This window comes from Cyprinus carpio, unplaced genomic scaffold, assembly GCF_018340385.1.
Source record: "Cyprinus carpio isolate SPL01 unplaced genomic scaffold, ASM1834038v1 S000006809, whole genome shotgun sequence".
In the NCBI taxonomy this organism is placed as follows: domain Eukaryota; kingdom Metazoa; phylum Chordata; class Actinopteri; order Cypriniformes; family Cyprinidae; genus Cyprinus; species Cyprinus carpio.
Window position 1 is genome coordinate 1,110,383 of NW_024879395.1, and position 69,666 is coordinate 1,180,048.

At 35.7% G+C, this 69,666-nt stretch overlaps 1 protein-coding gene and 1 long non-coding RNA gene across 2 annotated transcripts; both read left to right on the forward strand.

Moving 5' to 3' along the window:
* Positions 1-19,765: 19,765 nt before the first annotated feature.
* On the forward strand, positions 19,766-55,429 carry LOC122144931 (NACHT, LRR and PYD domains-containing protein 3-like; the record flags this gene model as incomplete). Its single annotated transcript, XM_042756151.1, has 10 exons — positions 19,766-19,875; positions 23,777-23,861; positions 23,946-24,141; positions 24,230-26,053; positions 30,679-30,849; positions 52,927-52,955; positions 54,175-54,319; positions 54,485-54,658; positions 54,827-55,000; positions 55,378-55,429. Coding segments are annotated over exons 4-10 (2,178 nt in total), but the record flags the coding sequence as incomplete, so codon positions are not given.
* A 3,479-nt stretch (positions 55,430-58,908) lies between these two features.
* On the forward strand, positions 58,909-60,340 carry LOC122144941. The gene is made up of 3 exons (XR_006159971.1): positions 58,909-58,923; positions 59,784-59,957; positions 60,150-60,340. It is a non-coding gene; the product is annotated as an uncharacterized LOC122144941 (long non-coding RNA).
* The last annotated feature ends 9,326 nt before the right edge of the window (positions 60,341-69,666 follow it).

Below are 69,666 nucleotides of genomic sequence, written 5' to 3' on the forward strand. Positions count from 1 at the left end.
CTTGCAGTCTGTTAATGGTTGACAGTGAAGCAAATCCATTGCAGTGGTGGAACGACCATGAGGAAATATTCCCAAACCTGAAAAATGTGGCAAAAAAAATTATCTGTGTGTGTGCCCGCCACCAGTTCCCCATCGGAAAGGGTATTTAGTACCAGTGGTAATATAGTTACATGCCATCGAGCATCTCTCAAACCAGACGCCGTTGATAGGCTTGTGTTTTTGGCACAAAAACCTCTAAACAACCTGGTATTCCCTGGTTGTTGTTACATAAGGGACAACATAGTATGCACGAAATACAACTACATATTTTTTTACTTTTTATTTGTGCCATATATTTCATGCAGAAGAAACCAAACTAAAGCTGCAAACTTTTCCATAATGGACCAGATTCACCTTTTGTGAATTGTTTTATGTTTAGGTATTGTGTTTGAAACCATAGGATTGTTTATTAAAAAACTAAAAGGAGGGGTCATTTTATAAATACACTTTCTTTTCCAACATTTGATTTCCTATTATGCAGCTATTTTTTATTTTACTGATTTTGAAATTACCTGTGACATCCTGCACAAAAGTGCATTATATATATATTTGTTTTAAATATCCTAGTGGCATTATGCACAACAGGTGCACTTAAATTTAGTTTTGTTTTGAAATGTCATCTTAATGACAACATGCACAAAAGGGCACTTTTTTATTGTTTTAAATTATTGTAGTGGCATTATGTACAAGTGCACTTTAATTTTGTGTTTTGAAATGCCATGTGAGTTACAGCATGCACAAGCGTGCCCTAATGTCTTGTTTTGAAATGTTGTCTCTGACAATTTTGCACAAAAACATGCACTTTCTGTTGACAATTTTATGTTTGTGCCACTCACTGTTTAATAAAATACAATTGTTAACTTTGACTTAGTTGTGATATCCCCTTTTTTGCATGAAAGTTTAAAATTAGCATATATTAATGCAGTATGAAACAAGAATGTTTTAACGTAGACATATAGAATCATCATACTGGTGTGATTGTATGCATCAAAAGTTTTAATTCAAGGCTAAGGCAAAATATCGAGATATATATCGCGTATCGTGACATGGCCTAAAAATATCGCGGTATTTATAAAAGGCCATATCGCCCAGCCCTACTTACAGGTTTTTATTCAAAATTCAGATACCTTGAAATTCAGATACTTTGATACTCTGATACTTTGATATTTTAAATATTTTAATACTTAATATTTTGGTACTTATGATTCGAACAGGATAATTGTTTCTGTTTTAATTACAATTGTATTAATGTTTTGATTAATACTGGTTGGGTTCAATCCATCATAAATGGATGTGTTATTAAAAAATGTACTAACATTGGGATTTACATTTTCTATATTTGAAGGTTGTTACTATTATCCAGAACTTTATTTCCAAGTTATGATTTGTGGTTTCTGTTCTCTATATTCTTTTTAATAAATTTACATATTATTACACCTTGACCATCTGAATTGGATTAAATTTTGCATCAGTTTTTGGAGGCACCGCTGGGATAGATCGATCCTTGAAGTATATTTGATGCATCGCAAGGAAAGATAAAGAGAGGTGAGTTGCTCTCTCTTAATTCTCTTTATGGGCTTCTGTTGTGCAAACCTGCCGAGTCTAAGAGCTATATCTGCGGACCCATTTCGTTCATTTTTCTTGACTGCAGCAAGAGAACGAATTTGGGGACGATACGGTACTGTGTGAGGAATGAGCGCGCGCTCTGTGTTTGAGAACGGCGATTTGCAGCATTAAATGTGTTGTTCACTGAAGGGGTTTAACGACAGTGTGGATAATTCTGCGTAGCAAGTACACTTTGCGGGGCTTAACCGGAGGTGTATTGCGGGCGCTTTCAGGGTTTAACTGAAGCGCAACAGTTTTTGAGACACGCGCTGTCAGGGATTACTGCAGCGTGCTGGTCAGATCTGTATGTCGATTCTCGTTTTGATATAGGCTCTGGGATGGACTCGGCAGTCTTGACACTGGCAGAATTCCACCTTGCGACTAAATTCTAAAATCCATTTATTTTGACAATTGCTTGACTGTGGCAGAATACCACATTGTAAACTAATTTAAAACTCTGTATAATTGTTATAATTGTCAGACGGCTAATTAAGTTAAACGAATTAAGAGTAAAAGAACACCAAATTGAACAATTTAATTAAGTGAATTTAATTAAGTATATTTAATTGAGTGTATCTGAATTGAATAAAAAATTTTCTTTGTTGGGTGTTGTCAACACACGAAGTAATGGCTCATGTGTATGTAAAAGGAGCTCCTATAACGAAGCTCTCACTGCCCAAGTAGCGATGTTAGGCATCGGAAATAAACAAAAGATTAAACAGAAAATGGCTGAAGATGAATTTAAAGAAATATGGGGTCCGTAGGCAGTGTGAATGGGGGTGATGAAGGAAGTTAATGATCCTAAGAAACAAAAGAAATAGGCACGAGCGTGTTTTGTGTTGTTTGAGGATTTTAACAGTAAAAGGTCTTTTTTTAACAGATCACGCAATGGAAGGATAGTTTATGTGGATAAACTGGCAGAAGGCTGCGTCCCAAAACTACCCCCGTTGTAGTGATATAGATCAGGAATTGACGGCGGGCGATGGTCAAGTGGGGGTTTTTGTCGATCTATGGGTGTGCGAGATTTGACTAGTATTGTAAATACACTACCACTCATGAAACCTAACAGTACCAATTGGGATCGTTTGTGGGTAATGGCAAGAGCCAACCGCCTAGCAGTAAAAGATCTGTATTCAATTTGTGAGCAAGTCTGCCCGTCTACCATACACGGGACAGATCGTTAATCTCCCCCCCTCTTTATACAGCCACCAGCAAATGCAGATGATTACGCAACTCAGTACAGAGTGCTGTGTACTGAAGTACAGCGTGCAGTTGGAAATGGAATTCAGACTTTCACTAATGTGACAATAATTAGGCAGGGTCCAAATGAACCATTTGTTGATTACACTGAGCGATTCACAAAGGCACTGAAAGAATTTGTGGCAGCACGAGGGGGGCCTGACTTAGATTCTCCCAATCATGCTCCACACTGCGCAGTTAAATATGAATGCTAAATTTACACAGTTGTTTCATTCTTCTCTGCCAACAATAGTTGACTGGTCTTCTTTTGTTGCATGGGGGACATGGGCTCAAGACATCGTGGAACAAAAGAAGAAGGGACTGGTTGCAGTTGGTTGCAGTTGGTCAGCCCTCTGCTCCAGCATTTCGCTGTTATCATTGCCAACGCGATGGTCACTACGCAAAACAAGTGCCCGGATCGAAATTTAGAGCGAAATTTCAGAAAGCCTAGTTCCTCTTTTCAATTACAGCAGACACCAAAACCACTTCCTCGAGCTCGTGCTGAAAATAACCCTTGTGCAGAGAAGCAGGGTGCTGATATGGAGGCTCAAATAAAACAACTCATGCAGCAGGTTGAAAAGCTGACAAGAGCTCTTGAGAATACAGACTGACAGATAGTGGCCTTCATTTTAATATGAACACGAAGACCCTCATCCATTTTTACATTCTAACCTAGGAGGCCAGGATAGCTACATTCTTGTGGGCCCCCGGGTCTGCATCTCAGTAACTGTTATTAATTTGCCTTTTAACAAACAAACAAATGCTTCTTCAAGGTATATCTGGTCGCAGTCTTTTCACACAGTCTCTATTGATTCCTCTAATAATATATCCATTTGAACAGCCTTTTTGTGTGCAATTCTGGGTTGGAGAAAGCCAAGTTTGGCACAGTAATGGGAGTGATATATTGAGTAAATTGGAAGCATATGTTTTGCTGACTAGGGGTAAATTAATTAGTCAGCATTTACCAATTCCCATACCAGTGTTCAATAAACATGGAATTCCTAAATTAAGCCTTGGAGCTATCACAGTTAATGAAGTCACAGAGGTCTAATGATTCCTCAGTGATACAATATTTCTCTGAGAAATTTCCAAATTTGTGGTCAACTTCTAAACATGATGTTGGTCTTTGCAGGATTGAACCTTTGAATGTTTCAGGTCCTATACATCCTCCAGTATTTCAGTATCCTCTTCGGAGAGAAGCAGAGAGAGCTGCACAGGGAATTGTGAACCAGCTTCAGGAATCAGGGATATTGGTAAGGTGTACTTCCTCAACCACCGTACCTATGCTATAGACTACACCGCATTGAATGCTGTGACTCCTAAAATAACTCCTATTGTTGCTAATCCGTCAACCATTCTTAATGACATTTCTCCAAACCATCGCTATTTTAGCGCAGTTGACATAACCAATGGTTACCTATCAGAGAAGAAGATCAATACAGATTTGCCTTTCAATGTTGTGACGACATTCTTCTCGCATCTCAAGATAAAGCACAACACTTGAGTGGACTCACTCGGTTGTTGAAAAAATACTCCAAGAGGCGGGTTTCCTCTTGAACAAACATAGGTTGTGAGGGAAAGAGACCTCTTCCAGACCGGGTCATAGCCATCACTCAATTGAATAAGCCAACCACAGTTACTGGTTTAAGATCATTAATGGGGCTATTTAATTTTAATCGGATGTATATCCCAGATTTTCCTGATTTGGCTAAACCTCTAACAGAGGCTCTTAAAGGAGGCCTTCCGGGTGCTTCCCCCTTTGGAGTGGACAGCAGACATGGCTGAGTCCTTTACTCTCCTCAAATCCGCATTAGCCTCCTCTCCCGCGTTATATCACCCCGACATGACAAAGACATTCCATGTATGGATACATGTTGGGCCAAGTGCTTATAACTGTGTGCTGGGACAATGTAAGGTGACAAAAGTTATGGCATTGTTGGATATTATTCAACTTTGATTCCTTCTTCCATGAATGGAAAGATGCCGTGTTTGATGGCCTTGGACTGTGTTGAGTGGCCGTTGAAGATCACTGAGCCCATTGTTGGTGACAATCAGATGATCCTTCACTCTCCACATCGTTTTCTACGCCTGCTCGCAGAGACAAAAATAAAGTCGATTTCAAATCAACGACGTGCAAAATGGGAAACTGCTCTCATGAACCCTCAGCTCACTGTTATTGCAGACAACTGGACAAATTCTGCCTCCCTAATGGAGAATGAGGGGAGTGCACATGACTGCGCCGAGGTAATTATCTGTGACAGGGGACATTTTGTCAGAGATGAACCGTTTTCAGACTCTCTGAACATGTTTGTGGATGGCAGCAGTTTCTACGAGAGTAACACGCTATACGTGCTGGGTGGTAGTAGAGGGGAAGACGGGCGAGGTCTTGGCTGAGGGGTCGCTTCAGGAGGAAGTGCTCAGATAGCTGAATTGCATGCTTTAAAAGCTGTCTTAAATCTGTCTCTTAACCTAACTGCAAGTGAAAATAGCTCCACTAATGTAAATATTTTTACTGATAGTGCATACAGCTACCATGTAGTGCAGAGTTCTGGCCCTGTTTTGGAAACGTTGTGGTTATTTGACCACAGCGGGTACGCCAATAACTAAAGAAATTCTTGACATGTGTGGGAAAATTCCACCAAACAGTGTCGCGGTATGTAAAGTCACAGGTCACAGTACATTCAAGGATTGGTTGGCGAAAGGAAACTCTCTAGCTGATAAGGCTGCGAGAGAAGCTGCAAAGGGTGTGGCACTTGAGGAAGTAGCTGTTATCACCTATTCATCCTGATTGCATGGGTTCCGAAACTTTATCTAAATTGTACACAACTGAGGATCGTGAAATGTGTCGAGAAATTAGGAGCTACCTTAACTAAAGAAGGGGTTTATGCTCTGAATGAAAAAATCATTCCGCCTAGCGGATATCAAACTAAACTAATTGATCTGTACCACAGCATTGCACACCAAGGGGTTTAGAAAAACATATGCTATGTTACAACAAACATGGTTTTGGCCAGAGATGTTACAAACTGTGAAGGATGGACTGTCCAGATGTATCCACTGTTTGCAAACGCAGCAATAATTTGGAAAAGGTAAAATCCCAATTGGTCACAGTCCTCACCCGCGAGGACCATTCACACATTTACAATTGGATTTTATTTCGTTACCTTATGATCATGGGTACAAATATGTACTGGTTCTTGTTTGTAAATTTTCCAGATGCTCTGAAAGGGTGTATTGGATTTTCAATCCCTCTCATTGCACCATGGTTCGGAAAATGATAGATTTTCATAAAATAGGGGTATCTTTACTGGGGTTTAGGTTATAAGCAATGTATGTATTTGGTAACTGTGAGGTGACTGAGGGTCTGACCTATGTCAGGAATGCAATAACAGTGATTATTCATTCAGCCCGGCTTCCAGAGAATAATACATATATATGTTTATGGCAATAAATTTATTTTACGATATAACAAATTAATCAAAATTCATCATAGTTGTATAAAGACATATAAAAATAAAAATACAACAGTCAAATTTCTTTCTAAAAGTCTTGGGTTTTAACTGTACCTTCCCCTAAAGCTCCGTTGTTGCGCTCAGGTCCTTCGGGTCCATTGAAGGACACTTTGCAGGAGTATCTTAAAGTACTCACGTGCGCATTGAAGAATGCCCCGATTTCAGTGCCCTCAGTACTCAACATGCTGGAGATCTTAAAACACTATATTCAATGTAAAGGTTAAAAAAGTGGGGGACGAAGTGAGGATACAGAAAATAGGGAACTTAGGACCAATGTCCTCCAGGTATGAGGGTCCTTATTCGGTGTTGTTGACTACTCCAACATCTCTTCTTGTTGAAATCGAGCCAGGGGCTGACTCGATGGATTCATCTTGCACAAGTGAAGCCTCTGTCGCCGCTTGCCGATACTAACTCTCTCTCTAATGTGATTTAGTCCAACAGGTGCAGTACTTTATATCCAAGGAATGGCTTCTAAGGAAGAACAATGACTAATTGTTTCCTCTCTTTAGGTTCTCAACTATGATTCCATCCGGACCTGTTGTGTTAATATATATATATATATATAAAAAGAAAACTGAAAACCATGGTGTTTTATGTTTAGGTGTATCGGTATTGTCCTGTTTTAGTTTGTCTATGTGTTGTTATGTGTGTGTTTTTGTTGTGTTTTTATCCAAAAAATTTCTGCTCCTACTATTCTATATCTCTAATAGGTGCGAGTGCATGCTGTCACAGAAATATTCTGCGTATATTTACCACACACGACTGGTTCTAAGGGTGACTCTTTGGTGTGACTTCTGCAACAGTGCAGCTCATTGACATTCTGGGAGTGGTTGCTGTGCTCGTGGCTGGACATCAGTTTTTCATCACATCATCATCACATGACTCGTTAACTCTACGCCATCTGAGAGACCTCATACAAAGCATACCAACTGATATATATATATTTACATATAGATCAAAAGATATTTTTATTCTCCCATTTATACCAGTAGTGATGAGGAAATTTATACCTTGCAGGCGAAGGGTAAGAAATGTATGAGATGTTGAAAACGGTCAACGAAAGTTTGGAAATTAATGATATGGTGCCCCCCATATAATAAGGACAACATATCTTTAACTATTACCCTCCCAAGGGCAAGAAGAGAAAGAACGATGATAGAGCTTAGAGTTGGGAAAGATGGAAGGCTGTGGTAAGTCCTCAACCCACAGCAAAAGTCCAGGGGACGCCAGGGGTCGAATTTCCTTAGGAGTTCTCGTCTGGCCATCTTGGTGAAGATCTTTGTTAATTTTAAGGTAGCTGGGGTTAAAGAGGTATCTACAGTACTATCTATCTGAAATTTTGCTATTTATTTTCTATATTTTCATGTATGCATCATGTATTTTTCTTTTGAATTACTCTGTATTTTTGGTTTTGATTTAAGGAAAAGGTAGTGGCGAGTCTTTAGATAAGACTCGAGTGGGGGATTGGTGTGTGGAGATTCTAAGAAATCCACATGGTGATAGAGATTTCTGAGAACAAGTCCACATATTTAAATTAAACCCAAGTGTTGTTGAGAGATTCTGAGAAGTCACGCATTCAATATGACTGAAGCCATGTATTCAAATTTGTTCTATTCATAATGATAAGTTTCATTTCAAAAGTTAAAAATGTATATTTTTATGGTAATGATCTGTCACATATATATTAATAGGTTTCATTTTTATATTCAAAAATGTTTTTTTTAAACTTTATGGTATATTTCATATGTAATTTCAAAGTATTTCTAACTGCGTAGTCAGCTGAGTCTGTTTTGCATATGAAGTTGAACTGCACATATTGTTCTTTTGTACCAATATTTCTTGGAATTATCAGTATGATACTCTGAATCTAAAAAGAGGAAGAAGTCCAAAATCGAGACATTGACTAGACTATTTTTAATGGTCAGGTGTTATTAGTGATAGCCCAGATAACGATTTATGTCTGGAACAACAGTATATAAGATAGACTCTGCAAAATAGAGTGGGGTTTTTGACTTTCTGAGACTCTGGTCTCTCTATCTTTTCAGCTCACTTCCTCTTCTTTGGCTTCACTCGACAACTCTTAGACTCTTACAGGTTTTTATTCAAATTCAGATACCTTGAAATTCAGATACTTTGATACTCTGATACTTTGATATTTTAATATTTTAATACTTAATATTTTGGTACTTTTGATTCGAACAGAATAATTGTTTCTGTTTTAATTACAATTGTATTAATGTTTTGATCAATACTGGTTGGGTTCAGTCCATCATAAATGGATTGTTATTAAAAAATGTACTAACATTGGGTTACATTTTCTATATTTGAAGGTTGTTACTATTATCCAGAACTTTATTTCCAAATTATGATTTGTGGTTTCTGTTCTCTATATTCTTTTTAATAAATTTACATATTATTACACCTTGACCGTCTGAATTGGATTAAATTTTGCATCAAACAGCCAAGAGTGGACAGAGAAAACTGTGATTTCTGTTGAAGTAAAACATTTTATTAAAATTGATTTCAAGTTTTTATTACACAAACGTATAATGTTTCCAATTATTGATTTAATTGAAAACTGTGAAAAGCAAACCTATGTGTTTGTGTGTAATTTTCAGAAAGGTGGGGACAACTGAGGGATATACATTCTGATGGTAGGTAAAATTGGCGAACAATTTTTGTAGTTCAGTGGTTATAACCGTCTCATTTTACTTTTTTTTATGTGTGTTACAGTACACTCTGTACATGGCTTTGGAGCTTGGATTTGATTTTACAGAGGTATGTCCTAAACTCATTACCTCACATCTTTCAAGTTAATTATTGAACACATAGGCGCTGATCCTGTGTGTGCTTGGGGGATTGAGCACCCATGGGAATGACCAAGCATCCACGGAAAATCATAAATTTTTATCATATTGGTGAAAGAAATTTGACAACTATCCAGTACGTAGTTGTGTTTGTGCTCTGGAGAGCATGATGGTTTTCTGTTAAGATTGTGTTTGTCTGCAGTGTTGAGCAATGTAGCCAATCACAGACATATCTGTTGATTTCATGAACACAATGGCCAATCAGAGGCATTCAAATGAGATTTTAATTATTTATATTTTGGCCTACATTTTTGCAAAGTTTTGGGAATGACATCTGCATATTTATGCAGTATTCACTCTCAAAAGAGCAATAATTGACACAGGAGTGGACGGGACAAAAAATATACTTGAAAATATATGTGCATCAAGATTAGAGCACTGTAAGCGATTTAATTCTGGAACTGGGCCTGGATAAAACTAATGTTTTGAACAGTTTTCATTATCAGTATATCATATTTAGGCATTACCATGAGCTATATGTAGCAGTAGGGTACATGCTTTAAAGTCGGAAAAAAATTAGTAGGATGTTACAGTTAACATTAACTGTTACATCCCTAGGATGTATATTTTTAAATATTAATTGTTGAGGTATGTTTTTCCCCACCACCCTTGGGGGGTGTGGTTATGTATCCCGTGTGTGTGTGCTCTCTCTCTCTCACTCTCTGATTAATTGGCAGTTGCAAATTGCCCACAGGTGGTGCTCATCAGAGAGTGTGCTGCAGAGAGTGCTGCTAAAAAAGAGCACATTAAACACCGCTTTTATATTTCAACTCCTCCCCTGCTCAATGTCTGATTCCTGTTCATTGTTGGTGGTGCAAAGTTAAAATAGTTGTTTGTCAAGTGTTAAGACCTAAAAGTGAGTTGTATTCCTGTTCACCAGTAGTGTGTTGTAATCTCAGAGTGTATAACTAATTAATTTTTATTATCCATTTTAAAATTTACTTTATTTGATTTATGTTTAGTTTTGGAAGCTGTAGGGAGAGGGTGCCATTTTATTTTGTACGCATGTTTATCCCTGTTTGTTTTTTTTAGTTTTATCCCTGTTTTTTGGTTAGTGAGGGAGTTGAGGAAAGCTTTTGTTTTCTTTTCTTTTACTTGGAGAGATTATTTAGTACTCCTCCTGTTAGTCAACTGCTGTTTTGTTTGTTGTTTTGGCCAGGCTCTCTCCTGAAGATATTTATTGCTTCCCATCTTGCTTTTCTAAATAAATCTATGTACAAGCTTTTCAGAGACTGACCCTTTATTTTAAACATCTGGACACCTCTCTTTTGCCAAACTGACAAAAACAGTGTACCCTTCTGGGTCAGCTTAAATGTTCAGAGTGGGGGGACCTCTCTTACACTTATGATTAATCATTAAAGTACTTATTAACATTTATGACTGTTTAATGTCTGACTACCTTACACTTGGTAATGTATTTTGCAGTCTGTATGTTTCTCTTCACGAGGGAGAGAAATGGTATGGAGGGTGGGCACCCACTGGCAGGATCATAACCATGCCTGTGATTGAACAGACATGTTTTTAATTTGTTTAATGTTTTATTTGATTTTTTTTTTTTTTTTTTTAACACATTACAAAAGACGGCGTCTTCAGGGAGAGGCAGATAAAGCTGGTTAATTAATTTTGCACATTCTTTAAGAATGATGGTTGTTGTTGTTGGAGTGTCCTTTTTATTATGTGAATTTTCAAAAACTATTATATACAAGTACTGTTTACTTACTGTGTGTTCCCACTGGATGCAACAAATGCTTAATTTGTAAAGGGTTTTATTTGGTTTTGTCTCATCTAGTGATGTCTGGATAGCGAACAAATCTTTCTATTTAACCGGATCTTCTTACTGAACCGGTCGAACCAGTTTCACCAATCAAACTGAATCATTTGAAACGGTTCCCATCTCCACTGTGCACTAATCCACAAATTACTTAAATTATTTGGTTTATAAACGTGCCTGACATTCTGAATAAACTAATATCCCGAGTTATTCAGTTACTCCTAACAGTACATAAAACAAATCTGACATTCAGAACTTAAAATTGTATTATTTTTATTTACATTTGACAAGCAATGTTTAAACTAGAGGACAAACAGCTTTAACTAGTGAAAGTTTCACTCAACGGTTGTCACTTGAATTACGAATATCATTTGTATTTGCTTTTTTCATCAATCACATAAACCATAAACTCATCAGCATGTGTTTCTCTTTACAGTGACTCTTTACAGGTTCTTCTGCAGTCATAATAACATTCGAACACAATTCATGTTTTAAATGGATTATATTTAAAACCCCAAATTTTGTTTTAAACGTGTGTGTGCAACTAATTAAGTAACTAACTTTAAGAATCTTAATTTAATGTGACTCTTCATTTTACTTTTTAAACTGAAATATTCTTTACAGCCAACACTGATTTTCCTCTTCTGATTTCTCCTTACAGACAGGACCGTGAACAGCCTTTGTGTAGAGCTGCTACAGAGCACAGTGGTATGCAGTTTACATCCTGGTCTAAATCTTAGAAACCTGTGAAATGAAAAGGAGCTTCATTATCAGATGAGGATCCACAGAAGAGCCTCATTATAGTATGTGGATAAATAAATATTTGTGATAAGATGTGACATCTGTACCCAGAATCTATTACATTCATTAAATATTCAAAACATGAACTCTTTTCTTAAACTTATTTTCCTTTCCTTTCAAAAAAAAAAAAAAAAAAGGAAGTCAATGCTTGTAACATTTTCAAAGCTTTTTTTATAGCACTGTGTCAGAACAGGGATTTTGTTATATTTTTCTTATATGCACAGTATTTCCTAATTTTAATGAAGGAAATACACGCATGCACTTTAAAAAGTAAAAATGCTACATTATTAAGAACATCCATGGTGCATGAATGATATTTGATATTGAATGGTTATTGTTGGATTAGTGTTTATCCACTTATTAATTGTTTTATTCACAGGTTGTCAGGTTTATGGACCTGTCTCTGTGGGTTTTTTTTTTTGTTTTGTTTTTTTTTTTTTCCGCTCCCTGTGATCCAGTTTCTTCCTCATGTTGATTGTTAATTTGATTCTAGGTGTGTCTCATTCTTCCCCAATTATCCTGTTTTAAAAGCCTCAGTCCTTTCAGTTTGTGTTTGTTGGTTCTGAAAGTCCTGCCATATGTCCCTGTGTCTCCTATGGTCCCCTTGTGATTGGATTATTAAAGACTGTGTGATATTGAAGAACTCCTCATTTCCTTGTGCCTTTGCCGTCCTAAGTGAGTTGTGACAAGAGGTGGAACAGTGAAGGGAATAGAGTCAATGGTCAGAGCAGAGAGGATTCTGGGTCTTCTGTATAAAGCCTACAATCATAATGATTTTGGGATTAAACTGGGATTAATGCTAATCATAATTCTAATTAGCAAATTTTGGACTCGGATATATTTTTACATATTTTTTTTTAAAATGTGTATTTTCTAATGTGAGACAAAAAGATGTGTTTGCTGTCAACAGAGACATGATATTTGATCTCATGTCAGTTGTACTTGGTGGGTGTTTTATGAGCTTTAATACAAGTTTGAACTAAAGACTAAATTGTGGTTTTGTGTATTTTTGTCACTGAAGACCTTGACAACTGTCTGACAGCAAAAATGCAGGAACTTCACATCATTTTAAACATTAGCGTAAGGAAATCAAATGTCAAATTGTTAGTTTTATTGATCTAGGATATAATGGAAATTTTACCCACAGTTTCTCAAAATCACCATAGAGTTCATCACACCATGTGAAGTATGTTCATGACCATCAGCCGTAATCAAAAGCTAGTTAGAGAAGGCGGCCAGAAATATTTTATGCATATGAAAGAATATTCATTTCTTTTGGGCCTCAAAAAGATATGTCTAAACATCTAGATGTACAGTATATGCACTTTAAATTTGCAGTGCATATTTATGTATTAAGATATACAGAGGTTAGGGGGAGGGCAATGCATTTATAAATTCAATTTGCAAAACTGCAAGACCTGTTAACCTCAATCAACTTCAACATAAAAGTACTGGTTCTCACATATCTGAGAAAGGGACACTCTAATTAATGCTATGTTATGCGTCATGAAGAAGAATAAAATGGGTTTATGCATCATGGATTAAACGGATAGTTCACCCCAAAAATCAAAATTATGTCATTAATGACTCACCCTCATGTCGTTCCAAACCCGTGAGACCTCCGTTCATCTTCGGAACACAGTATAAGATCGTTTAGATTAAGTCCGAGAGCTTTCTGTCCCTCCATTGAGAATGTATGTACGGTATACTGTCCACGTCCAGAAAGGTAATAAAAACACATCTTCAAAGTAGTCCATGTGACATCAGAGGGTCCGTTAGAATTTTTTGAAGCATCGAAAATACATTTTGGGTCCAAAAATATCAAAAACTAAGACTTTATTCAGCATTGACTTCTCTCCCGGATCTGTTATGAGCGCGCCGTTCCACAGCACATCCGGTTCGCGAACGAATCACTCGATGTAAACCGGATCTTCTTGAACCAGTTCACCAAATCGAACTGAATCGTTTGAAAACGGTTCGCGTCAACAAATAAGCATTAATCCACAAACCAAATGACTTAAGCTGTTAACTTTTTTTAACATGGCTGACACTCCCTCTGAGTTCAAATAAACCAATATCCTCCCGGAGTAATTCATTTACTCAAACAGTACACTGACTGAACTGATGACCGAGCCAGATAACGAACCAAACATTGACTCGTTCTCGAGTCAAGAACCGGTTGCAATCGGTTTTCGGATCGCCGGTAGTGATGGGAAGTTCTGTTCTTCTCCGCGAACCGGTTCTTTCGGACAGTTTGATTCAATAACCGGTTGCCGAAAACGGTTCACCAGTTATTTTGCACTCGACGTAATGACTTCATTGGCGATGATTGCCCTTGATTCAAGCCTTCGGTTTACCCGCGCTCATAACATTAGCACAGAATCAGTTCGGAATCAATCACCAAAAGAACCAGTTCAGTTCAGACGCGCTGTGTGTCAGTCTGAATCACGCATGCGCAGTATCATCAGCTCCTCGGTTCTCGAATCGGACGCGTCCGACAGAAACGGTTCTTGACTCGAGAACGAGTCAATGTTTCGTTCGTGTATTTGGCTCGGTTTCAGTCAGGTGTGTACTGTTTGAGTAAATGAATTACTCCGGGATATTGGTTTATTTGAACTCAGAGGGAGTGTCAGCCACGTTAAAAAAGTTAACAGCTTAAGTCATTTGTGGATTAATGCTTATTGTTGACGCGAAACCGTTTCAACGATTCAGTTCGATTTGGTTGAACTGGTTCAAGAAGATCCGGTTTACATCGAGTGATTCGTTCGCGAACCGGATGTGCTGTGAACAGCGCGCTCATAACAGACCCGGGAGAGAAGTCAATGCTGAATAAAGTCGTAGTTTTTGATATTTTTTTTGGACCAAAATCTATTTTCGATGCTTCAAAAAATTCTAACGGACCCCTCTGATGTCACATGGACTACTTTGAAGATGTTTTTTATTACCTTTCTGGACGTGGACAGTAATACCGTACATACATTCTCAATGGAGGGACAGAAAGCTCTCGGACTAAATCTAAAATATCTTATACTGTGTTTCCGAAGATGAACGGAGGTCTCACGGGTTTGGAACGACATGAGGGTGAGTCATTAATGACATAATTTTGATTTTTGGGTGAAACTATCCCTTTAATGTCAAGAAGCAGAACCTAGAGAACAGCGTTAATAGTATAAATGAAACCAAAAACAGTTTGGCAGGCATTTACAATATTCAGCATTTTAGATAATAGTATAGAACCAGGGGAAATAATAAATGCACAGTTTAAATGTATTCGGTTAAATATATAGAAGTGTTTTTGGAATACACAGCAGAATATCCACGCTCCTGTTCAGTAGGTGGCGCTATGGATCTGTTAACAACGAGCCAGTGAAACCCACAAAGAAGACGAAAAAATGAAAGTAATGTGTTAATTACGAAAACGCATATAGGGATGGCAAGAGAAAATGGTACTCGCTGGATTGATCCATTTGAAATATTTCAAGTTATCACAGCCACAAGTTGCAGACACAGCAGTTTAACGACAGGAAATCTTTTACTTTGGAATCGCACCGCGAGACAAACAAAACCTAATAGATAGGCCTTCTAAATATCTGCTGTAGGTAAACAAGACTGCAGGTAAGTTTTAAGACATATTCCGATTACACTCAATTTTTGGGAATAAAATAAGAATTTAGTTATTATTTCATACTGTAAGCTTGATTTAAATATGAAGTTTGCAGGGGACATTTTCTTAGTCCTGAAGTATTAAAGACTGCTCCAAACTGAAATCACGTAAAACAGATATTTTGAAGTGTGTGGATGTTAAAACTGAAGAGAAAAAGGTGTAATTTAAAAGAAATACTGCAGGTTTCCCTGTATTCTCTGTGCTTAGCAGTTGTTTTTTGTGATGTGAAATTGAAAGTATTTTTAAATGGACATTTAGACAGAAGCATCTAGAATTCTGTTATATATTTGTTTGCTTGTTTAGTTGGTTAAAAGAAGATCATGACAAAAATCTGCTATCACTACATAAAATATTTCAGTTCACATATATTATATGCATGTATACATATATTGTGTGTGTGTGTACGTATACTGACCATAATGCAGGTTACTTTTACTCAATTAGTTATGTTAGGAGCATTTAACAGTAATGAAATATATTGGAAATATATTGTAAAACATTAAGTAGTGATCAAATGACAAAAACGAAATATTCAATTATTAATAAAAAAAAATATATATATATATATATGATTGTAAAAGGACATTAAAGGGTTAGTTCACCCAAAAAAGAAAATTCTGTCATTAATAACTCACCCTCATGTTGTTCCAAACCCGTAAGACGATTCGTTCATCTTCAAACACAAATTAAGATATTTTGATGGAATCTAAGAGCTCACGGACCTCCCTAGACAGCAAGCCTTACATGATCAAGGTCCATGTGATATCAGGGTTCAACCGTTCAAACGAAGCTACGAGAATACTTTTTTATGTAAGCAAAAAAAAAAAAAAAAAGACTTTATTCAAATTTTCGTCTCCTCCGCGTCACCCTAGCGCTATTTTGGTTAATATCCACTGAGCGCAAACAGCATATGCACTTTCTGCATTGTACTCACACTTTGATTTGTGTACAACGTATCTGCGTGCCACAGCTGGGGGGGGGGGGGGGGGGGGGGGTCAGAACAGCATATGCTGTTTGTGTTCAGTGGATACTCTCCAAAATGTCGCTAGGGTAATGAAGAAGAGACAAATTTGATAAAGTATTTTTTTCTTTTGTGCACAAAAAGCATCCTCAAAGGTTTGTTTAATTATAGTTGAACCCCTGATATGTAACATGGATTCTTTTTCTATCTCCTTGCTACGTTTCTGGACCTTGATCATGTAAGGGCCCTTGTTTTCTATGGGAGGGTCAGAGAGCTCTCAGATTTTCATAAAAAATATCTTTCATAAAACATTCCGAAGATGAACAAAGGTCTTATAGGTTTGGAACAACATGAGGGTGAGTAATAATAACAGCATTTTTAATTTTGAGTGAACTAACATTTAAAGGAGCCATGTGTAATGTTTGGCAAAAAAAAATCAAGTCATACTCCCACATTCCATACCAGATGGGGTCAGTATGCCTCAATAAAGTGAATTGGGTCTACTCTAGAGTAACAAACGAGAACGGCATAGTCTCTATGCTCCGCCCCTACCTTCACAACAACCCTAGAGCCATAGACGAAGCCCTAAAGGACGTTTTGCCTTTAGAGGAACGTTGGGTGATGTCAAGTGATTTTGAAACATGACATCTTCAAGCTACTCCCCTTCACCTTTACCAGTGAATATGTTCATTATTGTTTTGTTCATATTACATTTTGAGTTGTATATACACATTATTTGAATTAAATTAATTTGACAGACAGCATTCTGTCAACATCATTGGTCAACATCAGACAGCTGATGTTGACCAAGCTAGCGCCAACCAACGTAACCAGAGCTGCCAACTCTCAAGCAATTCACCGTGAGACACACGCAATTGAGTCTTTTCACACGCTTTCAAAAACTTGACCGCTCTGAATATAGTGAGTGCGTGCGCGCGCGGACGGGGCGCTCTCTCTCTCTTTCTCTCTCTCGGGTTCATTATCATCGAAGACATTTCAAGCTTCTTAGGTAATGTTACATTTTAGCATCAGCTTGGTAGAGACGGGCTTGGGTAGATAACAGGTGAAAACCGGATCGGATCTGTGGGTAAGTTATAGCTAGCTAATTATCAAACGCAGCTACGGTTAGCCATCGCTAACCATTAGCACGTTTATCGAACAGCCTTCGATACATTTCAATGTTATAACTTCCCGAAAAAAACTACGCAAACATATAAAACAAACTTCTAGCTAAATACTAACAGCATCTTACTTACCAATCCAAAAGAAATGTTGCAAGTTCGGAGTCGAAGCTCATTTCTTTCAAGTCCATCAGTTGTCTCCAGCGATGGAAAGCAGTGCCGATGTTTTTACTCTGTTTCGGCTCCTTTTCTTATCGGATTTGATTTGTGATTCCGAGCGCGGTTATTTCCCTGTAGCGGTTGGTGGTGGGTAGGTGTCTCTTGCCAAGGGCTTCAGCCATCCTTTCCGCTCTCTTCCCTGAACTGAAATGAATAAGTGGGCTGTACCTTCCACACGATTGACATTAGGTTCCAGTACGCCCACAAGCCGTGCGAGTTATTCGTGTATTGCAGGTTGGCTGGTGGTTATGTTGCCCGCATACCGCCTCCCATGGCCGAAACTGGTATTACGACACCTGTCGGGCCGTGGCTAGTAATGCTAATGCTAATTAAGGTTGATATCTCTGCAGCACTATAACTTGACATTTTTTTAATGACATCATCGCCCTTATTTCTTCTCATTCTTTTGATGCGTGTAGGTCATTTTTTTTTGATATTTTTACCTCAATTTTTACACATGGCACCTTTAAACCCCTCAATTTCAGAACATAAAAAATTAGAGGTGTAACAATTTCACTCGTTTTCTCGATGCATCGATTACAAACCCTGACGATGCATACACATCGATCTTGGAACATGGATTTTTGAATCGTGAATCATTTTTTTTGGACAGTAATCGATTTAAAACGCTAAGAATCGAATGAATCGCGATTTCTATAGCGATTCAATGCTTTCAAAATATATACACATTAAATTACTACAAGCACGAATTAATCGACAGCTCTAAACCAACTGGGTTCCATTTTCAAACTCAAAAATGTAAGCACAAAGTAAATGACTATTCCCAAATGACCTTATATTTTGTGCCACCTGTCAGACCCACTTGGTTATTCTTTATGGCAATATATTTGTTTGTTAACAACTTTATCTAGTGTATATAATTTTTTTCTCATTATTTTCTTGAATAACTGCCTTGTTATTGACCTCAGTAACATATTATCATATCCAGGTAATACTGATCAGCTGATACTTTCACAAACCAGTGCTGATGCTTGCACTGAGAGTTTAGCTGCAGTATGTCAGAGGAACGAGGAAAAGACTTTCTTTCTGAGATGAGTCTCTCAAAGAAACAGAGGTAAGACTGAATCCTTTTCTTTTCTCCTTGTCAATCTATTTCTTCTTTCCTAATCTGTCCAACCTTCTTTTCTTTTCTTTTCTTTTCTTTTCTTTTTTAATTTGCAAATACGTTTAAACTATACATGACAAACAGGGCTTTATGGAGAATTCGAACTTAATAGTAACTAACTAACATACAGAGCTTCTAGCAAGACTGCAGATGTTTTGGGACTAGAGTATGAATTAATTTTATCAGTGCAATTCAAAACTGATTTTTGAACATTCAAAAAAAGTATCCGTAGATGCTAAACATTTAAAACAGGAAAAGCAAAATCTTTATTGACGGATTTGCAAAAGTACAAATTTTATTCAGGCTCTCCAGCTCTGTGTCTGTGAAGAGTGACAAGTCAAAAGATAACATGCCTAACTTCAGTGAGAAAAAAAATATCATCTCCCAAAAGGTATTTCATGTGTTATACATTATAGTATTAATCTACAGGAGTATGTGATAGAATTTGAACCGAAGAAAACTTGAAATTAATTATTGACGCTTCGCGTCGTGACCGCAACACACCACCTCGGGTGTTCATTATTTTTCTAATAATTCAACGGCCCGTCGTCAATTATTCCTTACTTTATTTATGGCCTTTATTGAGCTTATTTTGGAACTTTTTCAGTAAAACAACTACACAGACGATCACTAAGAGGCATACATGCAAATACAGCATAGGAAATAAAGATCATGCAGCCGAACATGAATATATCCATCCATCCATAATCATAGTAGGATGAAATGCACAGCTATACTGTATCTTATTATCATTTGCAGCATTATAATGTTTAAATTATACTGAAATACCTTCTCTGTAATAGAGTTTCTCTCTGTTCTTTGTGTCATTAGTGTATTAACAGTGTAAGACAGGGTCAACGTGTGTCCAGCTCTGTGTCTGTGAAGACTGACCAGTCAAAAGAAGACATGCCAAACTTCAGTGAGACAAAAAAAACACCACCTGACAAAAGGTATTTCATTTTTTTTTTTTTTTGGTCACATTTTGGTCACACATAGACTGTGATAGAAAAGTTTATAAGTGAATATCTAATATGAATTAATTTTTTAGTTTATATTTTATATAAATTCTGAAAGGTTTATCAGGGTATTTAACCTTTTCACACACAAGTTTAAAAATATTCCAGCAGAACACCCAAGTTTTTTATTATTATTATTATTATTAGGCAAACCGTTATTTTAGAATGTATCGCATTTTAGAATGACGCACCGCATCCCTGCAACAATAGCTGAGAATGGAGTGATGTATCAATTTTATTTAATTTTTCCTTTTTTATTCAAAATATTCACAAATTGTGTTAATTATATTATTAAATATCTGATATACCGGTTCTCAAATACGTGTAAAGTAAATGTATTTGGTAGTTCAAAACACCTTTATGATAACATACCATGTTAGTTGATCTGTAACCAAATGATGGGTGCCACCATGTTAGTTTTTGCTGAATCTGAGCTGTGGGGGAATTACATCACATACTGTAAATTCATTCTCTCTTCCCGACATTAAAGTAAGTTTCTGGTGAACAGAGAGAAGAATAGATAGATATGATATCAATAAAACGAGTTGTCAAATAAGTTTCATAAGGATCATTTTTGATGCTTATCCATATGTCAGTGTGTTCTATTTTACAAACTAGAAATGAATATTTTGTTAATAGTTATATGAAACTTAAATGTCTGAAACTTAAATGAAGCATTATGTGGTTGAAAACACTGATTAGTTTTGACATATGCCAAGTGCTGAGTGCGTTTGTCTCTGACTCAGCGCCGAGGAAAAGCACAAAAGCAGATTTGAATTTAGCAGCTGATCACATGATGAGCTGAAACATTCTAATCACACTGGTGTGATCCTGCGTATTAAAGGTTTACTTCACTACCAGAATAAAAAAAATTTCCTGATAATTTACTCACACCCATGTCATGCAAGAGGCCTTTCTTTCTTCAATCGACAAGAAATTAAGGTTTTTGAGAAAAAACATCCAGGATTTTTCTCCATATAGTGTACTTCAGTGGTGCCAAAGAATATATTTTTTTTTTTTTATTATTATTCTGGAAGTGAACTAATCTTTTAAAGTAAGGATGCACATTGAACATTCTAGCAGACAGTATGTCAACAAAGCACAATTTAACTTAAAATGAATGAGTTAGTAAAATAATATTTTTTGACCATTTTTGAGACCCCTTTCTTGAATCAGTTATGTATTTTTTTTCTGTACAAATTCTGCCTGGCTGAGCAGAAGATTATTATCTTAAAACATTAGTTACAAGTTAAAATATTACAGATCTCAATTTGAACACTATGTGTAAATGTGTTATAATAAATGTATTAGCTGTTGTTATTTTTTATTATCATTATTATTGTCTTACTTTTTTATTTTAATTTGAAAATGCATAAAAATGTTACTGAGCAGCTGACGAGTAACAGTTTCAGCGCAGATTTTCATCGCACTTTGGACTTTGAACTCTGCCTAACAAGCAGATCTGCGGAGCTCGTGCAGCGCTGTTTGAATTCATGCAATTCGTGCATGAATGGGTAACACTTTATAATAACGTTCTGTTATAAGTCATTTATAAATTATTAGTTAATGATGAGCTAATCATTTACAAAAACATGACTATACATTCATAAATGATTAATAAGTAATAAGTTAACATTTTAGTAATGTTTTATTAATTCAGTTATAAGTCACTTATAGGTTATTAGTTAATGATGAACAAATCATTTACAAAAACATGACTATATGTTCATAAATGATTAATGAGTGGTATGCTAACGATTTACAAATGTGTTGTAAGTTATTCTTAAAAAAAGTTCAAATCATGAAATAAATCAAACGGATCATTAGTAGATGGTTTATAAAGTTATTAGTTGATACATTATTTATCACTTATAAATCATTGAAGTATTTCTGTCAAAATTGTTTTGTATATATTTCTCATGCACAATGATGAATAAACCATTAGTAAATGATCAGTATATGATTTATTGGCAAATTTGTTACCTGGTCCGTGTTCAAAAGCACAAACATGCAGGTATGCTAAAGCACTATTTTTTAAGAAGAGTAATTCATTTGTTTTGAAGTTGATAAACATTTATAAATGCCTTAGTCAGGTGCAGTCCAGTGGCTTGTGTTAAATCCCTTCACTCATCACTTTACACAGACTTGTTCTGTGTGTGGGATCTAGTGATGAAGTGACCCTCTCAAACCACGTTTAACCTTCCACTGAAGCTCACATCAGGTGCACAGAGTCAAAGACTCCATGTGTGTCAGAGAAAGACAGCTGTCTATACCCTCACAAGTCAGTACTTACAGTAGTACACACTACAAAGTTTTTTGAAAACACCTGTTATAGATGATGTCTAAACGCATGAATAAATCATTTACAAAGCTTTCTGCTGCATCCCCTAATCTGAAGTGTAAACTATCCATCACTTGTAAATGTGTTACATATCATTTGTAGACCTTTCTTACCTGTTACACATTATTTGTATATGAACCACAAGTCATTTATAACACTTTCTGCATCCCCTAATCTAAAGTGTAAGCTAGTCATCACTTGTAAATGATTTATTCATGTGTTTACACATCATCTATAACAGGTGTTAAAACAAATTTGTAGTGTGTACTAAGTACTGACCGGTGAGGGTACAGACAGCTGTCTTCTCTGACACACATGGAGTCTTTGACTCTGTGCACCTGATGTGAGCTTCAGTGGAAGGTAAAACCGGTTGAGAGGGTCACTTTATCACTAGATCCCACACAGAACACAAGTCTGTGCTGATGAGTGAAAGGATTTAACACAAACCACTGGAATCACCTGACTAAGACATTTATAAATGTTTATCAACTTCAAAACAAAATGAATTACTCTTCTTAAAAATAGTGCTTTAGCATACCTGCATGTTTGTGCTTTTGAACATGGACCAGCTAACAAATTTGCCAATAAATCATATACTGATCATTTACTAATGGTTTATTCATCATTGTGCATGAGATAATTATACAAAACATTTTTGACAGAAATACTTCAATGATTTATAAGTGATAAATAATGTATCAACTAATAACTTAATAAACCATCTACTAATGATCCGTTTGATTTATTTCATGATTTGAACTTTTTTTTAAGATAACTTACAAAACATTTGTAAATCGTTAGCATACCACTCATTAAACATTTATGAACATATAGTCATGTTTTGTAAATGATTTGTTCATCATTAACCAATAACTTATAAGTGACTTAATAAAACATTACTAAAATGTTAACTTATTAAGTATTAATCATTTATGAATGTATAGTCATGTTTTGTAAATGACTAGTTCATCATTAACTAATCACTATAAATGACTTATAAAAGAACGTTATTATAAAGTGTTACCACATAATGTTCTGAATTTTATTTACTAATTTTATGAGGCCATTTCACGATTTTAATCATCATACAGTAACCAGCAACCTTCCTCTTCTCATCAAAGACATGCGGGGCAGTACTAAACAGTCTCTCACTGTCTGTGCTTATAATGATTTTTGCGTCTTCCTCTGACAGTTTTAAATGCTTCTACACTGCTGTCATGTTTGCTGCATTAGTGCGCACCTCTATTTGATAGCGTCACATCATTGTTCAGTACAATTCATTCAGTCTTTTTGCATATTCGGCCGAACACCGAAAGAGCTTTTTTGTGTTAGTTTTTTTGCTATTTTTGGCCGAATAATTTTGGTTGTAATATTCGGTGTATCCCTATTTTAAAGCTAATGCTTTCTTTTTCTCCTTGTTAAAAATGTTTACAAGAGATTTTTGTAATATTTTGCCTGTAAATGCAGTATTTTATTTTATTTATTTGTTAACAGGCTTCAATATGAGACATTAAATTCAGATTTCCAGACTCACAGGAAGCACAAGACTTTCAAAGACAATCTTCTAGTGATTTTTCAGGTAAGTTTATAAATGTTATCAAACACAAAAAATTTATTTCTATTTATTTATTTATTTATTTATTTATTTTTGCTTTCTTTGTAGGATCTTGAGAGCAAAATAATCACATTCTTGAAGAATGAGTTTGAAAAGTTTAAGAAAATCTTAAAAAAGGAGAACTTGCAGTCTTTAGTGAAAGACTTTAATGAGAACAGATGCAGCATCAAAGAAGCAGCTCTTGATCTCACACTCTACTTCCTGAGAGAGATGAAGCAAAATGAAGCTGCTGATACTCTAGAAGGTAAGAAACTCATGACCATCCATCACTTATGAATGTATTAGAGAAAGTGGACTGAAACTGGTTTCTTTTTTTTTGTTCCTGTTTTTAGATGATCTTATCTTCATTCATCAGCTAAAATGTAGCCTGAAGAAAAAGTATAAATGCGTATTTGAAGGAATTGCAAAGCAAGGTGACTCAACACTTCTGAATAACATCTACACAGATCTCTATATAACTCAGGGTTGTAGTGAACAGGTCAATACTGAACATGAAGTAAGACAGATTGAAGTTACTTCCAGACGTTCTGAATCACAGGAAATACCAGTTGAATGCACAAACATGTTTGAAACACCTGAAACAAGACAAGCAGATCAGAACTGTACTGACAAAAGGAGTTGCTGGCATCGGAAAATCAGTTCGTGCAAAAGTTTGTTCTGGACTGGGCTGAAGGAAAAGAAAATCAAGATATCAGCTTCATATTTCCTTTACCATTCAGAGAGATGAACTTAAAGGAGAAAGAAACACAAAGTTTGATGGACCTTATAACTCAGTTTTTCCCAGAGACAAAAGGACTGAACCTTACAAGGAGAAATAATTTCAAAGTCCTGTTCATTCTTGATGGATTGGATGAATGTCGTCTTCCTTTGAACTTTGATGGTAATAAAACATGGTCTGATGTATCATCACAAGTCTCTCTGGATGTTCTCCTCACAAACCTCATAAAGGGAAATCTGCTTCCTTCTGCTCTCATCTGGATCACCACCAGACCAGCAGCTGCCAGTAAGATTCCTCCTGACTGTATCGACCAGGTGACAGAGATACGAGGATTCAATGATGTACAAAAGGAGGAGTACTTCAGAAAAAGATTCAAAAATGAGAATCAGGCCAAAGAAATAATTGATCATGTTAAAAAATCTAAAAGTCTTTTTATCATGTGCCACATCCCAGTCTTCTGCTGGATTTCAGCCACTGTTCTCCAGAACATTTTAGATGAGAGAAGGAGTAATGATGTGAGAAATCAGGCTGGTGACATCTCCAAAACACTGCAGGAATCAAATGCCGAAGACACTCCCAAGACTCTGACACAAATGTACACACACTTTCTCCGCTTTCAGATCCAGCAGAGCCGTCGAAAGTATGATGGAGAATACACATTAAATATTTCCTGGGATGAAAAGGCTATTTTTTCGCTGGGAAAACTTGCATTTCATCAGCTGGAAAGAAACAACCTGATCTTCTATGACACAGATCTGGAAGCCTGTGGTATTGATGTCTATAAGGCATCGGTGTATTCAGGCATGTGTACCCAAATCTTTAAGGAGGAAACAGGGATCATTCTTGGCACCACTTTCTGCTTTGTTCACTTGAGCATTCAAGAGTTCATTGCAGCCCTTTATGCACATCTGTTTCTAGACATCCAAAAGCAAAGTGTGTTTGTTCAAGACTCTATGAAACAGGAAAAACATGGAACCATGATTGATTTGCTCAAGACTGCAGTAGACAAGGCACTCGAGAGTGAAACTGGACACCTGGATCTATTCCTTCGCTTTCTTCTCGGTCTGTCACTCCAGACCAATCGGCTACTCTTACGAGGTCTGGTAACTCAGCAAGACTGCAGTGACCAGAGCAAAAAGGAAATAGTTGAGTACATCAAGCAGAAATTTGAAGCTAATCTCTCTCCAGAGAGATCCATCAATCTGTTCTACTGTCTGAATGAACTGAATGATCAAACTCTGGTGAAAGAGATTCAGACCCACCTTAGAGAAGGAAGTCTCTCATCTGGTGATCTTTCACCTGCCCAGTGGTCTGCTTTGGCCTTTGTGTTGTTGACTTCAGAGGAAGAGCAGGAGGAGTTTGAGCTTCAGAAATTCAAGAAATCAGATGAGTGTCTCATTAGACTATCAGCAGTCATCAAAACCTCCAAAAGAGCACTGTAAGTAATTAAAAAGTTTTTTTTTATGTTATGTTATGGTTTAATTTGGATTATACTACGTGGCCATTGAATGCTTGAATCTGATTGGCTGACGAACGTTCTGAGATGTGCAATTATTTTCTGGGAAATGCAAAGCGAATGTAGTTCCAGGCAGCTCTCTTGACCGCATTACAGTTCCATATAACTTTGCATAGTAAAGCTATAATAACGGTCACGCAATCAGTTTGCACAAAAAGGTGTTGTCCTGCGCTGCCCTGACGATTTGATCAGTTAGCCTATACAGTGTTGCATCTTAAAGGCTACACATGACATTTCTCACTAACGATGTACCTAATTCACACATAGCCTAATTCACACAGTACAGTACATTAGCCTAACTCGGGTGTGCATTATTTTTCTAATAATTCAACGGCCCGGCGTCAAATATTCCTTCAATATGCAATCACCAAAATTACCCTATAGTGATCATACATTAAACACTTTACTTTAGTAAAATATGTAAACATGTTTCATGCTATATTTTTTCCTATTTCAATTTTTGGCTTGTTTTTATGAGTAAAGGGGAATTAAAGTGCAAAGCTAATTATTTATACATTTTTATTAGCGATGCCATCTTTACATTGATGTAGACATGTATTATTGTTTTCAAATGTTTTCAAACATTTCATTGAACTTTTAGACAAAATATAAAAGAGGTGTAAAAAACTGTATTTTGATTTGATATATCAGGCTTTCGTGGCCCATATAATATAACATCAATTCATAGTCATATTTAAGAAAGAAAAAAAACTTAACATCAGTTTTATTCAAATGCCTAAACTAGGGGTGACCCTGAATAGTCAAAGATTCAATGTAATTTGACAATTTGACCGATTCGACCAATCTCACAATCAAATATTCGCCAGCTGTTATGATCATGCCATTTTGGCTATACGGGGGTGCTCAGATGTCTGATTTCACATAGAACTACTGGTTTTCTCCCAATAAATAAGAATCTGAAAAGAAAGAAGCTTCAAATAAATATTTTAACATGCGTGAATAAATCCAATTTCACCCATATGGATTTCAGTTTCAAATGTTAACAAGACTCAAATTGACACAGGAGAGAAAGACTTGATTTCTTCGATCAGGTAGGGTACAAGTGATTTCAAAGCATTTCAGCCGATTTATATGTATTGTGTATATACAGTGTAGGCTATTATTTATCTCGTATAAGATGCATTTGGTTAAGTTACGCTGCAGTAAAGCACTTCATTGTAGTACTAAGGTGACTATCTCTTCAGTGCGCAGCGTGAGCAGGACAAACAACAATACAGAATATTAATAACTATGACTGGGACTGTCATACACTCTTAAACTACCAGAAAAAGGGTTCTTCGGCTTGTAACAATAGCAGAACCCTTTTTAGTTCTAAATAGAACCTTTTTATATAGGATTCCATATAGAACCATGCTTTGAAAATGCTATATATGACCTTATTGGTGTTATAAATAATCTTTTTAATGATTTAATGTTTTTCATTAATATTGATATGTTAATATCATTAATATTAGTATTATTATATATATTATTTATTAATATTGTTTTTTTTTTTTTTTTATTTGCCAGAATAATATCTTTGAAGTGTCTATTAGGGTTTTTACATAAAATCAACAACAACAACAACAAGTCAATTAGGTACTTTTTTTAAATGATGTGAAATTGTAGCAAAAAAATGACAGAGTACTTCAAAATACATTAATTAATGAATGACAATGAACACAAATAAATGCTTAAAGAAATAAAACAAAATAGAACATAAAAAAGTGTATTGAAGACCAAGCTCCAGTGAAATATCTACACAATCCTCTATGATGCCTTTAAGTTAATAATTATCTGTATTTTGGAGTGATTGGATGACAGTTTCTCTCTGCAGATGACAAGGTTGTAGGATGTGACAGCATCTGAAAAGCACAATTGAGTTTAGATATACAGTGTGTCTCCTTTCATTTGTTTATGTGAAAACAATGGTTTATGAAGGCCAAAAGTAGCATGTGAGCACTTCACAAAGGAAAAAGTGATATAAATTCAAGGGATAGCTGGGTATGTTTATGCATAAACCTCAGTAATAAAAAATATCTAACAAATTTCAATATCTTTGTTAGAGCTGGTCACAAGTGAAGAAGAGGAGAATATCTTTAACTGAATAGAGCTGGTCACATTTACATTTTCTCTTAAACTAAAAAGAGAAGAGACATAGGAAACCAGTTAGCATTTGGAAGTTATAATTTATAGACATTTTTAAATCAAATGATTTACCTGTTGAGAGTGTGTTGACAGTCTGTGTAATTGGATGGCTGAGCTCCAGAAAATCAGTAATGAGGCATCTTAGGGTGGAGCCTCGGTTATGGTTTTACATTAAAACAACAACAACCACATTAACTACAACAGCAGCATGATGTGTGTGAATTAGGTATGTTTTTATTGACATGCAAAATTGTCAGTGCTCTTAACAACAGTTATTAGCTGAATACATTAATGAATGACGAATGACACTGAACATGAATCAATACATAAAGAAGTAAAACACAAAATAAGAACAAAAAATAGATGTGATGAAGACCAACTTTCAGTGAAACAATCACAATCCAATCCATATGATGCCTCCATCATTTTAGTGTGATTGTGTAGCGATATTTTCTCTGCAGATGATGAGGTTGTGGGATGTGATCTGAAATACACAATTGAGTTTAGAGTTACGGTGTGTCCATGTGTTTATGTAAAAACAATTGTTTATGAATGCCAAAAGCAAAAATGGACAGTATGTGAGCCCTTCACAATCTTAAAAGAAAAAAAAGTGATATAAAGTCATGGGATAGTTTTAATATTTTTTTGTGACTGGGTATGTTTATACATAAGCCCAAGTAATAATTAAAAAATCTAAAAATATGAATTATAAATTTATTATCTCTGTTAATTAGTGGAGAAGAGGAGAGAAGCATAGCTGAATACACTTAACACAGTAAACTATATAAAATAAAAAAAAAAAAAAAAAAAAAAAAAAAACTTTTTTTATCCAAGTACACACTGCATAACAACATTTTAAAAATGAAATCATTTACCTGTTGAAAGTGTGCTGACAGTCTGTATAACTGGATGACTGGAGTAGATGGATCACTGAACTCCAGAAAATCAGTAATGAGGTGCTTTGTCAGTTTGTTTGATAAAAAAAGGGTGAGAATAAAGAACCCTAAACACTAACACAAAGAACCATTTCAGAATGAAAGGGTTCTTCAGAATGCTATGGTTTTAAATAAAACCATTACTGCATGTGCATAACCTTTTAAAGAACCATCTTTTTTTTTAAGTGTATACATAACAATAAAAATGAGAGCACTATTGTAAAAAAATTTTTTAAATGTTTTAAAAAAAAAAAACATTTTTCCCTGTGTGTTTTAAAGTAATTATGACTGTCTAATATCTGACTTGACTCTTAGTAATATATTTTGCCCCCAAAAATATATGATTCGACTATCAGTTAATTATCGGCAAGATTTGAAAATTCCGATTCAACTATGAAAATCCTTAGTCAGGGACACCCCTAGCCTATACTAAAGAAAAAAAAAAATCCTCTAGGACTTTTTCCAGCTGTTGTGGCCCATGGACCACGCACCCTCCCCACCCAAGAATCACTTGTACTCAAACTAAGAAATTAATTTATTTTAACTAAAAAACATAAGGAAATAGTAAGTAATAAAATAAGAACAAATAAATAAATGGCAAGCAATATCACAGACAAAAACAATATACAATTGAAATTAACAATATTTCATTTTTTCAGGTAGGTCTAACTATAATATTTAGGTACAGAATTGCTACAGAAACTGAATAATCTTCAACTGTAAAATAACCCTGGATAGTCTTCACTGTACAAATAAACATTAATGACAGACTGCAGCAGGTTTATTTAAGATGCTGTCTCTTTAAGACCTCATGCATGGATCTAATATACTGTTAACGGTTTACATTCACTTAATAGCCTATGTACTGACAATTTTTAATAATAAAAAAAAAAAAAAAAAAATTACCATACGTCACCACTCGCCAAGACGGGCGTTTTGGGTGTGGGCGCACAGAAAATGGTCTATAAGAGAGCGCACAAGTAATGTATTGAGTTCTCTTTCAATTTAAATTGGCAAGACTCAAAACCACGTGCAAATGATACATCCCGTCATCTGTCATCATCCTGTAAGCGCAGCACCTGCGGGAATGAGTAGAACTATCGACAGTACCCCCAATCCTGCACTGAAATTCAAGCCCTGCTCTGTCTCCTCGGCTAATTCCTCAACTGGGAATGACGTGAGCTGTGTCCCTATGATGTCACTGAGAAGCTGCAGCCATAGCGGGGATGAATTTTGGTGTGGTGGCCCACCCCGGCAGAATGAATGCAGCAGAAGAAACACTGTAATTTTATCTAAATGCCATTGAATCAAAAATACTAATATACAGAGATTACTGGTTTTTGAAAATATATGTAATTGTGGGTCACCCTATTCATGTAAAATATAAATATTTTAATTAAAATATAAAAAAAATGATTGTATACGTTCCACCTAATTCTTTGATGTGATTTATTTTCCTTGTAGGTTAAATGATTGTAATTTAACAGACAAAAGCTGTTCAGCTCTGGCTACAGTTCTTGGGTCAGATACCAATCTGAAAGAGCTGAACCTGAACAATAATAATCTGCAGGATACAGGAGTGAAGCTGCTCTGCTCTGGACTGAAGAACATGCAGTGTAAATTGGAGATACTGAGGTAAGTTGTATGACAACAGACATTGAACTCAAACCAGAACTTGTAAGTTGTGTGGCAACCGATGATTTCGATATTTTTACTCTTTAAAATGTATAAAAATGTACTATTCAGGCGCGGCTCGTCTATATGGGCAGAGCCCTAACAAAATAGTCATCCACAACATAGACCTCTGTATAAACTGAAACAATAATAAATTGTAAATGTGTTCAGCATTCTGCAACAAATATTTTTCAGATTTTCAATACTATTTTAAGTCATAAAGTGGTATATATTAAAATCCTGCGCATGGCTTTAGCATGCATGTATACATGATACTAAGCAGGGCAGACTGTGCCTGAGACCTCCCGAGCTCAACAGCGCCCCACAATTTAGCAACGTAAACCTGTGGTGAAAAGGGAAACTGCAGCATGCTCTAATTGAAAGCTTTTATCAAGGTATACAATATTACCACGGTACTGAAATTTAGTTTCAAAAAGCAGTCATAATACAGTAACAGATTTAATAACCTTTTTCTTATAACAAAAATAACTGAACATATAAATACAATAAAGCAATACAGAAAAATGTATAAAGTTAAAAGTTTTACACAGATTAAAGTGCAAAAGAACTATAAAGACCAATAGGTACCTGTCTGAAATCGCTCACTCGTTCACTCATTCACTCTGTGTCTGAAATCGCTCACTCGCTCACTCATTCAGTCATTCACTAATCCCTATATAGTGTATAGCAGTTGAGTGGACTATAATCAGAAAGGAGTGAACGGAATAAGTGAACAGATTCGGACGGTGACCTGTTTTTATACAGTCTATGACGGTGACGTATACACTGCGCGTGAGACTCGGAGCGGTTGCAAAAACATCGTCACATGCAATTTTATATTACATGTATATACTATTAATACCAATAACACTCAAAATTACTTTATTGTAATTATACATACATACCTCCCCGTCAGCTTTGTGTTTTCATTGATGGTATATTATTTATTTGTTTTGTAATGCTTATATGTTCATAATCATATTATTAAAATACTGAGAACAAAAATAAACACACATTAACACGTTCATAATTTTATGTAATAATTTTTTTTATTATACTGAAACTCTCCCGAGCAGCGTTTTGAGCTCAGATAAGATAATGGTTGTAGCGCGCCCTCAGGCGACCGTTAATTTTACATCAGAATGAATACGCTACCTACAGGTGATTTACGAACATTTGTAAATTAGCCACCAAATTATCATCATTTTTGTAAGTTAACAACGATGCCACCTCAGTAAATTAGTAAAATATTAAACTGAGTTATTGCCTACATAACATATTGTAATATAAATGATTGTATGAAATAAATGTAACAGAAATAATAAAGATGTAAACGTCATCTCTCATTCAAACTCGCTCGCTCCCCGCTCTCGCTTCCAGCGTGACGCTACTCCTCCGCATTGGATTGTGGGAAATAGTGCTTCAGCGAGTGTACATCGGTTGTACACTCGAAGTCAGAATGAATTGTGGGTAAAAAGTAGTGGACGAATGTAGGGAATAAAGTCGTTCACTCAGAATTCGGACAGCACTACAAAATGGCTGACACCCGATATAGTGCACTATATAGTGGATAGTTGCTTAATGATGTTGCTTTTTTAGTTAATTATTTAACATTCACAATGAGTAATATCTACATTTGCTAGAGAAGTTATTAATCTTTGTAAAAAAAAAAAAAAAATACAAGTCTTCGTTCATGTTAGCTCATTAAATAACACAGTTGCAACTTTCAATTTTAAATTTTAACAGTGTGTTATTAAATATTGGAATACCTAAGATTAATGCATGTTCAGAAGAATTTTTAATTGGCAGTTTGTTAACTAATGAAGCCCTAATGTAAAGTGTGAATAAACAATAAAGAATCAAAACCCTTTCAAACTATATCTAGGGCATGTTGTAGTCCAGATTAAAATGTAAATGTAATAAAAAAAAATGGTTCTCATGCGTGCTTGTTTACATCAGAGCGCACACGCGTCTTTCAAGCAGAGTTGTGCACTATGACTAGCTGATGGAAAAAAATATTCTTAAAACCTCTTTGCGTTCAAGGATCGGCGATGACCCCAGATTATTGTTGTTTCACTTTCACAGCACGTTAAACATCACACTCTGGACAAACCGTGCAATCAGTAGAAAGTAAAGTTTCGATATTTGACCACTTAATAAAACATAGTTGCTAAATTATTGTTGCAGTAACAGTAATTTAGTAATTCATGTCAGGAGTCTAAAATAATAAATCCGTATAATGCATATCTGTCAACACTCCCGTTTTTCCCGGGAGTCTACCATATTTCACACCCATCTCCCGCCCCCCTCCCGTTTTGTTATTTCTCCCGGGAAACTCCCGTAATTTGTATGGCCTTACCTCGTAATATGAATACTCACGTCAATACATTATTCCAAGGTTGTCCAGTTGCCAGATCTTGTATGAAACGTATCCTACTCACACAATAGATACATCATACAATTTTGAACCCATTTGTGACCTCAACCTGGCAACCTACAGCTCTGTTGCGCAGTTATTATCTGCACAGGTAGACGTGGGAATTTGAATCAAGAGTCACTAAAAATAGCATTAGAAAGCTCCGGTGGTGCTACGGCAAAAAAAAAAACTAAATATAGCTGCAAATATAACAAGAGTTGGTCGGAGGGAAAAAAACGACATAACGCAGCACTATAAATCCCAACGGCACAATCGCGCTGTGGAGGCACAAAGGGGCACACCCGCGATTTCAAACTTTATCACTCCCTCCAGAGGGGTACTTTTAGCAGCAAAGTCTGCTACTTACGATTATAATTCTGGATGTAAGAAACACTAGGAAACACATTCATGTTAAATACATGAAGTACTGTACTTCATGTATTTAACATGTACTTCAAGTAACAAAAATTTTTTTGTTACTTGAAAACACATGTTCCACATGCACCACAGTGTTTCCTTTTATGTAATATAAAATTTGTTATAATAAAGATAAATAAAAAATAAACATGAATAAGTCTCATTATTATCACAATAATTCTTATTATAATTATGTTTTATGTGTATTTAACTCGCCTCTGACCCGCCCCAAACCCAACCCCCATCTGTCGAGCCCCGCCCCCGCAAACACTCCCCCGCCCCGCCCCCCGGAGTCTCCCTGATTTCGTTATCCAATGTATGGTATTATGTCAAACTTTTAAATAGATATTCACCACTCATTCATATTCAGTCACGTCTGCAGCGATTATTTGTGTTCACATAGATTCACTGAACTGCGTCAATAAGGATTTATAGTCCAAAGCTGCATGTACATGCAGATATATGGATATACCTGTATTTACTCATGTTTACTTTCATATTTCTTCTGACAGAATCATCGTTTCTATTCATTTTCCACTGATTTACGCGATCTGATGATAAATAGCCTCTCCCAGCGCTGTGTGTGTGCGTGCAGTGCTCCGTGCTCATGCTGTGACTCAGACAATCTCTGATTCGTCCTTCGCCTTGTCAATCTTTATCATAACAGGACAACGTCATCGTGTCACATGCTTCCTTCACTCTTCCGCGTTGATATTTGACCACAACAACATAAAGAAACCTCTGTAACCACGACATATCCAAATAATAAACACACGATTACGATAGTAAAGCTTGGTATGTGATTTTCTTGAGATTTGGGGCATGTGTATAACAATATTGAAAAATGTACATCTGAAATGCTAACTTGTGCAGCGATGTAAAAGGCTATAAATAGCATATTTCTACAACAGTAAACGACCAAATTCCACATGAGATCGCAAAAGGAAGTTATTACAAACAATCGATCGGGGTTTAAAGTGAGTTTTGAGTAAAAGTGTACTTATAATTTCATAAATAGTCTGATGTAGCTTGATGCTAACGTTAGCTCTAATGCAGCTACATATCAGGTGCAGTTCTTCTTCATAATGCATTTTGACATAATAATTCACGTAAAGTCATAAGAAAATGTTTTGTTGTATTTTTATAGTAAGGATTTTGATAATAGAGGGGTAAAAGTATACTTGGAATGAAGCGAGGTGGCTTGGTAAACCTTGAAATACCAGAACAAAGGCTAATAAAGGCAGAATAAAAACAAAAGATTAATGATAAAAGAATAATGCGGATAATGTATCATACCTGGCTGATGTGTGAAAGGGTCGTTTTGTGAGAACAATAGAATCATGAATGGGGCAGTATTCAGAGCCAAACATATAGAGACAGCACACAGGAGAGTTTACATGAGTTTACAGGAGATCACAGGGGCCATAAATCAATTTTATAAGCCTTCTCTAAAAACACACATGACATGGCTTTAGAAAATATTTCATAAAATTCAGTTTAACAGATTATATTATGAATTTTCAAATGAAGCATTAGTAGACTTATGGCTTTAGCTGTATTGTGTTTCTAAAGTCATATCCTACATCAATATTTTTTTTAATACATTTAAAAAAATGTTTTTCATATTTTTGTTTTTATGTTTGAGCTTATATATCTTTATCATAAGAGTCTGAGTAATTCTGATTCTTGAACAGTAAACTTTGAAGTGTCAGCTTTGTGAACATATGTTGATAATGTATCTAGTCAGAAAGAATCATGAGCAGAAACCTTTTTACTTTGGGTATGTCATTTCTGTCTCCATGCCGAAAATGGTGGGTGACTGGTAAGGGGTTAAACTGCATCACAAATTCTGAATAATTTGTTATATATAATTATTCACGGTATTTAGAAGTGCCCACGATAACAACATCGTACATATTCATTATCGTGATATATCGCATTACCGAATACCGGCACATGTCTATGGATAATATTTAAATAGAGCTACAGATAATGAGTGAAAATTTTCACTGCTGATTGTTAGGGGTGAGACTAGACAGATTGGGTTCATGAGAATGAGGTGAGGCAAGATTAGGGATTCAAACTGTGTTTTCGAGCGCTGGCGCTGAGCCAGAGAGAGACGTGCACTGCTCTTGTCATATTATCACAACTATGCAGTGTTATTACCCATAATGCATATTTTAGGTTTCAGACATTTAAATACACATAAGTACTAGTAAAACAATATATTTAGAGTTTAAAAAAATACACACGTCTATGGAAGCAACAATAACAATCCATTCAAATTTAATTTGCAGATGTGTTTTATTCATATCAGATACACATAGTGTAAGTAACTATAAAACTTTGTTCTTCTCCCAGTTCACCCACCACTTATTACTTGTATTTCGGGAGAAATTGATGAATTCACTTGATGTTAATCCGACTGACAGGACTCTCTGAACTGCAGCGCGAACAAACATGGCGGCACCCATCTCACATTTCAGATCCCGATCAAGATCATTTAGAAAGGTTTTTAAATGACAAAACACACTCATTTACACATATTTATGAATCGAATATTAGATTGTTCATGATCTGGTATGCAAATTTGAATATATTAAATAACAAAGGAAAAACAAAATGAAAGCGATCCATCTGTCATGAAGTGTTTTCGTGGCTGCGGTGGCCATACGTGTAGCCATGGCGCATCGCCATGGAAACAGTAATGGGAAACGTTCTAAAATATCAGTCACCTGAAAAAAAAAAAACCTCACTCTGGGGGGACCACTAAAACCTTAATGATGAAATACATGACTTGAAAAATAGTCTGCAGGTGCATTTTTTTTTTTTTTTTTTTTTTTTTATGATGGAAGCAATATTTTTCTTGGGGGGAGTTTGGTTAAGGTGAGTTTACACCAAAGGTGTAAAGCTGAAACATGCATAAGAATATGGTCTGCAACAACCCGCTATCTCTACTGCATGCATCAAAGTTGTCAGTAGAACAAGAGCATGTAGTCCATCAGAAATAGAATGAGGCATCTTCAGTATTTTCTGTTGGCGACTTAGCACGTGTTTAGTGACAGAATAATTGTTTATGCTTATAATGGGTTCTATGGGCTTTGACGAAAGTGTTGTGCTGATCTCAACTGGTGTAGTGATGTTACCTGCCAGTTTACACCAATGCTACTAGACTAGACGGTGTATCATTTTCTTAGCAAGTATACTTTACTTCATTGTTTGCTCTGCTTTCTGTAGTGCAGCTACCGAATTTCTCATGAAAACAGTTTTTTTTTTTTTCTTTTTTTGTTTGGAAAAATGTATACGAATGTGTATTGTTTGCGGATTGGCTGTGGTTGGTTTGAATGGCAAATTTCTAAAGAGTTTATTTACCACTCATAAATATAATTTATATTAATTTTTTTTTCTCTCTCCTTTGGAAACTGATGATAATGATATTTCAAATCCAGCCAAAACAAATATGTCATGAATGTCATGTGGCATTCAATGACACGTTTTTTTTTTAATTATATATGGGCTAATGTGGGCAGTTATACAGTGGGTACGGAAAGTATTCAGACCCCCTTACATTTTTCCTTCTTTGTTATATTGCAGCCATTTGCTAAAATCATTTAAGTTCATTTTTTTTCTCTCATTAATGTACACACAGCACCCCATATTAACAGAAAAACACAGAATTGTTGACATTTTTGACCCTTTGCTCAGTATTTAGTAGAAGCACCCTTTTGATCTAATACAGCCATGAGTCTTTTTCAGAAATATCAAACAAGATTTTAAAACCTGGATTACAGCCATTTTCAATTCTCCCTCCTTGCAGATCCTCTCCAGTTCTGTCAGGTTGGATGGTAAACGTTGGTGGACAGCCATTTTCAGGTCTCTCCAGAGATGCTCAATTGGGGTTTAAGTCAGGGCTCTGGCTGGGCCATTCAAGAACAGTCACGGAGTTGTTGTGAAGCCACTCCTTCGTTATTTTAGCTGTGTGCTTAGGGTCATTATCTTGTTGGAAGGTGAACCTTCGCCCAGTCTGAGGTCCTGAGCACTCTGGAGAAGGTTTTCGTCCAGGATATTCCTGTACTTGGCCGCATTAATCTTTCCCTCGATTGCAACCAGTCGTCCTGTCCCTGCAGCTGAAAAACACCCCCACAGCATGATGCTGCCACCACCATGCTTCACTGCTGGGACTGTATTGGACAGGTGATGAGCAGTGCCTGGTTTTCTCCACACATACCGCTTAGAATTAAGGCCAAAAAGTTCTATCCTGGTCTCATCAGACAAGAGAATCTTATTTATCACCATCTTGGAGTCCTTCAGGTTTTTTTCATGTGTCTTGCACTGAGGACAGGCTTCCGTCGAGCCACTCTGCCATAAAGCCCCGACTGGTGGAGGGCTGCAGTGATGGTTGACTTTCTACAACTTTCTCCCATCTCCCGACTGCATCTCTGGAGCTCAGCCACAGTGATCTTTGGGTTCTTCTTCACCTCTCTCACCGAGGCTCTTCTCCCCCGATAGCTCAGTTTGGCCGGACGGCCAGCTCTAGGAAGGGTTCTGGTGGTCCCAAACGTCTTCCATTTAAGGATTCTGGAGGCCACTGTGCTCTTAGGAACCTTAAGTGCAGCAGAAATTTTTTTGTAACCTTGGCCAGATCTGTGCCTTGCCACAATTCTGTCTCTGAGCTCTTCAGGCAGTTCCTTTGACCTCATGATTCTCATTTGCTCTGACATGCACTGTGAGCTGTAAGGTCTTATATAGACAGGTACGTGGCTTCCCTAATCAAGTCCAATCAGTAGAATCAAACACAGCTGGACTCAAATGAAGGTGTAGAACCATCTCAAGGATGATCAGAAGGAATGGACAGCACCTGCGTTTAATATACACGTATGAGTGTCACAGCAAAGGGTCTGAATACTTAGGACCATGTGATATATCAGTTTTTCTTCTTTAATAAATCTGCAAAAACATCAACAATTCTGTGTTTTTCTGTCAATATGGGGTGCTGTGTGTACATTAAAGGGGGTCTGAATACTTTCCGTACCCACTGTATATATGCGCTAAATACATGCTTTTAAAATATAGATAAAATATATAATATACACCAGTGGTACTGGTAGATTTTAGGAGTTTAGGCAGGATGGGTGATCTATGGGAAGTAAATTAAACCTTTGAATAAAAGGGTTGCTAATGATTTATTTACTTGAAAGCAAGAGCACCCTCAGCTGAAGCTGTGATAATAGCATTTTGGCGAAACAGATTTGTCAGATAATTCAGTGCTTATATGTTTTTTTACAGTCTGGAAAGGGTCAAAGGTTTCTGTTTTCAACATGTTTTTGGAGCGTTGAGCAATGTAGCCAATCACAGACCTATCTGTTGATTTCTTGAACGCAATGCAACGGCCAATCAGATGCGTTTATGTAATCCATGCACCGCTCAAAATGCTGAACACTCACAAATTATAACAACGTTTTGACACTAGGGCTGTGAATCTTCAGGTAAACAGAGAATTGATTCGATTCAAGATTCATAAGGTTTCGATTAAATTCAAGAGCTATTTTTGCAAATTCAGAATTATTCAATTTGAGACAATTCACAATTAAATTCATTGCAATTTGATTAACGATTTGACTCTGCATTCTTTTAGAGCATTTACAGAATTATTGAAATGCTTTTCCTAAATTCTTTAAATGCTCAGTCAGGGGGCAAATTACACAGCAGCCTTAATGGAGTCAGAGAGTGAGGGCAAAAAAACAAAAAAAAAAACCATGTCCATTATTAGATGTTAGTTTAATGATGCTATGGCATATGAAGAATTTTAAGTAATATATTTTAAATTGCCTACATTTATTTCAAACTAATCTATTTATATATTTACTGCATCGCTTGAGACTTACTGATATAAAATTCTAATTAATCTTTATTTGTAGTTATTTAATATTAAGCCTAAATTGTGTTTTAAAGTCACTAATGATGAGAGTTGTCTAATCTTTGAATAATAATAGTCTTTAAATGCAAGATATTTAAAGTGTACCTGAAGTAAATGGTTTTAGACACTTACATTGTTTTGGCTCAGTCCACGCTATGGTTGGGCTCGATAGACGATGCCGTTGTCCATCACCGATGGCTGACAGACATCACAATGTTAAGTTGACATTGTGACCCCACCCCCTCTCCTGCAATCCGCAGCATCCCAGTTCCATGTTCGGAAAGGAAATGAAGTGTACTACGGAAACCTTAAAGGGAATAAATAGCCCACGAGATAGGAGAATAAAAAAAAATCTATACTTTTTCTTGCAACAGGGAGCCGCTATAAAAACAGCCTACTATAAATAAATTTCATTCAACATGAATACTCTATTTAAACCTACTTCGATTGCACACTCTCATTTCACTTTTGAGATTTGCGATCACAAGGACTCTGTACTATGGAGCGGCAGTACTTAACCACACATTTGACAAGATTAGATGTCTGTCATTGGTGCTCAAGATCTGCAAATCATTCACCATCATCCTATCAGACATTTCTCCTTACTCTTTGTATGTGGTAATTGAAGTTTCATGTACTGTAATGCAACAGGCTATGGCTAACAAGCGGCTAACCTTTTAGTGGCTCCATAGAACGCATTATTTGTTTCACTCTTTGGGCACAGCCCTAACACTGCCCCCCAATGTCATTGTCCATCTCTATGTTTCACTCTAGACATCGTCTGATGCCAATTTGGTACACACCTCCCAAACCTAGTTCATGCAATAAATGTGCAGCCTTCAACTGCTCAGGGTAATGTCAATGGTATGACCGAGAGCCACTGAAAAACTACAGAAAAGTAGAACTACTTCACTCTAGCAGTACTGGCCTTGAGTACTAAGGAGAGATCACTCATTGGCTGCTCAAAAAGAGCTATGAGCGGAGTGCGAATGCAATCCTGTGTCAGGCGGTAAATAGTGGAGTGTGTGAAGAGATGTGAGGCTCACACAAATGCTGTTCAAGGTCTCCATTAATTTGTGCTTGTAGTAATTTAATGCATACACTTTATATTTTAAAGCATTTAATTGCAATAGAAATCACGATTCATTCGATTCATAGCATTTTAAATCAATTATTGGTTGAAATCAATGATTCACAACGATTCAAAAACCCATGTTTCAAGATCGATGCATATGCATCGTTAGAGTTCGTAATCTATGAATCGAGAAAACGAGCGAATCGTTACACCCCTAGTTGACACCATGTAAGTAAGGCTACATTCACACTGCGGGAAAATGTGGCTGAAATCAGTGTCTGAGATCGTTTAGTTTCGTGACAGCACAAACCATGTGAAAACTGGCCATTTCCACATGTGTGGTACTAAATCTGATCAGATCACAGTCTGTGGAAATGGAATTCATGCAACTTTTATGTCACTCTAGAAAGAAATCACTTCAAAAAATGTACATACTGCTCTTAGATCCCTCTGTGAATATGACAGACAGGTGTGGAGGTAGTCAGTGAAGAGACAAGAGCTGTTGTGTTACAGTGTATTACAGAGACAGTTCTATGCAAGCTAAACTTTCTGGGTTTTACCATAAATAATAATAATAAAAAAACTTGCTCTCTTTCTCCTAATCCTGGTCCTCTTTATCGCCTGGTCAAAAATTTGCTGGCCTTTGCAGCACATCATCTTACAAATGAACTTTTCTTTCTTGCGTGTTTGGTCTTTACAGCGCGTAGAGTTATTCAAATTAAATCCAATTCTAATCTGAGTCCATTTTAATATCTAATCTGACTTCATTTTAATATGACCTCGAATTTAGGTTGAAAGGCAAATTGGTTGTTTGCCTGACTCTAATTATTATTGTTATTCTTCTGACATTTGATTATTCTAATTAAACTCTTTACTTTAGATTTACTTGTTCAAATGTATACATATACCCCATGATCACAAACTCTCCAGTCTGATCATTAGTCAGAGGTTATGACTAACTATTTAATAGACCGCCTCATGCTTGTCATTCTTTAAATAGTGGTTCTGTTTAGCCCCCTACAGTCACCTATGTAACAACTTAGTTAAAGCTCAAACAAAAATCAGAGGTTATGGCTAGCACTGTGAAATATGCCATTCCAATCGTGTTTTACCTAGCCCCCTATAATTAATCTAATTATATAACAACTTGAATATAGTGAGACAATAACCAGAGGTTATGGCTAGTACTATGTGTAATAATATAAAACAAACTCCATAATCATGGGAAGAAAAGGAGGCGGGAACCCGCGAACACTCAAATAAAACTTTAATAACCAAAATAAACATACAAAACAGCGCGACAGCCCCTCACACGGCGACTGCCGCGCACAACAAAAACCAAACACAAAATAAAACCCAGGCCTGGTCCTCTCTCGTCCTTCACTGTCGTCGCTCCTCTTTTGTATCCTCCCGATCTCCTCCGTGGGACTCGAGACCGGTGAGTGGAGCAGGTGTCGCTCATTTCCCAATCACTCCACCGGCCTCGCTCCGTTCCCACGGCTCTCGGCCCCGCCCCACTCATCACATACCCCCATCGCCCCTCGCAGGCCGGGGGGTACTCCCGAGACTGCGCTCTACTCCCCCTCCCTCTGGGGGGGACCGCTCACGGTGACCTGCGGGAACCTGGGGGTAAGGACAGACGAGGCGAGAGAAAAGGAGTTGGAAGGATGAGGAGCGACGGGAGACGAGAGAGGGGAGAGAGGAGAGGAGAAAAAAAAAAAAATTCCGGTTCCCAGACACGCTGCCGCTCGACCCTCCACCGGCTGTGTGAAGTCCTCCGCGGTGGCACTGGACGGCCCTCGGTGGACGGCACGACACTCCTCCGCCGCCCGGTGGACGGCGACGGCTCCTCCGGTTTCGGGCAGCCGGCAGGAGATCCCCCGTTCCCTGCTCCTCCCCATTCTCGACGGATGGCAGCAGGCTCCGGCCACCTGGCGAACGGCGGCGACTCCTCCGCTCCCTTACGGACGGCAGCCGCCCCTCCACATCGCGGGCGGCCGGCAGCGAGTTTGTCCGTCCCCGGCAACTCACTCCAGCAACCCACCGCCTCGAGCGTCCACGGCGCCAGACTGCTACGCCCTACTCCATGGCACCGCGGATTCACCCCAGCGGCAAGGGATCTTCGGCAGCGCGTCCCTCCTTCCTCCCGGGTTTCGGCACCAGTGTAATAATAAAAACTCCATAATTACGGGAAGAAAGGAGGCGGGAACCGGCGAACATTCAAATAAACCTTTAATAACCAAAATAAACATAAAATAGCGCGACAGCCACTCACGGTCGACTGCCGCGCACAAACAAAAACCAACCACAAAAATAAAGCCCAGGCCTGGTCCTCTCTCGTCCTTCACTGTCGTCGCTCCTCTTTTGTATCCTCCCAATCTCCTCCGTGGGACTCGAGACCGGTGAGTGGAGCAGGTGTCGCTCATTTCCCAATCACCCACGGCTCTCGGCCCCGCCCCACTCGTCACACTATGAAATATGCCCAAACAATGCTAATACTCCAATAGTATTTTCTCTAGTCCCCCATAGTTAATTTAACTGCATTACAACTTAGCTAAAGTCAAGCAGTTAGACAGGAATCTATAATCTCACCTGATGTGCCTCGTGCTCCATCTAGCCTGAGATTTAGTATGTACTAACCCTGGACGCAGATCTGCGGTAACATACACCTTCACTTAATCTACTTGAGAAAATAATTTCAGAGTAAGTCAGAATAAATCAAATGTAACAATTTATTATCAGTCAGGTAAGTATTATTCCAATTCAAGTTATCAAATCAACACACAACATCAAATTCTCAAGGATAAATCTAAGAGTAAAGGATGCATACCTGACTTCAGGAAAATACATAGTATGAAGTGAAGAGACACACACCATACTATGGGCTCTCTGGCTACAGAATCGCCCTGATCCTCTTGCAACATTTGTTTAAGTACCTCAGACAAAGACAAACATCCCCCGAGATGGAGACAGGAACAATTGGAATTTGCATTAAGCCAGCTCCCAGACAGCTAGACCTAATTTACATGGAATATCCTGGGAAAGGGCACTCCCATTACAGTACGCAAAATATCTCTTAACTCTTAGGATCTGTATTATCTTTAAGTCTACTTTTGTAAGATTGAGACCATTGTACCAGTCGCCCTGAGACAATTCAAATTACACCAAACATGACTGTAAATATTACTTGCATTTGTGTACAGCATAATACTATTGACCATTCTGAGTGAACCAAATGGAGGGAGGATGGGTGAGGGGAAGGAAGGGGATGAGAAGGAACTGTTGCATATGTGAGAGAGGCGTTTCCTGCACCTTCACTCTGTGGGGTATCTCGAAGATGCCTGTGTATGTTTGTATTGTCTGTTTTTCGCGAGATCAAGGAATGGTTGTATATGTGAGAGATGCGTTTCCAGCATTTTGTGTAAGTAAGATGTGGGAACAGATGTCTGTATAATTATAATAAAAAAGAACAATTATATCTTTACATTATTAATTATAATAAAAAAGAACAATTATATCTTCCGAATGACAGCTAGATTCATGATATCTTGTTTTATTCTCTTGCAAAAACGGGTCAGTTCAGCATTCGTTTACATTGGAATCTGATATTGGCCACATTTAAAAATGAAGAACAGCCATTCAAAAATCAGATCTGAGCCATAAAACAGAATTAAGCTCTAATGCTTGCAGTGTGAACGTACAGTAGTGTAAGAGAATTAGTGTGCAGTGTAGAGTTTCATTGATTACAATGGACCTGTGTGAGAACTGTGAACTGAGATGAGTGACAGCTTTTTAATGATTTTACAGAACACAGAAAGTGGGCTTGTGCTCAAATATAGTGCAGATGAATTAACCAAGAGAAAGGAGTAATTCTGTTTTTAGAAAGAAAATGTCTAATGTAAAATGAATTCTATTTAGGAACAATATAGATTTCTGGCCCACTTGCAATTTACATTTAAAGTGTTCATTACAAATAAATTACTAATGCTAAAAATGAACTAAAATTTGCATTGCATTTACAATCCTGTAAAACGGGGGTGCTGCAGCACCCCTACTTCCCTTACCTCTATTATACACTTCCATTCAAAAGGGGGGCAGTAAAAATTTCTTAATGGTTTTGAAAGGATGATCTTCTGCTCAGCAAGGTGGCATTTTTTAACATAATAGAGTAAAAAAAGTACATCTACAATTTGAAAGAACTACTTTCTATTTGAAAGTTTCTATATTCCTGCCGTGCTAATGCTCCAAAAAAAAAAAAAAAAAAAAAAAAAAATTGGACATTGTGCATTTTTATTTCATAAGGCACACCACACTGAAATATAAAAAAGCAACATTTGAAATTTAATGGATTCATAACTGTTACAAAGATATAAATCAGGACAGTACTAAATAGTAACTATTTTGACAAAGAGGAGCATACATTTCCCATTTCAACTTAGTTTTCTGTGAAGTATTTGAAAAAAAAAAACTTTGAAATTATCTCCCAAAATCATGAAGAAATATAGTAAAGGAGGGCTTCCACTTCTTCCATTTGCATGTGTGAATGTAAACACACCAAAAAGCAACCATTGTGCAACTAAATTTAATTTAATCTCTATAAGAGATCTTGTCACATTCCTACTGATTGCTTGTGTGTAGAGCAGGGCTGCAATAACTCTGTATCTAAAGAATTTGCAAGCATATGATAGGGACTTGCACAGTATTTTACACTTTAGTCACAAACTTTACTGATTGGGTGGAAACTCATGGAAGTGTGTTCAATGGACAGAGCTTGATAGGAAGCATAAAAACTCTTGACTGAAATATTTTTTCTAGGTATTTGTTGGTGGATTCAAATTGTACATGTAATTGTAATTATTTTAAGTACAGTAACTGTAAGGGGATTACAGTATATGGATATAGACGTCTCTATATATTTAGATATTCTAGAGTTGGAGATGGTGAGAGATGGTGTTGTTCTTCTTTATTGCAAATTATAATTTAGTGTTTTAATCAGTTGCTGTCCTACTGTTGAGTCAGAATTTGGATCAGTCTGTTAGAGCTGGTTAATCTTCCACAGAAAGGAGAGTGACATCTGATAATCACCATTTATTTTAAGATTATATGTGATAGGATAGATATAGGGCCAGTTCTTTTGAGGGAGCAGATGGGGATGGTCCTATAGTTGTTTATTAGTGTTTTACACCACTGTGGGGGATTTTTATTTATTTATTTATTATTATTTCAGTTTTGTCCCATTTAGTTCCAAAACTTAAATGTTAAACCATTTCTAGGTTGCTTGTATGTTGTGGATCATGCAGACCAAAGACTTTTAGATAACTGAAACCCTGAAACTGATCTCGATGCTTAACTACTAAAGTTATCTATGCCTCTGTAGTTTTTGCAACTAACTTTCAATACATTTGTACAACAAATGAAATATAATTTGTATTATTCAGATACTTTTTAGAATAGTTGTAATTTTTTTTGTTTCTGTTCTAGTCTTTCAAACTGCAGTATCACTGAAGAAGGTTATAAAGCTCTGGCTTCAGCTCTGAGATCAAACCCTTCACACCTGATAGAGCTGGATCTCACAGGAAATGATCCTGGACAATCAGGAGTGAACACTATAAATTAAATACCACAAGATCCAAACTGTCAACATAAAACACAAATATTAGATTAAATATGATTTCACTTATACAAATATTTGGCAAGTTAATTATTTATAGAAATTTTATTTCTGTAATAAAGTAACTGACAGTTTAATTAAAGACTGTTCTCTGAGCTCTTATCACTTTAAACAGACTGATAAGCTCTTTTTGCACTACACTCAATATATCTGCACCTGTTTTGTTTATTTCACTGGCTTGTACTTTATCTGCCATGTGCCTTACGCCACTTCATCTATTTCTTTTTCTCAATTTCCTTATTTGTATAGTTTGTATTTATATATATATTTAGACAGTATTTATCTGTTTATTTTTATGTCTACTGTTAGTATTTAGAGTTAACTGTATGCACCAAGGGTCTGACAGTTATGCAATTTCTATTCTCTGTATGTATGTGCTGCACATGTGAAAGAATTGACAATAAAGCAGACTTTAACTTTGACTTTTTAATGTGTTTCATAACAGTTTAACATAATTTAACACTGTTTACCATCTGAACCAGATGCTGTTTTTCAATACCTCAAGTTTAGTTTAATTAAATCCTGCTTCATCTTCTCTTCTGCAGGTTTTTGAGTTCTGCTGCAGAAGAAGCCTGTCAGTATGTGACAGGAATTGTGGTTGAAAACCCGTTACTCCTGAGAGAACTGAATCTGAGTGAACATGAACTAGACTTGAAGCTGATCGCTCCTCTACTGCAGGATAAACACTGTAAACTGAACACACTGATGTGAGTATTTCATATGAGTACATTGTTTGCAACTTTACAATATACAGCATACACATCTTTAAAACAGAATAACAATTTATATTACATTTTGATAATTGTCATTTAATTAGCTGTACGCAGAGTCCTAGTATAGAAAGCCATTAGGACTCTGCGTACAGCTAAAATAAGCACAGTTTATGAAAAAAGCATGAACGTGACAAAAATGAATGTGACCGAAGTTACGCAGCTAAATATAGTGAATCCCAGTTTAAGTGCAAACAAACACAAATGCTTATTTCATTTAAACATGTTATATGTTTGCTGTATATGTATGACCATAACTTGTTGGTGTGTTCTCACAACAGTCACAAACATTAGATTGAATGTTACTCAGCAGCTGTATAAACACAGTTACATAAATGCCACTGCTTAGCATTTCACTCCTGCATATGAATGCAAGGCATGTTAAACATGAGGCTTAGTTTAAAACATATTTATAGTTGCTCATTTAGAAATTTATAAGGCGGACCATGGAATATTCACAGTGAAATGAGTAAAAGAGAATTCACTTATCTTAGATGTTGATTTCAGATGCTTTTTGAAGCGTGCTGCAGCTGCTACAGCAAGCAACAGCTGACTATTTGCAACCCTGTACATTGTGAGTAAATCACTTGCATATGCGACTAAGTCTTCACTCTGGCCGAATAAATGATGTCTAACATTAGCCAATGGCTAATAAATTCTCAGATTTTACTCGCCAGTGTGTGAGTTCGAGGCGAAGTATAAGTTTCACTCGACGAACACTGACTGACGTACCATAAACTCTAGTTTGAAGCTGCATGACTCGACGTCGCTTTGTCTCACACACAAACAGAGAGAGAGAGAGAGAGAAAATTGATGCGCTACATGTAAACAATATTCTTTGTTGTATTTTTCTGGTCAAAATAATGGCGTTCCTTTGGAATTCTTCAGCTTTTAAAAACTGCTGGGTTTTCTGGTAGTGCACAAACAGCATTGGCTGGCGCTCGTCCCTGTTTTTATTTCAGCAAATAAGTTCGAGCGAACGCTCAAAACCTGATTAATATTGGTGAATCCAGCAGCTCATTAATCTTAAAAAATCCATAATATTATAATATCTAAAAATTATATATGTTAATCTTATCACCACAAGTTTTTTTTTCCCCCCATTTTTTTTTTTTTTTACAGAAACACTGTATGACCAAAAAACCATCACCAGTCCAGTTAAAATGTTCAGTTAAAATGACTAATATGCATTCAAACATGATTATCAAGTTTATTTCTAATAATAAAGTTCTATCATTAAATAATACTTGATTAGTATAATGCTTGACTGACTGATGTTAAGAGTGTACACACACAAACATATATGAAGGTTCCAAAATGCGATAAACGCACTGATCTATAATATAGAACATATATTTTTACGCAAAATGCTACATCCAAAAACATAAAAGTTAATGAAAAAAAAAAGTGTTTCTGCCAAAATCAGTAATGTTACTGGTCGGTATTGAAAAGTAAATTTTTTATTTTACGCAAAATGCGATATTTGCAGAGTTATTAGGTCATGTTTTCTTCCTTTTTTTCCAAACCACGACAAGCACCAGTCTCCCTTTTTTGCAGAATGCAATATATCTGCTCAACAAATCACAGCGCACCATTCCACACTGTAAACAGTAACAGCCAATCACAGCGCACCATTCCACGCACTCTAAACAGTAACAGCCAATCACAGCGCACCATACAAAACACACATAAATTAAAATAATCTACACAAATAAACAAAGCATCATAATACTAATACTCAAATTTCTACTTTATGATCAACAAACATAATAAATCACATGTGATTGTCATCCGCATCTCATCAGTAAAGCCGGTTCTTTGATTAATAGTACCGATAAATCTCCATCACGGGCTTTTAGATGGAGCGATATTTAATACAAAGAGCTGTAGATCACTGACAAGCTGCAGAAGTGCTTTAATGCGGAAGTAGTGTCTAGCGTCCAGCAAACCATTAGCTTGCTTCAAGCAGTTCCTTATTTACTTCTTCTTGCACGTTTTATGGTGGATTGTGTTACTTATTTATGGAACATAATTACTGTTTACCGTCTGCCGCTGGTTCTGTCGACAAGGACAGCTCCCATAAACGTAAGCGTATGGGCCAATCATATCGTATATTTACAGAAAACGTATGCTATTATAACGATCAACAAGATTAGTATTATGGGGCATACACGCCAAACGCGGGGCATCGCGTCTGATCCATAGTTTGATCGCGTCTTTGCATTGACTTTGTATGTAATCTACTCGCGTTTGCTATGTATGCCCAATAATTGTGTTTGAATGTACACGAGTGTATATATTTGTTGAACAAGTGGTAATCGTTTTCATATCATCTGACTAAACAGTAATCAATTAAATCCAGTGATTTATCTTTCCGTCTGATTGATGGCCGTCAGCGGTTGGGTAGAAGACAACAAATCCCATCATTCCACGCTGTTTTGGTAGTGCACCTTCTAGTGGCAGGTCCTACAACCTGTACCATTAACTTTGATGATGACCCATTTGAATTCATTTCGGAAGCGATGACTGATGCATGTATTTTTAGTCCAGTGCCTGTATATAAATATTGATTATTATATAATATAATTAGTATTGACCAAGTTCAGAGACTGTCATATGTGGATCAACTTACTATGTTGTGTATTTTCATCAGTTTCAATATGAAAATTAATTTTCATATTGATTCAATGGATTTATTGCATTTTGAGAAAAAAAAAGTATCATGGATTTATAGCATAAAAAAGAAAAACTATACAATTTTATAATAAATCTTTGAAAATCAAAACCTGGATTAAAATTTTTAATGTTAATATCAGTTTGGCGAGTAAACTAAAAAAATGACTAGCCAATGGCGAGGTGTCCATAGAGGGTTGATAATAAAATTAAAACCATACTCCAAAAACTTACATGACACAGATTCAAAATAAACCAAACATCTAAGCCAAAAAAAATAATGGTAAATGTGTATTTATTGACATGTTGAAGCTAAAAAGAATAATGGTAAATGAGAAAATGAAGATTGTAACATGCTTGTTAAGTTATTAAAAGCACAATAAACTGTGCTATAGAACTGCATTCTCTGTTCACAAGCTTTCAGGTGGCCCTTTATGTATTTTTTTGTAGTATTTTGTACTTGAGTAATAGACTTGTTAAAAAACACATTTGCTGTACTGGTGTGTTTATTTGTCTTATTGCTTTATCACAGATGGTTTACTTAATTGCATAAGAAGTGTTTTACTTATATGAGGCTTGCTGTGGCATTCAAATGCATGTTGTGTCAGAAGGGAGTCCCAATGTCTTTGGCTTTAAAACCCTTTCTGTTAATGAAGTTGTGTGTTGTGGCTAAAATATTCCAAATAATCTTTCCTGTCTAATAACAACAGTATTACAGCAGAAGGTTTTGCTGCTCTGACTTCAGTGTTTATTTCAAATCCTTCAAAACTGATAGAGCTGGATCTGAGTGGAAATAAAGTAGGAAACACTGGAAACAAATTTCATTTGATTAGATTAAAGAAGATCTGTGATCTGTTGAAAAAACCACAATGCAGCTTGAAGAAACTGAAGTGTGTATTTTTATTCATCGACATTTCTGCATGATAATGTACATTTATAAATTTCATTTGATTAGATTAATTGAAAAAAAAAATTAAGATGGCTATGGAAACTAATTTTTTTTAACTTTGTGTTTAAAGAGAATGTTAGCTATTGTATGAAACTCAAATGAAGCAGGTGCTATTAATGCTTTGGTGTAGTACTTAACAGCTTTTTAATGTATATTTAGACTTTCAGACTGCAGTGTCACTGAAGAAGGTTATAAAACTCTAACTTTATCTCTGAAGTCAAACTCAAACCTGATAGAGCTGGATCTCACAGGAAATGATCCTGGAAAATCTGGAGTGCAGGGTCTCATTGATTTACTGCGGAGTGAATGCTGTAAATTAAAGACTCTCAGGTAATAAGAGCCTTTTAGTATTTCGAAAGACATATTCAGATGTGTGCAACTAGTTAAATGTGACATATAAAGCAAATGCAGAATTAGACTGACATGAAGAGTAATTTACTGAATTGCTATTCTGCAAAACTGGTAATATTAAATATGTATCACAATAGGCTGCAAAAGGCATACAATTCTAACAAGATTGTCTAATTTACATTTTTTTTTTATGTTCTGCTTCCTGTAGGCTTTTGAAAAGTCCTGCTGCACAGGAAGCGTGTGATTATCTCATTAAAGTTCTGGGTACAAGTCCATTACTTCTGACAGAACTGGATCTGAGTGAAGATAAATTAGGAGATCTGGATGGAAAGAAACTCTCTGCTCTTTTGATGGACTCTCATAGCAAAGTGGAGAAAATGAAGTGAGTCAACATAATTTAAACTTTTGTTTTGTTCAGTATAAAGTACTGTCAGTCAGATGTGTGAGCAGATATATTTAGGCCTGATGATCTGATGTGTGTTGAATATGTGCTGAATAATAAATAATGCTGTTTTTGTGTTCAGGCTGAATAATTGTGAGCTGACAGAGAAAAGCTGTTCAGTTCTAGCTACTGTTCTCTCCTCCAACATCCTGAAAGATATGAACCTGAACAACAGCCGTCTGCTGGACTCAGGAGTCAAAGAGATCATCAATGAACTAAAGAAGAAATCTAAGCTAGAGATATTAAAGTGAGTGCATTTCAACATTGCCTACACTTAACATTATATATTTATTGAAAATGGTTGCTTCCAGAGGTGAAAAAACATAACAGTGGTATTATCTCTAGGTAAAACTAAAATTAAAACTAATTTTTTTTTTTTTTTTTTGAATGTAATAAAAAATGACACAATTAGAAATAAAATAAATGTAGCAAATAATTACTATTAAGTATAATTGATTACAGTTATTTATATCGGCTGTCAGTAGTAACTGTAGCAGAATTATTATTACCATCAACTAATCTGTTCGTCCAGCAAGCATTCACTGTAATTTCATATCAACTCTAAAAAAATATTTTTTGTGGCCACAGAAAATAACTTTCAAGTACTAATGTAGTAGAGCATGTAACAAGATCGGCTTGTTAAAGGGACATTATCCGAAAGCAGTGACAGTCAGAAACCTATGTAATTTGTGAACAAAACTTTTATTATCTACACGCTAACACAAAACTAGTGTAAGCAAGCAAACATACAATCACACATACATGGGGGTGGGCACACGAGACTGAATGAATGAAACCATTAAAGATGAAGCTATGAAAAGAAGTCAGTTAACCACCTGAGTGTGACCATCAACACTGTTTTCTGTAGATGGGGTCTACAGCTTATTCTAAACCTCTGTTCCATTTAGTTAAATGTATGATACTTGCATTGCCTTGGCCGTTGAATGAGTGTCTGGATGCAGCCTTGGATGAAAGTCTTGATGGTTCGAATGTTTGAAAAAAAAGGAATTGCAATCACGTTCTACCAGGTTTGAACAGTGACAAACTCCAAAGATGTTATTCTGACTCGGTGGTGGTTGAGAGAGTTTTCTCCCAGATGGAAAGTGAAAACATGGCTGCAGTCCATTAAAAAAAAAAAAAAAAAAAAAAAAAAAAAAACTAAAGTGGTTTGCTTACATGTTATACAACACCTGATAATTCTATCAACATTTATATCATATCTGATAATGTTTTCAGCTCTGGTGGGGTCTAGTTATATATTGTGACTCAGAATATTGTGCAGCAATTAATTAATTTGAAACACAATGTTAAATTTAAATGTTAAAATTTATTTAAATTTAAGCTTTATGTTTTGCAGACTTTCAGACTGCAGTATCACTGAAGAAGGTTATAAAGCTCTGGCTTCAGCTCTAAAATCAAACTCACACCTGACAGAGCTGGATCTCACAGGAAATGATCCTGGACAATCAGGAGTGAAGGAGCTCATTGATTTACAAAAGGGATCCACCATTTTTTCAGTGTTTTCATTTAAAACACTGAAAACTCTGAGGTAAGTGTTATTAAAATAGTAAAATGCAAAAGTTGAGTGAAGACCTTTTAAAACCCTTTAAAACAAGATTGCAATAAATCATCATATGGCAGTTAATGTCAGTCTACTTCTCCTGTGTCCAGATTTTTGGGTCCTGCAGCAGAAGAAGCCTGTCAGTATGTGACTGGAATTGTGGGTAAAAACCCATTACTCCTGAGAGAGCTGAATCTGAGTGAACATGAACTAGGAGACACACGAGTGAATCAGATCACTGCTCTACTGCAGGATAAACACTGTAAACTCAACACACTGATGTAAGTATTCTTTTAATTTATTATTGTAGATTGATCTTGAATCAGGTGACAAAACAGTATTTCCCAGTGATTGATTTCTCAGAGGAATGTTGGCACCAGATATTTCATGTTTATAAATTCTCTCTCATGTTTATCATTCTAGGCTGCGTAAGTGTGGTCTAACAGAGAAAAGCTGTTCAGCTCTTGCTACAGTCCTGAGATCAAACTCCAGTCTGAAAGAGCTTGACATGAGCAACAATAATCTGCAGGATTCGTGAATAAAGAAACTCCAGAATGGATTAGAAAATACAAACTGTGCACTGGAGAAACTCAGGTGAGCTCAGAGAATCATTGTTTTATTTTTTTTTCATAACATAATATTTTGATCAAAGTTGAAAATACTAAAGACACAGCACACAGGGAATAAACAAGAAAAACATGCCTTTGTCAAACGATGCATTTTTCTTTACTTATAAGAGAAAGTACATTTAATTATTTTATGATGTAAAACTATTTCACTATTAAACTATAAGTGATGATTACTATTTTAATTATTATTATAATAATATAATAATATTAAAACTATAATTATAATTTAAAACATATATTTCAAACTTCAATATCACTATATAGAATAATTAGTTTAATTTTTCTTAAAGTTTTTTTCTTATGATTGAAATAATGATGTCACTTTATATGCATTTTGCTTATTTCGTGTAGATCATGCAGTACTTACCAAATTCTTTAATATACAGAGTTTCAGACTGCAGTATAACAGAAGAAGGTTATAAAGCTCTGGCTTCAGCTCTGAGATCAAACCCTTCACACCTGACAGAGCTGGATCTCACAGGAAATGATCCTGGACAATCAGGAGTGAAGGAGCTCAGTGATTTACTACAGGATCCAAACTGTCAACTGAAAACACTGAGGTGAGATGTGATGAAATAATACGAAATAAATTTCATGCATGCAAATAATTTATATAAATATTATTTCAAGAATATAAAATGCATTTCACATGCAGAATCAATTTTTCATTAGATCAAGTTTATTTAGAAATTTAATTGAATACTGCTTTATCATATTTTCTGCAGGTTTTTGGGTTCTGCTGCAGAAGAAGCCTGTAAATATCTGACTGAAGTTCTTTACATTAAAAACCCGTTACTCCTGAGAGAACTGAATCTGAGTAAACATGTACTAGGAGACACACGAGTGAATCAGATCACTGCTCTACTGCAGGATAAACACTGTACACTCAACACACTGATGTGAGTATTGGTTTATAATGCTTTACAAAAAATGTTGATGTTTTATTTTTACAGTCTAATGAAACACTGTTATTGTTGTTCTGTAAAATATTTAAGGACTGAGATTAATTGACCTCATATAAATGTATCCTTCTGTTACTCTTATTAGTTTCATGTCTTTCTCTGCAGGTTGAAGAATAGCAGTATTACAGAAGAAGGTTGTGCTGCTCTAATTTCTGCGTTTGATTCAAATCCTTCAAACCTGATAGAGCTGGATCTGAGTGGAAATAAAGTAGGAAACTCAGGAATGAAGAAGATCTGTCTTCTGTTGAAAAATCCTCGATGCAAATTCGAGAAACTGAAGTATGTATCTTCATTTACGTACTTTTCTGTATGCTTATATACATTTATTAATGTTTATTTAATTAGCTTAACTGTAAAAATGAAGGCCACAATTTTAGTTGTACTTTCATCTAATTTAGAGTATGACTGAGGCTCATATTCGTTTTTGAAAGAACATGAGGACAGCATTTATTAATGATGGAATTTGATTACTGGAGTTTTTGCCAATATTAAAATAAAAACATTATATTGGCTTACATTTATTGCACTTTATGACAATATTTTTTTTCATAATTTATCTATTTAGGTTTTCAGAAGCCATTCATAAATCCCGTTAGAGATGTGATGACATATGTCTCCAAAAATAACTATTATTATTATTATTTTTTTCCAAATAGACTTTCAGACTGCAGTATCACAGAAGAAGGTTATAAAGCTCTGGCTTCAGCTCTGAGATCAAACCCTTCACACCTGATAGAGCTGGATCTCTCTTGATGTACAAAAGGATCCAAACTGTAAACTAATACCAATGATTTACTACAGGATCCAAACTGTCAACTGAAGACACTGAGGTGAGTGATTAATAACAAATATTAAGTGCTTTAGTTTTAAAACTACTGTTGCTGAAAAGACAATATAACTGTCAAAAAATAAATTCATGAAAGCTTTGATTGTCTTAAAGCCCTTTCTGTCAGGGATCTAGGAAGGAGGACCCCAGTTGCAGTGTGATATAACAAGGGTTTATTAACAAAGCAGACTGATACAAGAGGGTAGTGAAGTGCACAAGTGATACCACAACAGAAACACAGTAAACAGGAACAGCTAGGGAAGGCCAGATATTTCTAAATAAACACTGACGAGCTATAATGTAGTTTAAATAATTCCACTTACAAAACTAAAAAAAACAAAAAACTTCAAAAAAAATAAAAATAAATACTAAACAGTGCTATTTTTTTTATTTTATTTGAATAATACATATCTTCTCAATTAAACTGGAGACAATGATCATAACTGTAACTTCAACCATATTCTACACACATTTTACATTAATACTACACTGGAGTAGAGGTGCACAATATTTAGGTGATGAGATATTATTGGCTGATCACTGGGAGAATTCAGTTATTATTATAGCACTGGTAATGGATTTTACACTAATATTTTCACAGTTAAGTAGTTTTGCTATATTTGTGTTCACAAGAGAATATCTGATGATGATTTAGTGTATTTGTGTGTTTTTAGACAAATTATATCACATTATCATTTTCAAGGTATTATTTTTGGCCATGATATATTTTGATCATCTGCTGTAATTAAAGATATGCTGTTTTATGTGTTCTGTTTATGTGTAAAGAAGTAATAACTGGAAATACATTTCTGTACTTTCTGTTATTGGTGTGCTGCTCATACATGAAAATGGCAATAGTTCAATTCATTGAGACCAATGTTTGAAGTTAATTCCTCTTCTCTGTTTAGAGATTCATTTAAAATAGGAGCTCCTGATACAGTTGGACTATAATATAATCTAATCTGTAATTGCTTCTTGCAGGTTTTTGAAAAGTCCTGCTGCACAGGAAGCGTGTGAGTATCTCACTGAAGCTCTGGATACAAGTCCATTATTACTGACAGAACTGGATCTGAGTGAAGATAAATTAGGAGATCTGGATGGAGAGAAACTCTCTGCTCTTTTGATGGACTCTCACAGCAAACTGGAGAAAATGAAGTGAGTGAACAAGAGTTTATACGTTATATCTTCTGTTTCATCATTATTAGACTGTCAGTCATTCTGCATGTGTGAGCAAAATGGATTAATTGTTGATCTGATGTGTGCTGAATATGTGTTGAAATATAAATAATGCTGTTTTTTTGTGTTCAGGCTGAATAATTTGTGAGCTGACAGAGAAAATCTGTTCAGTTCTAGCTACTGTTCTCTCCTCCAAAACCATCCTGAAAGAGCTGAACCTGAACAACAGCCGTCTGCTGGACTCAGGAGTCAAAGAGATCTGTGAGGGACTGAAGAATCCTGTGTGTGAGCTGAAGATACTCAAGTGAGAACATTTCACCATCAGTCAACATATATGTATGTATGTACAGTATGTATATCTAAGTTTTAATCGGTTCACCTCCAATAGTGGAAATAATTGAATAATACTATGTTGTTTTTGTTGTAGACAGTGGTTTTCATTCACTAACTTTGCATTGAGAACACATTTGTGCATTTTTAATAACAGTGTTATCTCTTATCACAGTAATTAAATAAAATAGCTATTTCATTTGTTCACAATTATATTTTTCCTAGGTTAAGGATGAAATTTAAAAACAAAGCACATAATGTCAAATCAGTCTCCTACTTTCTTAAGTATCTTCCTTATACCGTACATAACCAGAGTAGGGTTGAAAATTAATGGAGACCTGGGGCAAAAAAAAAATGGCATTTTAATGGGAGTTTTTGTGAGCATATATATGTAGTGCCAAATCCAAAGGTGTTTAGATTAGGGAAAATGTCAGACTTTTGTTCAGTTTATGGCATGCACTCACTCATCATCTTGAAGTATAGATTTGATTTTAATGGGAGTTTTTGTAAGAGGACAGAACTCATGATAGTCATTGAAGGCTTCAGTGTTGGGGATGTTCTTTGCTCCCTTTCTGTATAAAATGTATTCCCAGTTTGAAAAACTGTTTTTCTTTGTTGTTGTTGTTGTTGTTCATGCTTCTAAAATAACCAATTGATTTTTTTAATACATATAAAGCAATAAACAAATTACTAAATGGTTCTTAGCCTGAATAAGACATGCCATTTCATTTCATTTTTTTTTTTATGCTGTTCTTTTCTTGGTCATTATCTTCAGGGGTTTGTTTCTTTTGCTGTTGTAGGCTGTAAGGAAAGTAATCTGATGAAGTGATATGATACTTTAATGCCTGGAGTTACTTTAACTGTGCAGTTATTCCAAATAATCAACATCTGTAGCTGATCAGAACCATGCATTAATTTATTCTAATCAACTCTTACATTAATTGTGATTGTGCACTGGATGTATTTGCGTTTAATTCATGTTTTTATTTTCTATAGACTTTCAAACTGCAGCATCACTGAAGAAGGTTATAAAGCTCTGGCTTCAGCTCTGAGATCAAGCCCTTCACACCTGATAGAGCTGGATCTCACAGGAAATGATCCTGGACAATCAGGAGTGAAGCAGCTCAGTGATTTACTACAGGATCCAAACTGTCAACTGACACTGAGGTGAGAGATGATGAGATGATACAGAATAAATTACATGCAGGCTAAATATTCATACATAATACTATTTCAGTAATACAATAAGCTTTGATTTGGTGCATCTGAGGTACTGTGTTGTTGGTGATATGTTGTGGTATAAGGTACAGTTCTGTTTAAATAGACATTTTGAGCCACTAAATGTTCTGATACTCAGTAGTTTGTTACTAACTTTTTCTGAACACACTGTAGTTTAATTTCCATCAAACCCAGATTCCTAACACTGTATCACTCTTCAGCAGATCTATGAGTCTCCAGTTCTTCACAAACATGCTGTGTCTAGAAAGATCTTTTGCCCTTCTGCTCCTCATGACATTTGCACTGTTTCTGTTTTTTTGACATCACTGTTTTTTTGACATACTTTTTATGTTCAAAGTAAAACAGTAAATCGAGCTTTTCATTAGGAACAATAATGATTTCTGTTTCAACAATGTTTTTTAAGGCAGTGTATATTTATTTCAGAATTAAAATGAATCCTGCTTTATACCTTTTCCAGGTTTTTGAGAAGTCCTGCTGCAGAAGAAGCCTGTCAGTATGTGACTGGAATTGTGGGTAAAAACCCGTTACTCCTGAGAGAACTGAATCTGAGTGAACATGAACTAGGAGACACACGAGTGAATCAGATCTCTGCTCTACTGCAGGATAAACACTGTAAACTCAACACACTGATGTGAGTATCTTACACAATTTAATATGTACTTGATAAAACTATTTTCTTATTTGTTTGTGCCAGAGGTTTCACAATGTGAAGTATTAAAATTAAACCGGCCATTAAAAACAATTAAAAAAAAAGTAAAAAGACAATTAGCTTTAAACAGAAGGCCAAGTCAGTTTGATCATGCTTCATTATTAATTATTTCAGTTACTGTAGAGGGAGAGCAATGTTTTTCTTACAGAACTCCACAAACTCCTCAAAACACAAATGCAACATTTCAACAATTTAGTGCCTGTTTCAGAATAAAGCAAATTAGTGATGTATCAACAGATCAGCCACCAATCTTTATCAGCTGACATTCACCTTAACCCTTCAGTCCTGCTTAAATTCAGGGACAGGTTTTATTTTATTTTTTTTAATTGCAGAAAGCACACATACAGCACTACTTTAATGAATAAAAAGGTGATCAGAATAATCGTTAATGTTCGTTGCTTGTTCATGTTAAGAATTCACATGTTAGGAGATACAACTTTTTTTTTTTAAATGCTGTAGAAGTATTGTTCATAATTAGTTATTGTTAACTAATGTAGTTAAATTAGGTAACCTTGCTGTATGTAGTTGAGAACAGCAGACCTAAACACGTTTGCCCTGATGAGCAAAAGGTGACATTGATATTGAAGAACCAGTCTTAAAATTGACAAGAAGCAAATGCATCTGGAATAGAAGTAATGCTTTATAACGGAAATACTTTTCAAGAGAATCTCAAGTGTGACTTTCAGATGACAAATTACAGTCAGGCAAACGATCCAAATCCTGCAAAATCTTAATTGATCTTCATAGATCTGATTCATTGTCTTTTCTCTTTCTGTCTTCAGTCTGCGTGGATGCAGTATTACAGAGAAACAGTGTCTCATCCTGACTTCAGCTCTGTGTTCAAACCTTTCACACCTGAGAGAACTGGACCTGAGTGAGAATAAAATAGAAAACAAAGGAATGAAGCATGTATCTGAAACACTGAAGGATGAACGCTGTAAACTGGAGAGATTGAGGTCAGTAACATTCACATACAAGAATCAAAATGATTAAAATCACTTCAACAGTTTTTAAACAAAAAGACACTTTATAGTCTGTATATTGTAAGGAGCCTGAGTATTTTGTGATCTGGTGAAGTCAAGATGATCTCTCTTTTTATGTCTTTACAGAATGTTTTATTTTCTGCTTTTCTCTTTTTCTCAATATAGGTTAAGATACTGTGATATGACAGATGAAGGTTGTTCTGCGCTGACTTCAGCTCTGAAATCAAACCCATCACATCTGAGAGAGCTGGACCTGAGTGAGAATGAACTAGGAGACTCTGGAGTTGAAAAACTCAGTGATCTACTGAAGAACCCACAATGCAAACTGGAAATACTAGTGTTAGTATCATTATACTGTACAACAGCTACAGAGAGATTTAAAGTCACTGATCAGTTAAACAGGTCCAGTTTACAGTATTTAAACTGTAGCACTGCATCTGTACTGTAACTCAAACGTAATAATAGTTGTCTAACACCGTGTCTACACCGAACATGACAAAATACAATATAATCTGTTATGCTGTCTACACTGGATGCGGCACGGCACGACAAATTCCTGACAGTAAACTGCTGCTGTATTCTGTTTATGACGTACTGACACAAATTTCAAAATGATTTTCAACGGTCACTTTGTGGCGTCCAATGTAGACACACTTTAGCAGTTTGTGGCTGTCGTGTCTGGTGTAGACACACTGTAACTAGGAATAATTGGTTTAATTAAAATTATTTGACAAACTGTTCTGGTTGTGTACATGTTCTGCAGAAATATTAGGAGATTCACATTTGCTGCAACAATAGATGAGAGACAAAGAAGTGTATGTCTCTAGTTTTTTTAAAAAAAAATGAATGAGAAGGAAACAACAGCTTTTGGCATTTGGAACTTAAAAACAATTAAAAACAGTTAAATTATGGCAACTCAAGACTATACGGAGGACTATATGCAGGGGTGCACATAATTTTTTCAGCCTGGTACTCATAAGAGAACCTGGAGATTTGGTTTGGTCCTCACACTGCATATAGCCTGACCCATTAAATAATAAAAAAATATATTTAATTAATAATAGTTATTATATTATTGCACTTTATTTAGTTATATTAAAATAATAAACTAAATAATAATGTGTGATAATATTATTAAAAATAAAAGGTAGGCCTAGTAATAAATACAAAAACAGTTATTTTATTGTAAACTTAAAAATAAAAAGCTAATATTTACCACTACTTTCTTTGTTCACCTCTTTAAGAAGAATCACTTTATGTATTTCCCAATTGTAAGTTGCTTTGGATAAAAATGTCTAAAAATAAATAAATAAGCGTTTTCATCATTTTCAAACTTAAAATCAGCAGGCTTTTATTTTGGCGGGTTGCCGGCAAGTAAGTATACGCGCTTCGGATTTAGCGCAGCTGCTGATTAAAGAGCTTCAGTGAGTGAATGTCACAGTTTTGGATTGTGCTTTGAAAACGGCATGGGATAGACTAGATTTATGCGTTCAGGTTGAAAAGAAATCTTATATAGTACAGTTTGTCGATCTAAAATGGTAATTGTGTATTAACTGCTGTCAACCATGTCGGTGCGTAAATGCGTTGTCAGAACTTATTTATATCGCTCATTTTTTATTTTGGTTGCGCATGCGGACCACTTATGTGCACCCCTGACTATATGCCTTCTGTTGCTCTTTTATAAGACGGCCATCAAGGATCTGAACCTTTGTCCTTTCTGTTTCTGTCTTCAGTCTGTGTAGATGCAACAATTTAGTGTTTTGGTATTTTACTGAAACAGAATGAAAATAAATATTTGTCTAATTTCTCTGAATGCAGGTTAAAGTATTGTGATATAAAAGCTGATGATTGTTCAGCTCTGACTTCAGCTCTGAAATCAAACCCATCACACCTGAGAGAGCTGGACCTGAGTGAGAATGAACTAGGAGACTCACTAATTGAAAACCTTGGGCTTCTGTTGAGCAGTTCACAATGCAGGCTGGAGAAACTACAGTTAGTATCATCATTACACTGTGCAGCAATTACACTGTGATTTAAATGTACTATTTATTAAAACAACAGGGCACAAGTTACTAAATGTATAGCACTGAATTTTTTTGCATTTCCCTTCTAAAGAAAGATTTAAAAAGTACTATGAGCTAATGGACTGATGGTTTATTATTTCCGTCAGCAGAAAGATGTATGTGCTGAAATCTGACAAAACTTTGCTGCAAAATGAGACAGAAGTGAGCGGACACAAAAACTTGCATGACAATAGATTATTCAGATAGGGCTGGGAATTGATTCAGATGTCCCAATTTGATTCGATTCGATTCGATTCACAAGCTCTATTATATAATTGTTTTTAGTATGATCAGTGAATATAGTTTTTTATACAAATGCTATTGAAATTTCAAAAAAAAAAAAATGAACAGTAAAAATCAGTTTACAAATGGTGAATTTATAAAAAAAAAAATTAAGAGCCACAGGCCTGTATTTTTTTTTTTTTTTGTGTATAGGGTCCTTTTTAAAAACAATAATAGGGCCATATAAAATGATGTTTTTTAATTTTTCTGGTAATCAGATGAAGGCATAAAACAATTTAATTTATCCTAATTAAATAAAAAATACTTTTTTTTGCAAACAAAGTGCTGCACAACAGAGGTTTACTGTTAAAATGAAAAAGAAAACAAATGTGATTATTCACTTAAAAATAAAGAATTATTCATATTTATTAGTAGTAGTAGCATTGTTTGTTACATTGAGTCTTAAGACTGCTAAATAGTAATATATTTTTGACTGTTTCTTCACGTTCAAATAAAGTTTTATTTTGACGGTTTGCCTTAAGGAACTTGCAGCTACTGTGTATGTGATATGACATTAGTTTTTTGTCAAATTAAACAATAAATTGCTAATGAAGTGACTCTCAGAGCAGCTGGGGATGAAATTCCTGTATTCATATCAACATAGTGAGACGACAGAGGTTAAAAACAATGCGAGTGTCGTCCGCGCCTATGTAAACAAAACAGTGAGTTGCACCATCCCAGCTAACACAAAAAGGTCCCCAGGACGCCCCCTAAATGTCCTCTGCGAACGTCCCCCGGACGTCAGTGTGTAGGGTCCCCTTGACGTAGAGCGGACGTTCCCGAAGACGTTCTCCGGACGGCGGTAAAATTAGTTTGACGTTTGACATTCATTGGACATTCGTTTTTTTTGCCAATTAAACTCTTTGCAGCTGTTATGTTTTGAGCCCAAATAACAATAATATGCAATAATATAAAGTGCAACAATGCAATAATATATGCAATAATATAAATCCATTAAACGACAACACTATTTGATCTAAAGGTATTAAACCAACTAAAATATTCAGAATATTATTCCCTATGATGCACAAGGCTTGGTTTTTTCAAATTATGCCTTTAATGTTTTTATATACAGTACTGAATCAATATTTTTTCATATGTTTTATATACTTTACCCACTTTAATTAAACTCTGACACCGTTTGATATAAAGTTATCAAACCAACTGTAAAAGTATCTATATATTATTCCCTATGATGCACAAGTCTTGGCTTTTCATATTATGCCTTTATTGTTTTTATATACGGTACTGAATCCATATTTCGACTTCCTTCCCCCCTGGTAACTGCCTTCCGGCTGTCAATTGCAGCCACTTCCTAAGTTGAAGTCGGCCGCGTTTTATCAGGGGGCAAGGAAGTCGACCGGAAGTTGAAGTCGGCCGCGTGCCGCCATCTTGTAGCAGAACTTCACTTGCGTTAGCATCCCATTGACTCCCATTCATTTTTGCGTCACTTTGACAGCGAATAACTTTACATCTGAGGCGTTTAAAGACTCCATTTGTCCATTATTTATTTCTAAAGATACACGACAATGTATAAAGGGCTCCATTACCTTCTATGTTACATTATGGCCCCGTAGAAACAGTTTTTGTAAAAAATAGGCTAACGATTGCGTCATAACCACTCGACTCTCTGTCGCACAGTAGAGAAATTACCGTACAGACAGGAGGAGAAGCTCGCAGTCAATCGGGTAGACGTCAAGAGATATGGCGTACTGGCGTTACATTTTAAAATACCATACAAAATAATTAATCGGAATACTTACTCCTGCTCACTCACGCCAAAGAACTCCCCGCTCAAGCTCGCCGTCTCTGCAAGATTAACGATGGCAGTTTGCACGCACAGCTACTAGAAGGTTTACATCTGTCAGACAGGTTGCTGACGTCATCAAGCTTAGTTTGAGTCTGCGCGTCAGAAACGGAAGTTCTAAAAATCGCTAAAAACGGGCTTCACTTGTCTCAATTGAGTTCCAATGGGGTCGCTGTGTCTTTTACTGTCTATGTTATTTATCTGAACCCTTGCTGGATGTGAGCGAGAGCGCAGACGCAGCCTCCGTGTTGCCAGATCCAGCTATTATAAGCGTTTTATGACTTGTTTTTCCACTTAATTGAACACTTTAGAAAGTTAATAAAGTAGGAAGTTACGGTTTTTAGGGTCAGTGGTAACTTTATCTTATCTAATTTCCAAAATATTTGAAATAATGTCCGTTTATTTCATTTATTTATAGGTTTTTGTTTATTTTAATAGCAACATCTGGCAACATTGCATCGCCGGCATTAGTCTGGCAGTAATCAGAAAAGGCAGCGGCTATTTAATAGCAAGCATTTTTTAGTGATATGCTATTTACACTAAGTGCAAATATCTATTCTATCTATACTATGTTAAAATAACAGGATTTTCTGCTATTTATACTACTTACTGCAAATAGTGTCAATTATCTGCACCTCAGTATTGTAGCCTACATTATAAAACAGTATGCAATTATTGAGTCTAATTTAATGGATGCCACCTTATTGGGACAATAACCTACCTTAACTTTTTGATTATTTACTTAATTTTCATTGAAAATAAATGCTTTTCTGATGTGATTTGAAATTTGAAAAGGGAAGAAAAAAAGTTCGCCAAAAGGCGGATTCGAACCCGGGTCAATCACGTCAAAATAAAGTATAACACACGTTTTACCTTCTGCGTCACTGGAACTGATTGTCAGGGTCTTGTCTTTTTGTCGTCTTAACTATCCGAAAAATAACACATTTGGTGGGGCAATATGTATGTTTGCATGAATAATAAACAACTGATAAAATTTATCCACCCCATAAAATATAGTATTAACAAACTTTGATGCAATAAATAGGGTATGATTAAAAATGAGCATCCCTCCAACAACATCTACATTTCTGTCTCTTTTCAAGTGTTTCTAAGTATATAATTAGTTGTATTTATAGAGGTTATTATACCACAATTCTATAATAAGTTATTGCCTACATAACATATTTTAATATTTACATTTAATCATTTAGCAGACGCTTTTATCCAAAGCGACTTACAAATGAGAGCAATAGAAGCAATCAGACCAACAACGGTATACAAGTGCCATGACAAGTCTCAGTTAGTCTAGTACAGAACACATAGCTCTGTGTGTGTGTGTGTGTTTTTTTCCCCCTCAAGAATAGAAAGAAGAAAAGAAAAGGTAAGTGCTAGTATTAGTTGGTCAAGTGCTGACAAAAAAGGTGAGTCTTTAGATGTTTTTTGAAGACGAGTAAAGACTCAGCTGTTCGAATTGAGATCGGGAGGTCATTCCACCAGCTGGGCGCAGTCCAGGAAAAGGTCAGTGAGAGCAATTCTGAACCTCTCTGGGATGGCACCACAAGGCGTCATTCACTTGCAGAGCGCAAACTTCTGGAGGGCGCATAAGATTGAACTAATGAGCTTAGGTATGTTGGAGCTGTGCCAGTGGTCGTCTTGTAGGCAAGCATCAGTACCTTTGAATTTGATGCGAGCGGCTACTGGTAGCCAGTGTAACCTGATTATATGTATAATATGAATAATACCATAATAAATAAATTAACAACAATAGATGAATAATAGCAAGAAGAATATGTAATATCAAGGCTGGACAGAATAATACAGAATAGACAATAATGAAGAATAAAATTAATAGTAAATTATAGAGTAAAATACATAATTGTGAAAATGTAATTTTATAATACTATTTGTGCAATAATTAAACAAGTTAAGAAACAACTAATGACACTAATGACAACACAAAAAAAATTGTGGACATGAATTCCAAATGGTGTTTAATTAATGAGCTCCTTAAGCTCAATACATGGGTGCACACACACACACACACACACACACACACACACACACATATATATATATATATATATATATATATATATGTATATATATATATATATATATATATATATATATATATATATATATATATATGAATGTACGCAGTTTTTTACAGTTTTTCAGTTCTAGCTTTCTCTGGGAATAGAGTGGTTTAGTTGTGATGATAAAAAACCTGACTAATAAAGACTAATTCTCCACCGCAATGACAATGCTTGACATTTTGCTTTACATTCATTGTTTACTCATGCAGAAAACACAAATTCTGAAACAGTTGTTTATTTTTCCATATATGATAATACATGTTTGGGGTGTGAGTATGTGCAGTTTACGTTGTACAACAAAATGTCAAAGTATAGTTATATTAATACAGGCTAGAATATGAGAATGCTCCCCCTCAAAAAAAAAAAAAAAAAAAAAGTTCTATTAATGAAAATTAATAATCATTATGGCAACATCAAGAGCAATAATGAACAATGATAGCAATAATGAACAATGATTTTATCATGATATTGCAGCTGGACTCACTAATGAATTCCTGTGTTTTTAATTTCTAGGTTATTTACATGATGTAGTGTTTGTGTAAATACACATACAGTACATGATCAGCATTAAACAGCCTGTGTAAATCATTTTAAAATGCAGTCTATAGTATTGTGATCGACTGAAGAAACTGGTACACATCTGGTGGCTAATTAAGCTGTCAAACATAATGTAAAAAATGACCAAAAAACATCCAGAAAGAACTGTTGTCTTACCCGTGAAAGATAATACCCCGAGATCTGTTTTTTATTATTGTGTGGACGGTTTGTAGATGCCCAAGCCCACCTTTGACCACCCACGTTTTACCCTTTGTAAGTGTAATTTTTATAACAATATATTTTAATATAATTAATAAATGTTTTTGTCAAATATTTGGAGGTGGATGCTGCACACTAGTGGTGGTTGAGGAGATTCCCTCTTCTTTATAAAGCACTTTGCAGTGCCCAGAAAAGGCTATATAAATGTAAGGAATTATTAATTATTACTATTTAAATCTAACCACTTTCTTCAGTCAATCACAGTACTATAGACTGCATTTAAAATGATTTAATGCTGTTTAATTGCTGATCGTGTACTGTATTGTGTCTTTACAAAAACTACATACTGTAAATAGCTTGTTATTAGTCACTTGATGGTTGTAATAATGTTATTACTTTTGATTAGAGAAAGTTTTTTGTTGAGGGGAGCACTCATATTCTGCCTGTATTAAAATAACTATACTTTGACATTTTGGTTGTATATGTTTAATCTATATGGAAAACTACTCCTGTTTCAGACTTTTGTGTTTCTGCATGGTGTTTGTAAGTGCAATTGTATAGCAAAATGTCAGCATTGTCAAGTTTTTTTTTTTTTGTCACATTATTTTATACTCTTAATTTAAAAAAAAAGCAAATCTTGAGGGAAGCGTGGAAATTAGTCTTTATTAGTCGGTTTTACATCACAAATAAACCACTCTTTCCCAGAGAAGCTGAACTGAAAACTGAAAAAAAGTGTTTCTCGAGGGGAGATTGATTCAGAGGTTTTTGTTATTTTACATCTGGGCCAAAAATTGGGCCCCCCTTGGTAAAAAATTTATAAAAAGGGGTGTGAAAAATCTGCATGTTTCCTTTGATCTTTTATTTTTAAAAAAAACACAAAAATGTATCCTTTTCATTGATAATAAGAATTTAAAATGGGGGAATATCAGTATAAAATAAATGTTTTTCTCAATACACATTGGCCACAATTAATGGCACCCTTTTATTCAATACTTTTTTAAACCTCCATTTGCCAGTTTAACAGGTCTGAGTTTTCTCCTATATAGCCTGAAGAGTTCGGAGAAGACCTGATAAGAGATCAGAGACTATTCCTTCATCCAGAATCTCTCCAGATCCGTCAGAATACCATGCTCCATGTTGGTGCTTCTTCTCTTCAGTGCACTCCTCTCATTTTCCATAAGGTTCAGGTCAGAAGACTGGAATGGCTATAGCAGAAGCGTGTGTTTGAGGTCAGTGACCCATTTCTGTGATGTTTTTGAGGTTTGTGTTTGGATTATTGTAAGGTTGGAAGATCCAAACATGGCCCATGGACCTCCAGCAGAAATATACAGTCACTTACTGATTTTTTATCCTGTTGGTATTTGATAGAATCCATGAAGCCATGTGTCCAAAAAAAATATACACCACCCCAACAAAAAAAAAAGCCCAACAACATCAAAAAATAAAGCGTATATTTCATTGTACACATGGGGTACTTTTTTTTTCTCTGTTTACCAAACCCTTTAGGTTTGCTGCTAAAAGCCTTTTTTAGTTTCATTCACCTAGAACCCAGTCCCATTTAAATTTCCCCCGTATTGAAACTAAAATATTTTTTAGTTTGTTTTTTGAATAAGCTGGGAGAATTCTTCTTGTAACCCCCCAAACAACTGTGTTGAGTGGGTTCTTTTTGAAATTTTTAAAAGGGTTTTTGAACCAGAGACAAAATATTTTCTGAAATTCCCCGCCCCCCTTGGGGTCACCCAAACCCCCCCCAGCAAAGGGAGCAAAAACCTTTTTCCCCAAGTTTTTATAACATTTTCTGTTGTTTGGAAAATTTTAATTTTGCCCTGGGGGGGAAAGGGAATTTCACGCTCAGCTCTTTTCTTAAAGCCACCATAATTTGTGAAGCTCAATTATTTTTTGCGCAATAAAATAATTCTTTTTTTTTTCTATTGTGTTGGATGTTTAAAGGTTTTGGGGCTTTTTTTTCCCTCCTCTTATATTCTGTGAAACAGGGAAACCCGAGCTGGATGATTTCAGTTTATAATCATGCTGGAGGCTCAAATTGTGAATAGAAAGGGGGAAAATACTTCAGAATTTTTATCTAAAAATTTTTAAGGGCCAAATGGACCAACATTTTTTTAGAAAAAAAATTTTATTTCTTTGATTTTCCCCCCCTTTTAAATTTTTTATATCCAAAAAGAAAGGATACATTTTGTGAATTTTTTTAAAAAAAAGACCAAAAAGGATTAAATGCAGATGAATTTTCACCGCCTTTTTTATCATATTTTAAAAAGGGGCCAAAATTTTTGACCTCTATGTATTAAATAATTTTGCACCCTCAAGAGGTATACGTACTATTAAAGGGTTTGGGGGAAGATTTTTTAAGAAACTTCTAGTTTAAAAGGGTGTTTAAATTTTTTGAAAGTTATAATGTAAAAAAAATTTCCCCTTTTTCCCCTTTTTTTTTTCGAACAAACTGTTTTTTGAACTTTCATTTATCAAAATGCAAAAAAAAAAAAATAATAATCCAGAGTTTTTTTGGAAAAATCGGGATATTTGAATGAGGGCTGAAGGATCATTTTGGGAAATGGAGTAATGATGGAAAATTTCAGCTTTGATCACAGGGAAAAGATTTATTTAAATATATTTAAATAGAAAAAGCTATTTTAAATTGAATAAATTTTACAATAATTTTT